At 40.7% G+C, this 72,089-nt stretch overlaps 1 protein-coding gene across 1 annotated transcript; it reads right to left on the reverse strand.

The window, feature by feature from the left end:
* On the reverse strand, nucleotides 35,644-49,129 carry TMCO5A (transmembrane and coiled-coil domains 5A). The gene is made up of 11 exons (XM_005685471.2): nucleotides 49,095-49,129; nucleotides 47,942-48,091; nucleotides 47,400-47,523; nucleotides 46,680-46,730; nucleotides 45,887-45,958; nucleotides 43,909-43,965; nucleotides 43,413-43,472; nucleotides 42,919-42,983; nucleotides 41,470-41,531; nucleotides 38,409-38,416; nucleotides 35,644-35,871 (listed from the first exon to the last, which is right to left on the reverse strand). The coding sequence occupies exons 1-11, from the start codon at nucleotides 49,127-49,129 to the stop codon at nucleotides 35,644-35,646; spliced, it is 912 nt and encodes a 303-aa protein (XP_005685528.2).

Genomic DNA, 72,089 nt, shown 5'->3' on the forward strand with positions numbered 1-72,089 from the left:
GCTAATTTTACATTGCAATTACAAATTGAAAAGCAGAGTTCTAAATAAATAAGTGTAAAGGGCATACATGAGGATTAATATGAGACAGAGCTGATTCTGAGCATTTGTTGTTTTTCTCTGCCTCCTAAATAGAAACTTTGCTAGGTAATTTTCACAGCATTAGCCCTGCCTACTCCCATTCATTCTTTGTTATTACTTGTTCATGTTAAATACCACATTAACACCTCCTTGCTGCTTCCATAAAAACTACCAGTGACTTCGCTGGTTTTCAGTCTCCTTCAACTCTCAAGCCTCTCCAGGCATTAGATTCTGCTTAGCACTCTTTTCCTTCTGAATTCCCCTTTAAGTGTCCCTGCTCAAGTGTCTTTTAAACTAGAAGCATGTAGTTTCAGTTTCTACTTAGAAGCAAGTACTAAGGTAGTGCATGCCCCCGTTGTTCTTGTTTTACTCAGAGCCACTCATTCTTGCACTCATGTAACAATCATATCACTTTGTTTTGTGCCAACCACTGTACTGGGAACTAAGAATATAAAGAGAAAATATTATGCCCTGACCTGGAAAGACTTCCAGAGATGGAGAGTGATTAGTATGTAGGCTGTGTGTGTGTCTCTGAGAGAGAGAGAGAGAGAGGTGTCCCTGGGGGGTGTTAGGGGTAGGGAGAGAGAGAAAGAGAGAGATGGGCTCTGGGAGATGAGCTGGGCATGGGGAAGCTTGGGGAGAGAGACAGATGTTGCACCTGACTTGTTTTATAGCAGTTGGGGGGGGGGGCGCTGTGGAAGTCCTAAAACAGAATAGTTACATGATCGGCTGATAGAACATATGTATGTAGATGAAAGGGCTTCCCAGGTGGCACTGGTGGTAAAGAACTTGCCTGCCAATGCAGGAGACACAGGAGATGTGGGTTCAATAAGCATATGCAAGTGTGACAAAGAAATCTGTTAGAAGAATAAGGGAGAGTGAGTTTTTTGATGTGGTTTCCTAACAATTCTACTCTTGGTTTGCTGTGCAATGCTCTGACCAGGATCTGAATGAATGAAAGCATGGCTAGATGCTGGGGCACTCCTGGAAAAGAGCAGAGCATAATCTCCCGTGGGATTGTATGCCAGCAGAAAAGACAGAAATCAACAAGTAATTGTAAATGCCAAATTTATATAATTAAATACACAATAATTAAGTGAAGAATTATTCTAGATTATGAACTTTATGAGGGCAGGATAATGCTTGTTTTGTTTCTTACATAGTACAGCATTTGGCAAATAGTTAGTGATTCCCAAATAGTTAGTGAATGATATGATATATGTTAAAAGGGCTGAAAAGGGATAATCCCTGCTCTCCTGAAAGCATGTAAGATGACCTAACCTGGTCTAGGGGACAGGGGTAGCTCCAGGGGAAATGCTATTTAGGTTGATATAAAAAAGAATTGTCATGGTGACAAAAGGCAAAGGAACAGCATGTGAGCAGACCTACAGGCAGGAGGGAGCCTGTCATGGTTCTGGAAGAGATGGAAGTCTAGCATGCGGCAGAGGGCAGTGGGAGGCAAGAGTGTTATACTGGTTGTCTATTGCTGTATGACAAATGACTGTATAAAAAACTTAGGGCCTCAAACCAACAAATCTAATGATCTCATAGTTTCTGTGGGTCAGGTATTGAGGAGTGGCTTAGATGGTGGTTTTGGCTCAGTCTCTGTCATGGAGTTGTAATCAAAATATTGGTTGGAAGTATAGTAATCTGAAGGACTCACTGGAGTTGGCACCTTTGCTTCCAAGAGACTCTAATATTTGGCTATTGGATGGAGTCTTCAGTTCTTCCCTAGCTTTAGACCAGAGACCTTGGTTCTTCACCCTGTGGATCTCTCCATAGGATTTCTCATAACATGGCAGCAACTCTCTCCAGAGTAAACAGTTCACAGGAGAAATAGAGAGAGGCAGAAGATGCAACGACTTTTATGATCTAGCCTAAGAAGTTGTATTCATCACATCTACTGTATGCTGTTGTTCACACAAACCAATACTGATGCAATGTGGGGTAGACTACACAAGAGTGTGAATACCAGGAGGCTGGCGTCACTGGGGCCATCTTGGAAGTTGCTTACCACAAGGCTAGATGGAATAGAGTTTTCAGTGCATATCAAGGGTTTTAGACTTTATTCTAAGAACCATAAGAAGACTTGGAAAGGTTTCAAGCAGTTGGGCCACAAGACCCTGGAGGCATGACCTCATTCCTTGGGCCTGGGTGTGCATTAGTTCATTCAGCCATTGTTTACCGGGGAGCTCGGATGTACTATGATATGTACCAGATAGGAGAATGCAAAGGCAAGAAGACCTACTGTAGTCTAACCTTCTGCAGCTTACAGTTCAAGGGGACATAGAAATTAGTAAGTGGGCAGTTACACTCCAGCATAATAATGTCTACAATAGGGCAAAGTAGAGGTTTCTATGAGAACATTAGGAGGACACATAACTCATCTGGGAGAGTCAGGACAGGACTTTCTGGAGGACTTGCCATCTAAGCAGGGACCTAAAGAATAAGTAGACAAAGGGTAATGATTTAAACATGAACATAGGCTGGGAAATGATGAAGAGAATGGTGTGTTTGGGGAACTGAAAGTAATTCAGTGTGTCTGGAGTCTAGCTTGGAGGTGGGTGTGGGTGGAGCGGTGAGCAACACAAAGTCAGTCAAGTATCAGGATGAGCCCCTTTTTCTTGTTAAGAAATTTGACCTTTACTTGGGGAGCAAGAGGAAGTTACTTAAGGGCTTTAAGGAGAGAATGCACACTTACGAATGATTACTCTGGCTGCCACTTGAGAAATAATTTGAAATCAGCAAACGTGGAAGCTGAGAAAGAAATTGCGAGGCCACGATAATAATACAGGTACAATTTGATGGTGGCACAAACTGTGGTCAGTGAGAATTGAACTCCAGAGATATTTAAGGGCTAAAGTTGCTACTAATAGAATCTGATAATTATTAGTTAGAAGGTAAGGAAGAGGAATTTAGAGTGATGCCCAATATTATGACTTGATCATCTGTGACTGACAGGCACAAGAGAAGGCAGGAAGGGATGCGATGACCAGAAATGAGGTGAAAGTTCTGGGTTGGGTCTCCAGAAGTACACTCTTTTTTTAAGGTTGACTTTGTTCTAAATCTTCTGAAAATTATGTCACAGACCCTGGGGAGAAGGGAGTCTGGAAATGTAGAATAGCTCCTTTTTACTGTGGAGGTTGGCGAATAGGAAATATGTCCTAAGATTTATAAAGATTCCGTCTAACTCAAGGGCAAACCAGTTATGAGTTCTTACCAGAAGACAATGGAGTGAATTCCAGGAGGTTTATATGGTGGCAAAGGAAAAGTCAGTTCTTACCTGAGATATTTTAACCCAAAATGTTCTGTAGCAGCAAATTTGCCTCTGGTAGGAAACTACACTCCCCCTGCCCCCAACTGGTATAAAAGCCTCTTGTTTATAAATACACATCAGTTATTCAGTACTTTTCTCTTTAAGCTTCTCAGTTCTGAGAGAATTGAATTAGTAATGAAATCTGCTTTACCATGCCAACTTCCTGAATTACACTTCTTGGAATAGTGAGCAATCAGCAGAGAACCACTCTGTGTGCATATATGTAGATAATATATATATATATATAACAGCAGTCCTAATTGAGACCTAATTGGCACTGGGGGTCAAGAGTTAAAATTATGTCAAACACGGAGAGCCAAATAACTCTCCATTTGGCTCCCTCTTCTCTCCGCTTTATTCCAGATCATTACTACTCCCACTGGTCCTTTTATATACCCAAGCTAGTCTGATTCATCTGCTTTTCTTTCCTCCTTTCCTCCTACAGAAACTGCTAAAATTATTTCCTATTGAACAGTATAACAGTCTTTCTCTAGAATCCTAGGTTCTACTTTTAAGTTCCAGGGAGTATAGGCTCAAAGATAAATCTCCATTTTGGGTGATTTTTCTGACTTTCTTGTTTTACTTTCTGTTCATGTCGAAGAATTCCCTTGTGGTCCACTCTGTGAGCTTGTGGAAGAAATTTTGGAGTCCACTAGGACTCATCATGAGCTCAAGACCCTTTCCAAGCAGCATAAGCAGTTTTCTTAAGATGTGTACTGTCCTGTCCCTTGCCTCTCACCTTTCATTGCTGTTCTGTACACTCCATCCCCCACTGATTGTTAATGCTTGATTTTCTGTCCCTTTGGAAGAAACCGTTTATACAACCACAATTATCTAGAGTAAAGGGATTCTGCAAACAGATCCCGTGCTGTACCCTCTTCCAAAATATTTGTGTTTGAGACAATTCATAGAGAAGTTAACCTGTGAGCAAAAGTGTGTTTGCACAGGAAGATAGCATTTTCTGAGAATATTGAATGGAACATCAGCACTGCCTGAGCCAGCCACTCAAGTCAGAGGCTTATCCCATGCTGCAGCTGTCACATAATGAGGCTTGAAAAAGGCTGAATTGTCGTGGAGATAGCAATTCACTTCTGAACTCTTGAACTCACTTGCTCAGCCTGTTACCTATAAACCTGATTATTGGAGCTGTCTTTAACAAATACACAGACAAAACAATTCTGTTGAACACTACTTGGTCTCAAACTTGAAATCTTTGGAAGGAATGATGCTAAAGCTGAAACTCCAGTACTTTGGCCACCTCATGCGAAGAGTTGACTCATTGGAAAAGACTCTGATGCTGGGAGGGATTGGGGGCAGGAGGAGAAGGGGACGACAGAGGATGAGATGGCTGGATGGCATCACCGACTCGATGGACATGCATTTGAGTGAACTCTGGGAGTTGGTGATGGACAGGGAAGCCTTGCGTGCTGCGATTCATGGGGTCGCAAAGAGTCGGACACGACTGAGTGACTGAACTGACTGACTGACTTGGTCTCAAACTTCAAATATCTTTCAAGTGTCTATATCTTATCAAGTTTTATCCCCATTTTACTGATAAAGAAAATGAATAGGGGGTTAAGTGACTGGACCTAGGTACTATGCTACACTGAGTAAGGAACTCAGTTAGATGGAGAAGCCAATTTTCTTAAATTGTGGCTTAATATTGGATCCTCTTAAAGTATTGTAAATTCTAATTTTTCTTTTTCTTCAACAAGAAAATTTATTGAATACTGATTTTCAAGAGGTGAAAGATACTATACCATATGTTAAAGTCAAAAGACAAGATCTTACTTGCGTGGACCTTGTAATGTGAAGTTCCTTGGGATAATGATATACTTAGAAAGAAATAAAATGAGTCAGACTATGTCAAAGATACTTCCAATGCACAAATACTATGAAAATGTAGGTCAGTATGGTTAGCAAAAGAAAAAGGCGATAAGACATCAGATAAGATCCTTCAACTATAATATCTTCCAGAATGATAGGTAGAAATGAGGCTGGTAGGAGGGTTCTAGAGACAGGTAAGCATTTTGGTCAAAGAAAGAACTTACTTAGGGTCATGGTGGGAGCTTCCTTTCTAAAGGTAAGTAGAGCCTGACTGCAAGGTCTTCAATAACCAGTTGAATGTGACCTTTCCTTTTAAAGTTACTAATAAGGTTCTGAAGATTTTGGACAGCAAAACGATAGCTTCCCAAAATGTACTTATTGAGTGACAGTTACGTATCAGACACTATTCTAGTGTAGGGATTAAATATCAGATGAGACAGTATCTGTACCATTACCAAGCTTGCAGCTTAATGGAGACAGACAAGTGGACAGGCATCTACATAATAATATGGCAGTTCTATAATGAGACAAGTATACGTGGACCTGGGAACAGGTAGAGGGAGCACCCCAACCTGAGATTGATGGTAAGTTTCTGGAAGAAAGAACTAAGTCTTTCAAAACGTATATTTTACTTTCTCTGATTGAAAAAATAATACATATTTTATCATCAAACTATTGCCAAGACAACAGAGAAGTTGTACACCTAGCAGTTATGAGCTGGTGATACCTACTCCTACCCTCTCCAGCTTCTTCTGTTGGAGTGTTGTCAGAATAAATGAGGTAAAACAGAAAGTTTGAGATTCAGAGTCTCAATACTATACCTTAGATATTCAGATTTTAATTGAAAAATCACCTGTCATATCAACGACCAGGAAGATCTCTTACTGAATGAAAAAAGACAATCAATAGATATTGTGAACTAACATCTTGAATAGGAAAAAGATAGACAATGAGATGGCACAAATATGAGAATGATCCGCCAAAAGCTTTAAAAGCATCATAAAAATCCTTCAATGAGCAATTATGAGCGTGCATGAAATAAATGGAAAAAAAAAAGCCTCTCAGGACAGAGAAATAGAAGATATAAAGAGGAACCAAATGAAAATTATACAACTAAAAAATATAGTCATTGAAATGAAAAGCTCAGGTAATGGACTCAATATATGAAGGGGAGGGAAGACAGAGAAAACAATCAGGGAACTGGAAAATAGAACAGTAAAAGTTACCTAATTGAACAACAGAGAAAATATAGACTGAAAAAAATTAACAGGGCCTCAGGAACTTGTGGGACTGTAAAAAATGTGTCATCAGGGTCCTGGAAGGGAAGGAGAAAGAGGGACATGTATAAAAGTTACCTGAAGAAAAAAGGACTGAGAAATTTCTAAATATGGTAAAAAAAAAAAAAATTATGTTATAGATCCAAGAAGCTGAGCTAACCCTAAACCAAAAAAAACATGCTAAGATACATCATTATCAAATGTGAAAACTAAAGACAAAGAGAAAACTTGCAAGCAGTTAAAGGGAAATTACACCTGACCTATGGGGAAGAATGATTTCAGTGATAGCAATTATTTATCAGAAATCGTGTAGACAGAAGGAACTGACGTAACATTTTTTTGTCGTGCTGAATGAAAAGAACTGTCAGCCCAAAATCCTACAACCAGCAAAATATCCTTCATGTCCTTCAGGAATGAAGGGGAAATCAAGATGTTTTTGGATTAAGAAAAGCTAAGGGAATTTGATGTTTTAGCCATCTTTTCTTTCTTCCTGTCACAGAAATAATAAGGAATCTTTGAATATCTGGAAGGAAAAAAGAACACAGTAAGCAAAAATATAGGTAAATATAATAGCCTTCCCTCTTCCTCTGGAGTTTCCTAAGTTATATATGATGGTTGAAGCAAAAATTGTAACACTGATGGCATCATTCTCAGCGTCCATAGAGGAGTTATTTAAGGTAATTATAAACAAAGGAGGTAAAAGTATATAAATGTGGAAAGGACTATGCACCTTACTTAAACAGGTAAAAGCCGTGTCCGACTCTTTGTGACCCCATGGACTGTAGCCCACCAGCCTCCTCCGTCATGGGATTCTCCAGGCAAGAATACTGGAGTGGGTTGCCCTTTCCTTCTCCAGGGGATCTTCCCGACCCAGGGATCAAACCCAGGTCTGCCGCATTAGAGGCAGACGCTTTGTCTGAGCCACCAGGGAAGCCCAGACTATGACACATTATATATATATATATATATAATGTAATACATGGAGCAAAAAATAAAAAGTCTATATGAAGAAATGTACTCAAAAATATTATAGAAAAATCAGAATGGAATTCTTAAAAAAAAAGTTCAAACAATCCATATGAATGTGAGAAAAAGAAAACAGAAATGGAAAAACAGAGCAAACAGAAAACAAAAAATGCACGATGTTAACAGATTTAAGCCCTAATACATCAATAACAGGGCTTCCCTCTTGGCTTAGTGATAAAGAACCTGCCTGCTAATGCAGGAGATGCAAGTTTGATCCCTGGGTCAGGAAGATCCCCTGGAGAAGGAAATGGCAACCCACTCCAGTATTCTTGCCTGGGAAATCCCATGGACAGAGGAACCTGGCAGGATATAGTCCATGGGGCTGCAAACAGTCAGACACAACTTCGCAACTAAACAACAACAACAATGTCAATAATTACACTAAATACAAATTCAAATGTGTCTATTAAATGACAGACAATAAGGGAAAAACAAAAAATTGAGCTGAATAAAAGTAAATATAGAACTAAATGAAAATGGAAATATTAATAAAAAAAAGTATGAAGTACAGCTAAAGCAGTGCTGAGGGAAATTTATATCATTAAATGCTTATTAGAAAAGGAAGATAGGTCTCAAGGAAATTACTCAAGATTCCAGCACTGGAGAAAAAGAGCAAAATGAACCCAAAACAAAGAAAATAATAAAAATAAGAGCAGAAATGGGTTCAATGAAACTGAAAAGATGAAACTATTGAGAAAACCATTTTAATAGAGGCTAGTTCTTTGAAAAGATCCATAAAATTGACAAATTTCCATCAAAACTGTGTAAGAAATAATGAGAGAAGAATAAATTACCAATATCAGAAATGAGACAGGAAATATCACTACAGATCCTGCAAATATCAAAAGGATAATAAAGGAAAACTGAACAAATGTAAACTGACAACTTATACAAAATGGACCAATTCCTCAAAAAACAAAACTTCCATCCAATACGGAATAGTAAATTACATTGGCTAACTATTGAGTTCAGTTCAGTCACTCAGTCGTGTCTGACTCTTTGCGACCCCATGAATCGCAGCATGCCAGGCCTCCCTGTCCATCACCAACTCCTGGAGTTCACCTAAACTCATGTGCATCGAGTCAGTGATGTCATCCAGCCATCTCATTCTCTGTCGTTCCCTTCTCCTCCTGCCCCCAATCCCTCCCAGCATCAGGGTCTTTTCCATTGAGTCAACTCTTCGCATGAGGTTGTCAAAGTATTGGAGTTTCAGCCTTAGTACCAGTCCTTCCATGAACACCCAGGACTGGTCTCCTTTAGGATGGGCTGGTTGGATCTGCTTGCAGTCCAAAGGACTCTCAAGAGCCTTCTCCAACACCGCAGTTCAAAAGCATCAATTTTTCAGTGCTCAGCTTTCTTCACAGTCCAGCTCTCACATCCATACATGACCACTGGAAAAACCATAGCCTTGACTAGACAGACCTTTGTTGGCAAAGTAATGTCTCTGCTTTTGAATATGCTATCTAGATTGGTCATAACTTTCCTTCCAAGGAGTAAACGTCTTTTAATTTCATGGCTGCAGTCACCATCTGCAGTGATTTTGGAGCCCAAAAAATAAAGTCTGACACTGTTTCCACCGTTTCCCCATCTATTTGCCATGAAGTGATGAGACCAGATGCCATGATCTTCGTTTTCTGAATGTTGAGCTTTAAGCCAACTTTTTCACTCTCCTCTTTTACTTTCATCAAGAGACTTTTTAGTTCCTCTTCACTTTCTGCCATAAGGGTGTTGTCATCTGCATATCTGAGGTTATTGATATTTCTCCCGGCAATCTTGATTCCAGCTTGTGCTTCCTCCAGCCCAGTGTTTCTCATGATGTACTCTGCATATAAGTTAAATAAGCAGGGTGACAATATACAGCCTTGAGGTACTTCCCTACTTTCTTCAACTTAAGTCTGAATTTGGTAATAAGGAGTTCATGATCTGAGCCACAGTCAGCTCCTGGTCTTGTTTTTGCTGACTGTATAGAGCTTCTCCATCTTGGGCTGCATAGAATATAATCAGTCTGATTTCGGTGTTGACCATCTGGTGATGTGCATGTGTAGAGTCTTCTCTTGTGTTGTTGGAAGAGGGTGTTTGCTATGACCAGTGCGTTTTCTGAGCAGTACTCTATTAGTCTTTGCCCTTCTTCATTCCATATTCCAAGGGCAAATAACTATTAAGGAAATAGAATTTGTAATGAAAAGACTCTCCATACAAAAATTTCCAGACCCAGATATTTTCAGTGGAGAATTTTACTTTTAAAGAAGAATTAACATCATAGTCTATTGATTATATTCTATAGATATTATAATATAAGTAATTTAATTGTATTATATTATAGACTATTATATTCTATAGACATATTCTATAGATATCTAAAGATAATATAGTCTACATTATTTTTTCCAAAAAACAGAAGAGTATGGCTGAATTCCTTCTCTGTTCACCTGAAACTACCACAATATTATTAACTGGTTATATCCTAATACAAAATAAAAAGTTTGAAGTTTGGAAAAAAAAAAGTAGGGGAAGGAGTGTTTCTTAATTCATTTTAGGAAGCTAGAATTACCCTGATTCTAAAACTGGACAAAGATGGTGAAAAAAGAAGAAAGCTACAGATGAATGTCCCTTAAGAATATAGAAAGAATACAGATGCAAAAATTCTTAACAGTACATTGACAAGTTGTTGTTGTTCACTCACTCAGTTGTGCCCAGCTCTTTGGGACCCCATGGACTGCAGCACACCAGGCTTCCCTACCCTTCACTATCTCTGGGAGTCTGCTCAAATTCATGTCCATTGGGTCGATGATGCCATCCAACTGTCTCGTCCTCTGTCATCCCCTTCTCCTCCTCCCCTCAATCTTCCCCAGCATCAGGATCTTTTCCAATAAGTTGGCTCTTTGCATCAAGTAGCTAAAGGACTGGAGCTTCAGCATCAGTCCTTCCAATGAATATTCAAGGTTGCCTTCTTTTAGGATTGACTGGTTTGATCTCCTTGTTGTCCAAGGGGCTCTCAAGAGTTTTCTCCAGCACCACAGTCCAAAGGCATCAGTTCTTCAGTGCTCAGCCTTCTTTATGGTCCAACACTCACATCTGTACATGACTACTGGAAAAACCATAGATAGCTTTGACTATATGGACCTTTGCTGGCAAAGTGATGTCTCTGCTTTTTAACACACTGTCTAGGTTTGTCATAGCTTTTCTTCCAAGGAGCAAGCATCTTTTAATTTCCTGGCCGAAGCCCAAGTAGAAAAGAATTACATACCATTTCCAGGTTGCACCTATTCCAGGCATGCAAAATTGTGTCCAGTATTTTAAAAAATCAAGCAGTATCCATCATGTCAACAAGATGAAGGAGAAAAATCTTATATCATCAAATGCAGAAAAGTCATTTGACAAAATTCAACACTCACTAAGGATAAAAATTCTCAGAAAAATAGGACTGGGGGTAATTTCCTCAACTTGTTAAAGAACATCTGTAAAGAAACTTATAGCTAACATTGTACTTAATGGTGGAAGGCTGAATGCTTTCTTTCAAAGATCAAGAATAAGACAAAGATGTCTGCTGTCACTTCTCTTATTCAACATAGTGACTGAAGTTTTAACCAGTGCAGTGGGGCAAGAAAAAAGTATACATATCAAAAAGGAAGAAATAAAATTGTACCTATTTGCAGATGACATGAATTTCTATGTAGAAAATTTCAAGGAATTTATGAAAAAATATCTGCTAGAACTAATAAGTGAATTCAGCATGGTAGTAGGTATAAGATCAACATATAAAAATCAATTGTATTTCTATATACTAGTCATGAATGTGTGAACACTAAATTAAAAATACTGTGCTATTTATAATCACTCAAAAACTGAAGGTAGAAAACTTATGTAGTACTTGTTTTCTAAAACTTATAAAATGCTGATGGAAGTAATCAGAGAAATTAACTATATGGAGTGACATACTATCTTTATGGATTAGTAGACTCAACAAAAATAAAAATGTAATTCTCTATAAGTTGATATGCAGATTTAATGTATTCCCTATCAAAATCCTAGCAAGATGTTTTTGTAGATATAGACAAGATTATTCTAAAATTTTTACAGAAAAGCAGAAGGACCAGAATAGATAAAATGATTTTGATAAAGGCAAAATAAGTTAGAGAAATCAGTCTTCTTGATTTCAAGACATTATTTAGATACAGTAATCAAGATTGTGCAGTATTGATGGAGGGATAAGCACAAAATCAATGGAACAGAATTGAGAACCTAGAAATAAATATTCACAAATGTGTCCAGCTTATTTTTGACTATGGTGGAAAATCAATTCAATGGAGGAAACTTACATTATACAAAAATCACCTCAAAATGGATCATGGAGTTAAATAGAAAATGTAAAACTATAGAACTTTAAGAAAAAAACACTTTAAGAGAAACATCTTTTGGATTTAAGATGAGATAAAAAGTTCTTAGACTTGATTTTAAACATGCAATCCATAAAAGGACAGTTTGAAAATTGGAATTAATCATAATTGAAACCTTTTCCTCCATGGAAGACTCAGTTAATACAATGAACAGTCAAGTTTGAGGCTGGGAGAAAACAGTTACAAACCACATATCTAGAATATCTATATAATTAAGAGTTTTAAGAACTCTTAAAATGCAACAATTAAAACAAAATAATTGGAAAAATCTATGAAAAGGCATTTTACTAAAGAGAATATTCAGGTAAGTAAACACATGAAAAGATGCTCAGCATTATTAGCCATAGGGAAATGCAGGTTATAATCACAAAGAGGTATCACATCTATCAGAATGACTAAAACTAAAAAAAAATAACACCACTAAATGCTGGTGAGGATATAGAGAAGCTGCATAACTCATAACTTGCTGGAATGTGAAATGTCATAGCCTCTCTGGAAAACATTTTGGCAGTTTCTTAAGAAACAAAAACAAACTAAACATATAATGACCTGTGATCCAGCAATTACACTCCTGGATATTTATCCCAAAGAAATGAAAACTTACACTCACACAAAAACCTTTACATAAATATTTTTTTTAGCAGTTTTATTTGTAATAGGAAAAATAAACTTTAAACAACCCAGGTGGTTTAAATGGATTGATGGATAAACTGGTACATCCACTCCATGTAATACTATTCAACAATAATTAGGAGTGAACCACTGATACCCGAGGGCTTCCCTGGTGGCCTAGACTGTAAAGAATCTGCCTGCAATGCGGACAACCTGGGTTCAGTCCCTGGGTTGGGAAGATCCCCTGGAGAAGAAAATGGCTACCCACTCCAGTATTCTAGCCTGGAGAATCCCCATGCACAGAGGAGCCTGGCAGGCTACAGCTCGTGGGGTCACAAAGAACTGGACACAACTGAGCAACTAAGCACGCACATACACACACACACACACTCTAATACATGCAACAGTGTGGACACACACACACACTCTGATACATGCAACAGTGTGCACACACACACACACACTGATACATGCAACAGTGTGGACACACACACACACACTGATACATGCAACAGTGTGCACACACCCACACACACTGATACATGCAACAGTGTGCACACACACACACACTGATACATGCAACAGTGTGGACACACACACACACACTGATACATGCAACAGTGTGCACACACACACACTGATACATGCAACAGTGTGCACACACACACACACTGATACATGCAACAGTGTGCACACACACACACACTGATACATGCAACAGTGTGGACACACACACACACTCTGATACATGCAACAGTGTGCACACACACACACACTCTATACATGCAACAGTGTGGACACACACACACACACTGATACATGCAACAGTGTGGACACACACACACACTGATACATGCAACAGTGTGGACACACACACACACTGATACATGCAACAGTGTGGACACACACACACACTCTGATACATGCAACAGTGTGCAGACACACACACACTGATACATGCAACAGTGTGCACACACACACACACACTGATACATGCAACAGTGTGGACACACACACACACTCTGATACATGCAACAGTGTGCACACACACACACACTCTATACATGCAACAGTGTGGACACACACACACACACTGATACATGCAACAGTGTGGACACACACACTGATACATGCAACAGTGTGGACACACACACACACTGATACATGCAACAGTGTGGACACACACACACACTCTGATACATGCAACAGTGTGCACACACACACACACACACACACACACACACACACTCTGATACATGCAACAGTGTGGATGATTCTCCAAAAAATACAGTGAGTGAAATAAGCCAATCTCAAAAGGTTACAAACTGTATAGTATTAATATCATTATGGTGTATTCTTGAAGTGACAAAATTATAGAAAGGGAGAGTAGCTTAGTGATTGTAAGGGGTTAAGAAAGGCAAAGGGATGAGAGGAAAGTGAGTGTGATTATTATGGGGCTATATGAGGGACCTTTGTGGTGATGGAACTGTGCTCTATTTACTGTCTTGATTGTATCAACATTAGTGTCTTGGTTCTGATATTATACAATAGTTATTCAAGATGTTAGCATTGGGGGAAATTGGGTAAGAGGTACATGCGTTATCTCTGTATTATGTCTTACAACTGCATGTGAATCTGTAATTATCTTAAAGTAAAAAGTTTAGTTTAAAAATTAAACTGTTTTTAAGATTGAGTTAGTTGAGAGGCAGTAGTAGAGAAGGGCATTCTAGGTAGATGAACAAATGGAACTGAAACTCAGCCAAATAAAGCTGGAGTGCAGGATGCGTGTTGGGTGGTGAATAAGACTGGAGTGATCAGTCAAGGCCAAATTATAACAGACATCATTTAAAGAATCTGAAATTTCTGAAACTTACAAAGAATCTTTGAAGAATTTTAAGTAGGAGAGCATAGAGTCAGGATTTTGTTTATAGTGATGACTGGAGGATTAAGCAGTAGTTCCCAACCATTTTGGCACCAGGGATCAGTTTCATGGAAGACAGTTTTTCCACAAACTAGAGGGCGGGGGAATGGTTTCAGGATGATTCAAGTGCATACATTTATTGTGCCCTTAAATTTCTATTATTATTATTACATCAGCTTCACCTCAGATCGTCAGGCATTAGATCTTGGAGGTTAGGGATCCCTGGTTTACAGGAAGTTGGATCAATAGAAAGGGGCAAGCAGGCTGGGAGAAATGTGGAATTAAAATTTTAGAGATATTGATGAGGTGTAAGAATAGGGATACTGAAGATGAAAAGTAAGAAAATGTGGGAAGATACGATTTAGGGGTAGCTATAAGAAGAGGTGGCAAGAATACACAAAAGAACTGTACAAAAAAAGATCTTCATGACCCAGATAATCACGATGGTGTGATCACTCACCTAGAGCCAGACATCCCAGAATGTGAAGTCAAGTGGGCCTTAGAAAGCATCACTATGAACAAAGCTAGTAGACGTGATGGAATTCCAGTTGAGCTATTTCAAATCCTGAAAGATGATGCTGTGAAAGCGCTGCACTCAATATGTCAGCAAATTTGGAAAACTCAGCAGTGGCCACTGGACTGGAAAGGGTCAGTTTTCATTCCAGTCCCAAAGAAAGGCAATGCCAAAGAATGCTCAAACTACCACACAATTGCACTCATCTCACACGCTGGTAAAGTAACGCTCAAAATTCTCCAAGCCAGGCTTCAGCAATATGTGAACCATAAACTTCCAGATGTTCAAGCTGGTTTTAGAAAAGCCAGAGGAACCAGAGATCAAATTGCCAGCATCCTCTGGATCATGGAAAAAGCAAGAGAGTTCCAGAAAAACATCTATTTCTGCTTTATTGACTATGCCAAAGCCTTTGACTGTGTGGATCACAAGAAACTGTGGAAAATTCTGAAAGAGATACCAGACCACCTGACCTGCCTCTTGAGAAATCTATATGCAGGTCAGGAAGCAACAGTTAGAACTGGACATGGAACAACAGACTGGTTCCAAACAGGAAAAGGAGTATGTCAAGGCTGTATATTGTCACCCTGCTTATTTAACTTATATGCAGAGTACATCATGAGAAACACTGGGCTGGAGGAAGCACAAGCTGGAATCAAGACTGCTGGGAGAAATATCAATAACCTCAGATATGCAGATGACACCACCCTTATGGCAGAAAATAAAGAGGAACTAAAAAGCCTCTTGATGAAAGTGAAAAGGAGAGTGAAAAAGTTGGCTTAAAGCTCAACATTCAGAAAACGAAGATCATGGCATCTGGTCCCATCATTTCATGGGAAATAGATGGGGAAACAGTGGAAACAGTGTCAGACTTTATTTTTTGGGCTCCAAAATCACTGCAGATGGTGATTGCAGCCATGAAATTAAAAGACACTTACTCCTTGGAAGGAAAGTTATGACCAACCTAGATAGCATATTCAAAAGCAGAGACACTATTTGCCAACAAAGTCCATCTAGTCAAGGCTATGGTTTTTCCATTGGTCATGTATGGATGTGAGAGTTGGACTGTGAAGAAAGCTGAGCACTGAAAAATTGATGCTTTTGAACTGTGGTGTTGGAGAAGACTCTTGAAAGTCCCTTGGACTGCAAGCAGATCCAACCAGTCCATCCTAAAGGAGACCAGTCCTGGGTGTTCATTGGAAGGACTGATGCTGAGGCTGAAACTCCAATACTTTGGCCAGCTCATGCGAAGAGTTGACTCAATGGAAAAGACCCTGATGCTGGGAGGGATTGGGGGCAGGAGGCGAAGGGGATGACAGAGAATGAGATGGCTGGATGGCATCACCGACTTGACGCACATGAGTTTGGGTGAACTCCGGGAGATGGTGATGGACAGGGAGGCCTGGCATGCTGCAATTCATGGGGTCGCAAAGAGTCAGACACGACTGAGCGACTGAACTGAACTGAACTGATCAAGATTTTAGTCCAAGAAGTGGAATGATTTTAGTAAATGGCAAAGAACTGGATTTGGAAGAAGAGTAAATTGCTGCAATAGAGTGGAACATTGAGGAACTGTGATGTCAGATACACTGTGCACATGAACATTAGATTCACCTGGGGCCTAGAATGGCAACAGCACTAAAGAGTAGAAAGTGATAAGTATCATCCAGATGCTCTGTTCTGCTATGTGAATAGCACCTAGAAAGTCAACAACAAGGGAAACAGTGGGGGTTATAGCAGATGATATAACTCTCAGTGGAAGTATATTTAGATAAAGGAGGAGGGGTGGGTGTCTGAAGGTGGCAATGTAAAGCAAGAAACGTATGACGTGTGTCGCTTCTCTCTTTATGTGAGCAGTGAGACAGTGAGCAACCTAGGACTGGGAGGTGGGGACAAACAAGTAGATGGAGTGTTTGGGAGAAAGGTAGACATAATTAAGGATAGTTTATAAAGAGTGGGAATCCCGGAGATTAACTTGAGAAGGGCTGATTTATATGTCAATAATGGGAGGATGATAGGTATAAAGAGTGAGAATCCCAGACAGTGACGTGAGAAGGGCTGATGGACACGTCAGTAATGGAAGGATAGTAGGTGGATATTGCGGGCGAGCACCTAGGAACTGAACAACTGAACGGAGGTGAGCATAGAAGAAAGGACATGTGATCAGAGGGGTTTGCATGTTGTGTAGTGGTGAAGGATGATGGTCAGTGACAGGCATGTGTGAATTAACTGGCCTCAAGATGCTGACTGGATTTCTGTCGTCAAACGTCTATTAGACTGGGAGAACCATTAGGCCCTGGTGGTGTCTGAGACAGGATGACATTTGTTGTTTGTGTTCTGGTCAGTGGACTGTAGCCTTCAGAAAGCAATTGGTTTCTGCTTCAGAAAAGTCCAATCCAAAGGATGGGAAGTGCGGTTAGGCCAACACACGATTGGAAAAAATTTCCAGTGTCTGAAACACTTGGGCTTTGGTAGAGAAAGTTGATATGGTTAAGTTCAGGCTGGCCACTCTTGACCTTTGTGAAACGTGAAGCAAAAAGATGAATTGAGGCCCCCAGCCTGTGTTTTCCCCCTTGTCCTCTCAGTCCTGGTTTTGCTCTGCACCAGGCAGTGTCCTGGGGAACCCCCAGTCCACACATCTCATCTTTGTCCGTTAAATCCTGACAGCTGCCTTTGGCTGCTATTCTGGCCCAGTGGGGAGGAAACTGTTGGCCCAGTTCTTGCTCAGGAGATCTGTCCTGAGCAGTCCAGGCAGGCCCTGGAATGAGCCCATGGGTTTTCTCAGAGAATTCAAAGGTTCTGGGTACCTAGACTCTAGTCTAATGAGAGGGTGTGGGCACCAGACTGTTGTGTCCCTGTGAACTCCTTGCCCTTTAAAAGAGGCACCGCCCCAAAGATGGTCAGAGAGGGGCCATCTGAATGACAGGTGCAGTGCTGGTGGGAACCCATTTTGCATGGGTCTAAGGGTGGCGGCGGCTGCTGCTGCTGCTGCTGCTGCTGCTGCTGCTGCTGCTGCTGCTGCTGCTGCTGCTGCTGCTGCTGCTGCTGCTAAGTCGCTTCAGTTGTGTCCGACTCTGTGCAACCCCATAGACAGCAGCCCACCAGGCTCCCGTCCCTGGGATTCTCCAGACAAGAACACTGGAGTGGGTTGCCATTTATTTCTCCAATGCATGAAAGTGAAAAGTGAAAGTGAAGTTGCTCAGTCATGTCCGACTCTTAGCAACCCCATGGACTGCAGCCCACCAGGCTCCTCTGTCCATGGGATTTTCCAGGCAAGAGTACTGGAGTGGGGTGCCATTGCTTTCTCCGTACAGCAGCTTAACCTACCCTAATTAATGCTTTGGGTTTTCTGGGTTGATAATCCTATAATTTGATAGTAGTTATGTTTAATTTTGTAAGAAACTCCCAAACTGTCTTCTGAAATGACTGGACCATTTTGCATTTCCACCAACAGTGAACTAGAGCACCTGTTGTTTCACATCCCCGTCAGCATTCGGCGTGCCAGCGTTTTAGATTTTGACCATTCTAATAGCTGTGTAGTGATATCTCGCTGTTGTTCCCTAATTCCATTTTGATATTCTGCGTTCCAGTTGAAAGCTATCTTTGCCTTGAGAATCTTTAAATGCCCTAGAATTACATATTCTACTTTCTCTACTGCCATGTACTAAGAAGCAGAATTATTGCCTATTTTATTATTTAAGGGTGAAAATGAATTAAAATTATGAGACTTAAGAAAAACCCAAGGGTAATCTGGTGGCTCATTTGGACATCTTGGAAACTGGTTACGTAGGTTTTGAGATCCTTTAGTATAAGAAAATACACATGAAGCAAAACCCAGGTAATAGTCAAGAGACTTTAATTTTAGGAAGAGTTGTATGATAGAAAAAATAATGGCCTTCCATAGATACCTACTTTAATCTCTAGAACTTGTGAATATATTACTTTTCATGGCAAGAGATTTTGTGGATATGATTAAATCAAGGATATCCGGGGAGCAAGATAGCCTAGACTATCCTTGTGGGTGCAGTGTAATCACACAGTCCTTGTAAAAGGGAGGCAGGTAGGACATATCAGACAGAAGATGTGAGGACAAGAGCAAGGTCAGGGAGAATATAACACTACTGGCTTTGAAGGTAGAGGGAGGGGTCAGCAGCCAAGGAATACAGCTCACCTCTAGAGGCAAGAAAAAAGAATGGATTATCCCACAGAGCACAGGGAATGAATGCAGCCCAGAAGGTTCCTTTTAGACTTTTGGCCACCAGAACTGTACGTGAATAAATTTATATTATTTTAAACCACAAAGTTTGTGGTAATTTGTTACAGCCAGTAATGGGCGGTTTTTACCCACAACATTTCTGTCACCAAATGTGTGGGTTTTCTAAGCCAAGCAATTCTCCAATTTTCTGTGGACACCAACTGGGTGTCTCACAGTTCAGTTCAGTTGCTTAGTCGTGTCTGACTCTTTGTGACCCCATGAATTGCAGCACGCCAGACCTCCCTGTCCATCACCAACTCCTAGAGTTCACCCAAACTCATGTGCATCGAGTCAGTGATGCCATCCAGCCATCCCCTTCTCCTCCTGCCCCCAATCCCTCCCAGCATCAGGGTCTTTTCCATTGAGTCAACTCTTCGCATGAGGTGGCCAAAGTATTGGAGTTTCAGCCTCAGCGTCAGTCCTTCCAATTTACACCCAGGACTGGTCTCCTTCAGAATGGACTGGTTGGATCTCTTTGCAGTCCAAGGGACAAGAGTCTTCTCCAACATCACAGTTCAAAAGCATGAATTTTTCAGTGCTGAGCTTTCTTCACAGTCCAACTCTCACATCCATACATGACCAATGGAAAAACCATAGCCTTGACTAGATGGACCTTTGTTGGCAAATAGTGTCTCTGCTTTTCAATATGCTGTCTAGGTTGGTCATAACTTTCCTTCCAAGGAGTAAGTGTCTTTTAATTTCATGGCTGCAGTCACCATCTGCAGTGATTTTGGAGCCCCCAAATATAGTCTGATATTGTTTTCACTGTTTCCCCATCTATTTCCCATGAAGTGATGAGACCAGATGCCATGATCTTCGTTTTCTGAATGTTGAGCTTTAAGCCGACTTTTTCACTCTCATTTTCACTTTCAACAAGAGGCTTTTTAGTTCCTCTTTATTTTCTGCCATAAGGGTGGTGTCATCTGCATATCTGAGGTTATTGATATTTCTCCCAGCAGTCTTGATTCCAGCTTGTGCTTCCTCCAGCCCAGCGTTTCTCATGATGTACTCTGCATATAAGTTAAATAAGCACGGTGACAATATACAGCCTTGACGTACTCCCTTTCCTGTTTGGAACCAGTCTGTTGTTCCATGTCCAGTTCTAACTGTTGCTTCCTGACTTGCATATACGTTTCTCAAGAGGCGAGTCAGGTGGTCTGGTATCTCTTTCAGAATTTTCCACAGTTTCTTGTGATCCACACAGTCAAAGGCTTTGGCATAGTCAATAAAGCAGAAATAGATGTTTTTCTGGAACTCTCTTGCTTTTTCCATGATCCAGAGGATGCTGGCAATTTGATCTCTGGTTCCTCTGGCTTTTCTAAAACCAGCTTGAACATCTGGAAGTTTATGGTTCACATAATGCTGAAGCCTGGCTTGGAGAATTTTGAGCATTACTTTACTAGCGTGGGAGAGGAGTGCAGTTGTGCAGTAGTTTGAGCATTCTTTGGCCTTGCCTTTCTTTGGGATTGGAATGAAAACTGACCCTTTCCAGTCCAGTGGCCACTGCTGAGTTTTCCAAATTTGCTGACATATTGAGTGCAGCGCTTTCACAGCATCATCTTTCAGGATTTGAAATAGCTCAACTGAAATTCCGTCACCATCAGCTTTGTTCATAGTGATGCTTTCTAAGGCCCACTTGACTTCACATTCCGGGATGTCTGGCTCTAGGTGAGTGATCTGGGTCATGATCTTTTTTGTACAGTTTTCTGTGAATTCTTGTCATCTCTTCTTAATATCTTCTGCATCTGTTAAGTCCATACCATTTCTGTCCTTTATCGAGCCCATCTTTGCATGAAATGTTCCCTTGATATCTAATTTTCTTGAAGAGATTGCTAGTCTTTCCCATTCTGTTTTTTCCTCTGTTTCTTTGCATTGATCACTGAGGAAGGCTTTCTTATCTCTCCTTGGTATTCTTTGGAACTCTGCATTCAAATGGGAATATCTTTCCTTTTCTCCTTTTCTTTTCGCTTCTCTTCTTTTCACAGCTATTTGTAAGGCCTCCCCAGACAGCCATTTTGCTTGTTTGCATTTCTTTACAGTTTAGTTCAATTCTGACACTACTCAGAGTTAGCACAGACCCCACAGGGTAAGGGTTCACACCCACACCACTACTCCAACTCCAGACACCAGTCTCAAGTCTGAGCTACCAGCACTTCAGACAAGCTGACTATAAATTGTGGATTCCCGTGACCCCCTTGCCAGGTTGAATAGTTTGGTGGAATGGCTCACAGAACTCAAGAAAGTGCTTCCCTACCACTATTGTTTATTACAGGGGATGTTCTGACACATACAAATGAATAGCCAGATAAAGAGGTCCCCAGAGCAAGGTCTGGAAGGATCCTCAGCACAGGAGCTTCTGTTCCCATGCAGCTGACATGTGTCCCCTTCCTGGCACATGCATGTATTTACCATGTGCAGTGATCATTCTGGGTAGTGAAAGGCCTTAGACCTAGCTGAATCAGTTTTAAGAAAAATAATGCAGCGAAAGTGATGGGATATCACTTCTGAGATTGGGTTAACAAGGATGTCAACTTCAGCTTCCTCCCTCTCCAGCTCTCTCTTGCTCACTCTGATGAAGTCAACTGCGTGTTATGAGCTGCATTATGGAGAGGCACATGTGAAAAGAACTGAGGGCAGCCTCTCATCATTCAGTGAGAATATAAGGCTCTCAGTCTAGGACCTCACCAGGGACTGAATCCCACTTGGATGTTTCCTTCAGGTCTTAAGATGAGACCATAGCCCACACCTTGATCATAGCCTCGAAGCATAGACTGTGGCAGATACCTAGTTAAGCTGTTCCCATATTCCACACTCACAGAAACTGTGAAGTAATAACATTTATTAAATGGCATTTAATTCATTATTAATATATTATTTAGTACATATTATTTAATAAATAAATAAGCCCCCGAGTTTTGTTACATAGCAGTGGGGAATCAACATAAATAGATAAGAAGTGTTACATTCCTATGGCTGCGCTAACAAGTTACCACCAACTTGGTGGCTTAAGACAACTGAAATTTGTTCTCTCAAAATTCTGGAGGTCCAGAGTCAAAGTCTTTATCCCTGGGCTGAACTCAAGGTGTTAGTAGGGCTGCACCCTCTCTGGAGGCTCTAGAGGAGAATCCTTTCTTGCCTCTTCCGGCTTCTGACAGCTGCTGACATTCTTTGCCTTATGACCACATCACTCTAGTCTTCAAGGCCAGCACCTGTCAGTCTCTGTCCATCTTCATACTGGCTTCTCCTTGTCCCCACTCTGTAGGTGTGTATGTGTGTGTGTGAAATTTCTCTCTGCCTCCTTCTTATAAGGATACCTTTGATTGCATTTAGATAATCTAGATAAACTCCCCATCTCAAGATTTACCACAGAAGGATAATATTTACAGGTTCCAGGTTTTCAGATGTGGATATCTTTTGAGGGAATATTATTTAAAAATTTATTTATTTTAAATTGGAGGATGATTGCTATACACTGTTGTGTTGGTTTCTGCCATACATCAACATGGATCAGCCATAGGTATACATATATCCCCTCCCTCTTGAAACTCCTTCTCACCTCCCACGCCATCCCACCCCTCTAGGTTGTCAGAGAACACCAGGTTGAACTCCCTGCATTATACAGCAACTTCCCATTAGCTATCTATTAATATTTTACATATGATAATTACATATTTCAATGCTACTTTCTCAATTTGTCTCACCCTTTCCTGCTTGGGGGAACATTTTTCAGCCTGCCACAATAGCTAACATTTTAAAACACTTATTTTGCTCTAGATAACTATGGTAAACACTTTACATGTATTTTCATCTATATGAATTATCACTACTCTTTATATACAAAGAAACTGAGTCTCAGAGAGTTTAGATGACTTGTCTCAGGTCACAGAGCCAGCGAGTGATGAAGCCAGAGTGAACCCATGCTGTCTGGCCTCGGAGCTCATCTATCTGACTGCTGTGTTGTATTACCTGTCCATAGTTTCATAGGTGTTTCTGTGTGCTCAGTTGCTATCATGTCTGACTCTTTGTGACTCTGTGGACAGTAGCCCACCAGACTCAGACTGTGTCCATGGCATTTCCCAGGCAAGGATACTGGAGTGGGTTGCCATTTCTTTAACCTGAATAATTAGAAAAGGGTATATTCATTTCATGGCATATAATATGTTCGGTGAGTTCTTATTAATGGTGTATTTTGTGATATCCTTTTAATTCTCAAGTTAAAAGAATTTTAGTTATTTTGGAATTTTCAGTTATTTTTAAGGCAAGACACTTAAACTGGGAGGACCTTATCTAACATTTAGAATCAAGATCTTTTGCCTATAGAATATAGACCAAATAAATAGCCTTCCTTAGCGAATGGATCCCAGGTGGGGTCTATTCCTCTTTGGTAGCCACATTTACATAAACCCAGTCTCTGATGTGGCCGTTCTGAAGAGCTGGAATAGCCAAGCTGTACCCTATGTGCCAGAGAATTCCCTGGTGGCTCTGGTGGAAAAGACTCTGCTTGCCTACGCAGGAGACACGAGTTCTATTCTGGGTCAGGAAGATCCCCTGGAGAAGGAGATGGCAACCCACTCCAGTATTCTTGCCTGGAGAATCCTATGGACAGAGGGGCCTGCCAGGCTACAGTCCATGGGGTCTCAAGCAAGATATGACTTATCGACCAAACAACAACAATAACAACAACCCTCTGTGCCAGGCTCTAGGAGAACTGATTGCTCTGAGTGCTTAGAGGCACGTCTTCATAACCAGTTTTGGATGGATTTATTTTAGCTTTCTTGAGAAAAGTGCGTCTAAAGATGAAATCTAAATGAATGTAGAGAGAAGTGATTCTTGTGTTGATCAAAGTTCAGAATGAGAATGTGTAATGTATACCAAATTAGGTTCTGCTTAGCATTTACTATGCTATGCCTTTAACAATTTACTGATTTTTTGTGTGTGTATTTCCTGTTAGTCTAAAAATTCAAATCACACAGGCACTTTAGCTCTGTGTAGATTTAAAGTTTAGGCTGTAACTCTTTTCTACAGAGCTCTTCTTGGAAGGAGATTCCACATTTAAGGAAGTAATGCTGTCAGAGGCTTTGAAGCTCTTTCTTAAGCTTTTGTTTTTATTGCCACTGCACTAATGATGGCAGGGCCGTCCCTTCTCCTATGTGATATGCTTGAGCAGGTGCGCAGATGGTTAAAGGACGAGGGGGATGGGACTCAGGTGGCAGATGGTGATGCCTTGTCGTGGTTCCAACTACACTTTGAACATTCTGTCCCTCCTCCGACATGCATCACTTCAGGTGGTAACCTCATTTGGAGGTGAATTGTTCTTTGCTGTTTGTGAGTGTGTGTGTGTGGGTGTGGGTGTTCGAGTTGACCTCATACCTGGCACTGTGTAAAACGTATTGGCCTAGATTCTGCCCCAGAGATGATAGAGGCCTATTGGTGTTTACTGTGTTCTCTTTCATATTGATTTTTAGAATAGAACCTGAAGAGATCTAGTTTTACCGAGATTACCTAGTCACCGGCACTATTCTATTTACCTTCATCTGGTTTTCTCTCCAAGGACAGATGCTTCATGAAAAAAAGGAGTTCCCGAGTCAACTTATGGAAGAAAGGGCAAATGCGGTTAGAAAATGTTGATTGCTTTCCTCCCCCCATCACCTCTGTGTTGATACCTACACCTTCTCTTCTGCACCTCTCTGAATATAGCCGTGGTGGATGTTTCTGGCATGCTGATAGCTTCTCCCCTTAAGTCAGCTCTCCTCTTGGCCTGAAGTAATTTTTCAGCACTCTGGGAGCTTCCTTGGGTTCCCTGCAGGTGGTACTCAGAAGCCATGGGAGTGTTCACGTCCTCAGCCCTCCATCTTTGGGAAGTTGGACTTGATAAATGCCTCAAACCACCTCACCCTCTGCAGAATCATTCTGAAGCCACATCATAGTTTCTCAGAGAGTTTCCAGCAGAACTGAGCTCTAAACAGCGCAAATGCTCAGAGCAGTGACCTATTAACATAAGCTGCATCGTGTTTCCCATTTCCCTGTCTCATTTGTGTTTCCTATTTCTGTCTCTGACACAAACTACCTGCACTCAAGTCCTTATCTGAGAGTGTGCTTTTGGAAGACTGCATCTCTGGATAGTCCTGTGCATATCCAGTTTGAGAGTTTTTTGAGTAGAGAAATTTATTTAGTCCTGTTCCCTAGACTTGCCATTCCATAATTTTTTTTTAACTCTAAAATTCTGTGTATCTAATTTTTTTTTTTTTCAATATCATTCCTGAATTTGGCTGCTGGAGATATCTGAGAGAGGTATTGCTTAACAGTGGCCCATGAAAGAACCCACAGATTCCTTTTTACAGCTCATTTTTGTCTTGAGTCCCCTTGGCAGAAGCCTCAAGGTCACAAGCCTGCAAGGGACCTTAGAGTCTATTTACCTCATTTTATCAATAGAGAAACTAAGACCTAGAGTGATGGGTTGTCATTTGGCTCAGTCACCTGCAATTTCATAGGACCTGTGCAAATTATCCAGCCCAAAGTTTAGTAAACTGGCTCATGGGCAAAACTCAGCCTGCAGCCTGTTTTTGTACAGCCCAAGCCAAGAAGAGTTATTACGTTTCTAAGTAGTTGAAACATTTTTGAAAATACTATTTCATGATAATGAAAATTAATAGAAAATTCCAACTTCAATATCTATAAAGTTTTATTGAATACAGACATACCCATTGGTTTATGTCACTAAACCAACAGCTGGTTTACTGCTACAATGGCAGAGATGAGTTGCTGTGGCACAGATGGTCTAACCCGCAAGCCCGAGATATTTACTGTCTGATTCTCTGCAGAAACAGTTTGCCAGCTCCTGTTTTAGCTTCTCAGGGCATGATGGAGAGAATTGCAGATGTCAGAGTGCACATAGGCATACATTTACAGAACGTGGTGGAGAGGTCAGAGGTATGAGTTGTGGGTGAGAATCCTGTTCTGTGCAGTGCTCTTAACAAGCCTTGCTGGATTTTGGACAAATGACAGCACATATTTAAACATCAATTTCCTCATTTATGAAATGAAGGGACTAGACCGAAGAGTTCTTAAATTCCCTAATAATCTATTTTCTCTTAGTTTGTCTGTTCCAGATCCATTAATCACTGTGCTAAACTCATGGTCACAGTTGTTGACATCTCCCCTGTGACACAGCTCTCACAGGTGTGCAAAAATCATATTATAAACTTTCTAGTGAATCTTGAGTCCATTCCCCAGCTACTGCCTTTATCTAAATCTCACACAAATCCAATAATTCTCCTGCCATATTGCCTAAGGCCAGGTACCAGGCAGCTAGAGACCACCCCTATAGAGCAGAGGGCACCAATATGATGAAAACTAGCCAATTTTAGACCATTTCCCCCTTCCCTGCCTTGCCTTTCCTATAGAAAACACAATCAAAGCTCTAGGCCATGTTTTCCTCTCCTTCCTGCTTGTACCCGCTGGTGTTTCCCCAGGCGCTTCTCATTCCCGGGGAATTGTAACAGGAAACCCTTCTCAGTGACACGGATCTTTCTGTATCATTCCTCAGTCACCTTTATAAATTAAGACTTGTGCACAAATTGCTTAAGCACAAATAACTTATAATTCTGTGTGGTTATCTCAGAGTTTAATGTATATATAATTCTAGAACATGATTTGTTCCTGATATTCAGCCTAAGCCAGTGTTCCCTGATTGCAGCTCAGTTCCATTGCTCCTCATCCACGAGCTGTAGGAAAGTGAGCACGTAGGCTGCATCCTTGCCACACAGGGAGCCTTTGGCTATTTCTAAAGTTCATATGACTTATTGGTAAGTCTGTGGTTTGCTGCCTCATAAATCAAAAGCTGAGATTAAGAAACACTTTCTCATCACATTATACGGTTTTTCATTTGTCTTTCCTCCTTACACTGCTCTGAGTCCTGGAAACACTACGCTTTCCTACTTAGCCCAGTATGAGCTGTGCTATATATTTTTTCCTAAGTGTTTACTTTAGCTATGTCAGGTATGATTGACTCTGTTTTTCCAGAAAGTTGTCTGCCTTTTGGTAGCTCCTATCGCTGTTGGTATTGTCATCTTTCTTTCAGGGATTCTCTCTTCTGTGTCGCCCTCAGAAAGCAAGGTCAGTTAGGACTTAGAGGGGTGTGTGGTGGCACAGATGAGTAAACCAGATCAGGTATGACACAATCGGGGTGATGGGGACTATGGTGACCAAATGGCCACGTGCTGTTGACTCAGCTCTTATTTCTCACCTTTGAGCAATTACTGTCACATGAGAATTCTGTCCAGTGGTGACAAAACTTTTCACTTTTTAAAGAGAAGTCCCAAATCTAGAGCTTTAGATGGCATCTCTAGAATTTACAATACATGAAAATGAAAAGAAGAAAAAAAAAAAGTTTGAGTCAAATGAAATGCAACTCAAGTTGAATGGGCCTGTGAGCCATCGCTTTGCTATGTTTGATCTGTGATAAATGGGGAAATCCTTCCAGACTCATTCCAGACTCATTCTTGCTTCGACTAAGTCACTGGACCCAGAACCTATGACTGCTGAACTCTTAGCTTTTGTCAACACTTGTCTCATATGCCGTGAGATCCTAGGATCCAGCTCCTTGCTATTTCAAGGGTAAATCAGGCAATCTAATGACCTCATTCATTCTAACGGACACTTTTGCTAGGATCTTTCCTTCCTTCTCCACTAAGATGTATATTTTATGAATGAAATTATAGGGTAATATTCTTGTAGCTCTTTTCTATAATTGAGGATTTTAAACATGTAAAAGGGTCAGAAGTCCATAGTCAGCCAGAGGGGGATAGATAGGCACAATGGTAAGTGGTACTTTGTGTTACCTCCCTGATCACAGGTATTAGCAAGCTGTCAGTGTCCAGGGCCAGGTCTGAAAATAATCTGGACTTGCATCGTTGTGCCTGTGGTTGCCATTGTTATCACTATCAGCATCAGGTATGGGCTGACTTACAGAGGACCATTCACCAACTTGGGTCAGTTCTCCCTTAAAGGGTGCTTCTGCTGTTGATAGGCACTGTGCTTTTGAAGGTTGTTCGTGTATGCACCTTGTAACTGGCATCATATACATTGCCTAAGTGCTATTTTGCATGCTTAATAAGATCCCCCTGAGCTTTTAAAACATTTAAGTGAAGATTTAGATTGCACAAATAGAAGAGGCAGCTGGTGAGACTTGGTCTTATGGCAGGTGGAGGGGGTATTTTGAGGTTTAGAAGCCCAAACCAGACTTTCTGTTCTTCTCTGCCCATTTTTCTAGAAGGCACCCACATTAAACCCACCAAGTTTTATTCAGTGAAAGCAGTGAAATGTCTGCTGTTCCCATCTTCTTAGACTGCCAGCAGCACTTAACAAGAATCCAATGAGCGAGCGCCTTAGATGGCTAGTTGACCAGCTCTCTACCCCAGCTCCCTCTCAGGAATAATAAGGTTCTATGCCAGGATTGTACACATCCAACAGCCCAGCATGAGTCATTCTTTTGCCCCAGGGTCGGTTAAGATTGAATCAGTGAGTTGAGGAAAAAAAAACAGAACAGTGATTTGATTTCTTTTATTCCCCATGGGAAGTAGGTTGAGGATAAGGATGAGGACAAACTCGTTTATTTTACATGCTTATTTGCAGCATTAATATATAGTCTTCTTCCACGAGTAATGCTGTGAGCACTGTGTACAGCTCTGTCATTAATGAGAGGGAAGTGGGAACTGTTTCATTTCCTTTTGGGGTAATCCTTTTGAGGCTAGCACCACCGTGTGGATAAAGTGGATACAGACATCTTTGGCTTGCGTAACAGGCCAGCACTGTGCCTCTGGCAACATGATTTTAGGATCTTCTCTCCCATTTCATCTCTTCTGAGTCATCGCAGAACAGCATAGTGATAGGGATATTTTTTGCAGCAGTGTTATACAGTGCTGGGCTCTCAGGATTCTGTACTTCCACAAAGTGACTGAACTTGCAGGAGGATGACAGGAAAGATTCACAGAGCAGATTTGTATCAGGGAGAGTGTGAATTAGACCCCTAGTTTGGGATTAGCCACTGGACTCTAAAGTGGATGGTGCCAATTTGGACTCTGTAAGAAACACCAGGGTCTGTTCTGAGGCAACTTTCTGACCTTTATTACCCAAGAGGGGCAGACTGAATCAGAGGAAAGGAGGAGACATAAAATTTGGTGGTGGGGTACAAAAAATTTTTACCAAACCACAGTGGTTTGCCTCCTGGTTGAGAACATGAGGTACAGCTCCTCTCCTGACTCTTATGGTAGAATGAAAAGGGGAGAAGAATATAGAGCAGTTCTACTGACTGTGGCTTTAAGTCCTGCAAGCAGGGTGGGAGTGGCTGGCAAAGAGAGGAGAAAGATTCGTACCTCCATAGTGGCCTTTCCTGTGTGCTGGCACCAAGATCCCTGGAGAAGGGCAAGCCTGCTCCTCCCTGAGGGGTTTTCTTCATTTCCAAATTGACTTGTATGTGTGTGTTGGGATTGGGGTCTAACAGATAAAGGTAGGGAAAGCAGTTGCTTATAAAGAACTAGCCCCATTTAACTCCTGATAGATCACCCTTCCAGTCTTTTTCTTTGTTTAGTCTCCCAACTCCAAAGAAAAAAGTTTTACTAACACTTAAAATGGGGAGTTGTGATTGTAGAAATTTCAGGGAGTCAAGAAGAAAATCAGGATTTGCTAACATTCCTCTCTTCGATGAACTATTAAAGTGATAGGAAATGTATTGAACAGTCCTTGCCACCCACCACTCACCATTGCCTTTATATATCCCCTTTGCATGTATGCACAGTTGTACAGTTGTGTCCAACTCTTTGCCACCCCGTGGACTGTAGCCCACCAGGCTCCTCTGTCCATAGGATTTCTCAGACAGGAATACTGGAGTGGGTTGCCATTTCCTACTCCAGAGGATCTTTGCATCCCAGGGATCGAACCTGAGTTTCTTGCATCTCCTGCATTGGCAGGTGGATTCTTTACCACTGAGCCGCCTGGGAAACCCATATCTCTCTTTTACTCTTTTCCATAACTGACCTGGCTCCTACACCTGTAAACATTGATATATCTGGGATTTCAGATTGAAACAGCTTCTTGTGGCTGAGTATGGATTAATGCCAATCTGGTGGGGGCTTTCAAGGGACATGTTATGGAACTTTCCTCTGTAGAAAGCCATTTTTCAAACTTAAGTATGACCAGGAAGCTGGGTGGGCCAGCTGATATGTGAAGTGCAGACTCAGGTTCAGATTAAGATTAGAACAGAGATAAATTAATTAGAGAATAGAAAAATAGAGAAAAATCAATGAAATAAAAAGTTAGTTCTTTAGAAAGGTCAGTAAAATTGACGAACTTTTAGTTAGATGACTGAAAAAAAAAAAGGAATCAGATAACTACTGATATTACCACTGATGCTACAGAAATAAAAAGTATTATAAGAGGATACTATTAACAATTGTATGTCAACAAATTGGATAGCCTGGATGAAATGGGCAAATTCTAGAAACACAAAACCCATCAAGACTGAATCATAAAGAAATAAAAAACCTGTTCTTAGAACAGATCTTTAACAAGTAAGGAGACTGAATCAGTAATCAAAAATCTCCCAGAAAGGAAGAGGCCTGGACCTGAAGGCTTCACTGTTGAATTTTAACAAATACTTGAAGAGGAATGAATGCTAATCCTTCTCAAACTTTTCCAAAAATTGAAGAGGAGGGAAAAGTCCTAACTCATTCTATGAGGCCAGTTTTTTCTGATATCAAAAAGCCAGACAAAGGCATTATAAGAAAATGCCATTCATAACTTCATTGAAACCCCTAACAAAACCCCAGTGAATGATTTTCTTCTAAGAGTAAAAATATTTAAAGACTCATCCTGAAATTCATGTGGAATTTCAAGGTACAGTGAATAGCCAGAACAGTCTTGAAAAAGAATAACGTACTTGAAGGACTCAACTCAACTGAACATAGTTGAAGGACTCCTGATGTCAAGACTTACTACAAAGTTATGGTATTTAAAACAGTGTGGTACTGGCATGGAGACATGCATATATACCGATGTACCAGAATAGAGATTCCTGAAATAAACCCTTCCATATATACTCAAATGATTTTCAACATGGATGTTAAAACCACTCAGTGGGGAAAGTTCAATCTTTTTAACAAGTGGTACTGTGAAAACTAGTTATCCACATGGAAAAGAAAGAAGGTGGACCTTTACCTAACACCATAAACAAAATTAAATCAAAATGGATCAAAGACCTAAACATAAAACTATTGAATTCGTAGAAGAAAACACGAAATTATAAAACTCTAAGAAGAAAACGTGAGAAAATCTCCTTGATATTAATCTCTTTGGAGAGAGCCAAGAGGAAAGAAGAGAGGTAGAAATTTCTTCTACAATCTAGATGTCGCCAGGAGCCACCACTATCTTTGATGCTGGCTTAGATTGCTTTTCCTACCATCCTCCACATTTCATGTACTATGTTTTAGTTCTTTTTCTGAGGATTTCTGCAAATGTTTTCTCCTACTTACTTCTTTATTCTATAACTTACGGCTGTTTCTTTATTTCTGATTCGGCATTGACTCAAACTGAAGCGATAACAGTTTCTTTTCTGCCAAAATTCACTTGTGAGGGTTAACAAAGGGCAACTTGTACAGGCAAATATCTATAACCATATCTAGTAGAGTTTATTGGCCAGTGAAGTAAGCATGTAAGAGCAAATATTGCAGCACCACTTATTAGAAAATGATCTAAAACCGAATATCAGCTTTTCTTCTCTTCTGATAGTCCCTTGGTCCATTTCCACCAGCTTGGATTTCAGTGTCTCATCATTTTGTTCCGCTTTCTCTCTGTCTTCTCTCAGATGTGACAAAAAGTTCGTGTATTTCATTATTTTGAAAAGCATTTCAGGTTTAGCACTTATCACTCCCTCACAATTCACACTTTGCATAACTCAGGGTTTATTAATGTACCCTGCTAAAAAAAGGTTCATGCATACCAAATGTCACCCTTTCTTCTTTCCACTTCCCCTGATAGGAGCAGGGAGAGAAATATGGCAGTTAATTTAGCCAGAGCTAAGAATTATGCTTTTACCTTAGAAAACAGGAGGGTACAGTTGATTTTGATTTTAAACAACAATTGCAGCAGCATCTTCATTATATTATTTCCTGACTATAAAGAGTTGGGAAACACTAGTTTCCCAGAAGGGCCACTGAAAAATGCTCAAGAGATCTAGTTTTATCCTGATTCTGTCACTAACTAGTTATGTGATTTTCGGTAAAGTGCCTCTCTGAGTCGGAATGACTAATTCCTAAATTCCTTGCCAATTTTATAAATCTGTAGTTTGTCTGAGAGTCTCCAAAATTCTTCCATAAATGTAGCCATAGCTGGGATTCCCCACGTCACAGGTAGGTGAACATCCCACCATGCTGGACTATGCCTCAGCCTTTCATCGGCCAGCTATAATGTCAATGTCTGCTGTTAGAAACAACAGAGGTATTGGAGGCCAAACTTTGGGTCCAGACACAGGCGCAGATTCTGGTTCTTTCAACTCAAAACTCTGGTGGTTCTGTTTGCTCTCAAAACTGGCTATTTGTAAACTAGGTAGGTTGTATTTAATACAGTGATGTTCATAATACTTAGGAAGGGGCCTTGTACATAATAAGTGTTTAATAACTGGAATTCATGATCATGAACATCATGTCTGTTATAAAGGGGCTGAGTAAATGTCATGACAAAGTCTTTCTGAGTCTGTTGAGACATCTTAAGGCTTGTGGTAGAATATTTCTCTTCTCAAGGGGCAGAAGTTGCAGAATAGCCTGGAAAGTGCTTGGAAGGGAAGGTATGCACCTTGAAGCCTCCTTTGCAGCATGTCACTGAGCACTTGTGTTTTGAGGGTTGAGTCTTCAGGACAACCTCCTGACCTCCAGATAGGTGGATTTCCTAAGAGTAGGCTGACTTCCCAGACTGTGGGGATCCCTGTGGAAGTAAGGCTGATGGTAGCCGAAACTGGAATCAGTCTTAATCCTCTAGGAACTTAACCTTGGAAGTATGTCTAGGTACTTGAAAGGAACAAGAAAGGTACAAAGTATGAGAGGTACAAGAGGTGCAGCTTTAGCTCTGGCACCAGGTCCTAAGCATGGTCACCCTTGACACTGAAAAATGAGATGTAACTGCATTAGCAAAATATACCATGTCAACAAGATTTTAGATTATATATATATATATATATATATATAACCATACATCCTAGGCTTCCCTTGTAGCTTAGTGGTAAAGAATCTGCCTGCAATGCAGGAGACCTGGTTTCAATTCCTGGGTCAGGAAGATCCCTTGGAGAAGGAAATGGCAACCCATTCCAGTATTCTTGCCTGGAGAATTCCATGGACAAAGGAATCTGGCAGGTTGCAAGAGTTGGGCATGACTGAGAGACTAAGCGCACAACTATACATCCTGGTTTGCTGAGACAGTCCTGTCTGATTTCTCTTTTCCTGACATAATTCTTAAGAGTGTCCTTTCCTATTATCAGATGTGTCTGCATTGAGATGATTAATTACTTATTCAACCTGTGTAGGACACATTTCCAACAGTGACATCGTGTGGCCTCAAGAAGCAATGACTGAACCAAAGAGTTAAAGTTCGTTCCCTGCTGGTATGGAAGTCAGTGACCCCTTTGTGCTCTTGGACTTCAGAGCTGTCAAGGCTCCTGATCATTTAGGAGGGTGGGGAAGTTCAAGAGGAAGCTTGAGTATATCCTGTTAATAAGACATGTACATGGTTCAGCAATTAATTGGAAATGGGGGCTCCGTGGTAAAGAATCTGCCTGCAATGCAGGAGACAGGAGTTTGATCCCCGGGTTGGGAGATCCCCTGGAGGAGGCTCACTCCCAATACTGGAGTGGCAACCCACTCCAGTATTCTTGCCTGGAAAAACCCCATGGACAGAGAAGTCTGGTGGGCTACAGTCCATAGGGTTGCAAAGAGTCAGACACGACTGAAGCTGCTGAGCACGACTTGACCATATTTAGGTTATCCCACGTTTGTGAAGCAGCTAATATGCCATGCGCTATTTACTCTATAGCATCCTTGCTTACTTCAGCTTTGGAGATCTGGGTTTTCACATATTTATATGGAGCTCTTTGCAATAGTTTATCTCAAATTATGATCTTGAAAAGCTATAGTTTTTACTGTTAGGAAGACACATGAAGTGAGCTACAGCTTTGAGTTTAATTGCCAAAATTGTATGTTTATGTGTAAGGCTAAAACTAGTGATTACGTCAATGTCTGCTTTGGCCTCCAGTATGCCTCCAGTATCCTTTTCCCCTTCTCTGAAATTCAGTGCCCCTTTTCCTTTGGGAAACACATTCCATATAGCTTACATGGGGCTGATTCCTTATCTCTTTCTTGTCCCCTTGCCTACCTTGTTTCTTTCAAGAGGCTAGACACATGGTTCATGGATTCGTGCTTGACTAATCAGAGTATTCCCATCAATTTGGCTATACTGATTGTGTGACAGGGGTAGACAATTGATCCCAACTAAGTTAGTTTATCTGGACTTTTCTGCTGGAGCTATTAGAAAAGATGGTTTCATTCTGCTAAGGATGCAACTCTCGTAATATGAGGCTTAGGCTGTTGGTACCATCTTCTTGCTAAGATGGTGGCTTCTTGCTTCCCTGGTGGCTCAGAGGTTAAAGCATCTGCCTGCAATGCAGGAGACCTGGGTTCGATCTCTGGGTTGGGAAGATCCCCTGGAAAAGGAAATGGCAACCCACTCCAGTATTCTTGCCTGGAGAATCCCATGGACAGAGGAGCCTGGTGGTCTGCAGTCCACAGGGTCACAAAGAGTCGGACACGACTGAGTGAGTTCACTTTCACTTTCTTGCTAAATAGAAAATGCGCATTCAATGAGAAGAGAGAGAGGTGAAGCTCCACTGACATTGCTTTCAGACTTCTGGATCCAGCCATGCCTGGAGTCCCAGATTTTTAGTTCCATGAGGCAATACTTTTTTGTGTGCTATTGATTTATACATTGACCTAAACTAAGGCAATTTTTAACCAAAGAGTTCTAATATAAGTAATGAACAATCTTCTGCTTTGCAGGGATCCAGTGTCTTAAATTTTTAAGATTCACCAGAAGAAGTGATCAACTCTAATTTTGTTCAGCATCTCTGATATTATTCTAAGAATTGTCTACTCTTTTTACGCTCTGGTTCTATTTCACTTATCCACATAGCCACAGGAATCCATTGACAGAGCTCTTTACTGGACAAGGTTAATCTTGGAAAGACAGTGCAAGGTGGAATGGTAACGAAGTAGGCAAACCTCAAGGGAAAAACTTAAGAAAACCTCTTCCCTCCACAAGTTCTGCGTCTCCTAGTCATTCGCTCAGATGCTACTTGTCTTCTTTTGCTCAAGGATATTTCTTGGGATCAGTGGGGTAACATGTCCTCTGTCTCAAGTGTGAGACATGGAAAGAGGAAACATCTTAGCTTCCACAAGACGTTCCTGTTCAGTATCTTGGGCAATATGTTGACAAAGAGATCTGGATTTATAAAACTTAAATGGAACAACAAGTAGCCCAGCAGTCTGATGAAAAACAGCGTGGTGAAAAAGAAATATTGAAAAATCCTGGAAGGAGAAAGCCGAGAAACTGTTAACTAGAGGTTAGAAAACCTGGAACAAAACAGTGATACCTAAATGCATGTCTGATTCTTTGATATTCAAATGTCTCTACTCCTAACAACCCCTTTTAAAGGCAACCTCTTCCCATATGCTGGTCTTCCAGCTACTCTCCCATCACCATGTTTAATTATCTTTCAGCATTATCACTATTTAAAGGTATCTTGTTTTGTTTGTTTTTATTTTGGAAAATTGTTTTTGCTCCAATTTATGCTCTGTTAGCAGGGTGTGTTTCTGCAGCTCCACAGCCTCTTCAACATCTGGTATTGTCAGATTTTAAAGCTTTTGCCAGTCAAATGTGTATAAAGTAATATATCACTATGGTCTTAGCTTCCGTTTCCATGATGAACGATGGAGCTGGACATTTGTCCATGTGTTTATGGTCTTAAGTGATTCCTCTTGCCCATTTATCTATTATGTTGTTTGGGCCTTTCTTATTAATTTGTAGGAAAACTTTGTATATTCTTGATATCAGTCATTTGCCATTGTGTATATTTTGAATATTTTCCCTCTGGCTTATAACTTTCACCTACTCTAAGGTGTTGAAGAACAAAAGTTGTTTTTTTCAAAATTTATTTTTAATAAAGTCTAATTTATCAACCTTTCCTTTAATTAGGATGAATGCTTTTTGTATATTGTTTGAAAAGTCGTTCTCTACCCCTTGGCCTAAAAGATACTATTTTCTATTAAATCTTTACAGCAGTTTAAAAATACATCCACAAATTCTCTGTTACTCCTCCTTTTGAGAACTTCCTTTCCATCGGAATATGGAACAGACTTGAATGACTTGCTTCTAAAGAACAGCATATCATGGAAGTGACAGTGTGTGATTTCCTAGGCTATGTACTAAAAGCATTGACGCTTCCTCCTTACTTTCAGGAGGAAGCCAGCTGTGCGTTTGTGAGGACACACAGGCAGCCTGCTGGAGAGGTCCTTGTTATGAGGAACTGAGACCTCCTGCCAACAACCAGCTGTGTGAGTAAGCTCCTTTGGAAATAGATCCTCTGGCCTCAGCCAAGCCTTCTAATGACTGTAGTTTCAGCCAACATCTTAACTGCATCCTCATAACAGATCCTGAACTAGAACCACCCAGCTGAGTAGCTCACAGATTTCTGACGCACAGAAAATGTGAGTTGATAAAATGTTTGCTGTTTGCCGTCACTGAATTTGGGGGCAATTTGTTATGTAGCCATAGATGACTAATACTGTGTTTTATAAGCTTTTAAAAATTGATATTTACATCTTTAATTATCTGGGCTTGATTTTTGTTATGCTGTATAGTAGTGATTCAATCTTATTTTTTCTCATTTAGATAACCATTTCTTCCCCCGCCATATTTATTGAACAATCAGTCCTTTCTTTCCCCTCTGACATATAATCAATGCCATATATCAAGTTTCTGTATGTACACTGTTTCTGAGCTCTTTGTTCTATTCCATTGGTTGACTTTTCTATTCCTGTGATAACATCACACCATCATAATTACTGTAGCTTCCTAGTAAGTCTTGACATCTCAAAGGACACGTTTCTCACTCCTTAACTCTCCTTTAAAATTGCCCAGGTCATTATTTGACCCTTTACTCTCCCATATATGCTATATTTTATTATCATTTTATTCAATTTCATGAAAAATCTTTGGGGGAGTTTGATTGGAATTGAATTGATTTTATTCATTAGTTGGAGACCATTGATATATTTATGATATTAAGGCCTGCTATCCATGATCTTAGTGTTTTCTTCTTTCATTCATGTTACCTTTAATATTTCCTAATATATTGCTGTAAATATCCTCATGGTAGTCTTGATTTCTCTTTTAACTGATTGTTTTGCATTTGTGGTTTTAATATGATTGACATGAGCAAACCTCCCCTGTTTCCTTTGCTATATTACTCTCATCAAGGTGTGGCAGGCTACATTCTGCTCCAGGACAAATTCACTGTTCAACTCCACTCACCAGTCAAAACAGCCCTTCCCCTCCAGTTTTCTGAAGTTTTCCTGTAGCGTTAATCTTGGTGACAAGATCCATTCTAGTACAGGATCTTGGTCAAAATGAGAATCAAAAGCTGTTTACAATCCTCTTCCCACCACTCTCCTTAGATACCGTGTTCATGAGAAGGGTCTGGGATGACATCTCTGGAAGGACATGCCTAGGGACAATCTCAGGAACCACCTTGCTTTCTTATCAGCACACATATACCAGTGTCCCAAGGATGTGGATCAGGACAAGAGGAAAGACATTTAAAGTTTGATGTGATAAGGTAGATTTGGTGGACTTTAGGCTACTAACTTTTCTTTAGGCTACTAACTCTTTAAGGCAGACAATTTTTATCCTAGGAGTTCATGTGGGCAATTCCATGCTGGGCACTGGTTTCTGAATTATTGGTGAAGGTGGCCTAGGAGTTCTAGGGAAGATTCTTCTGGTTGTTCTGGGAACATGCATTTAGGGATACTGAAATATGTAATACTTCACTTATCTGGTATGAAGGAGTATCCCTCTTAAGCAAATTTTCCAGACAATTGGAGCTGGACTTTAAGCACCAATAATTTTATGTTAACCATTTTGATGGGACTTTTTCTAAATCACATGTCATACCACTTTAAATTTATCTTTCTCTATGCCTTCTTAAACATATTGAACATAATTTGACCTTTTCTTAAAAATGAAGGGGCTTCAATACTAATTTTACTTTGCAATGATGGTTATTCCCTAAGGGCTAATATCCACTCAGTTGTTTGAATTTTGAGTTCTTATTTGCATTAACAAGATATTTGAACAGTTATTGTGTGCTGGATACAGTTAGTTGCTATCTCTTTTTCATAATCATTTTATCTCCCTTTTATCTGTCGTTAGGCAGTGGTATCCTTGCCTTTAGAAATTCTCTCCCTACTTTTGTTTTTTACATTAAGAGGTAGTATGCTGATGTAGCAAAGTTTGAGGGAGGCATATCTCATGCAATAGTGTAAAGACCCAACCATCATGCTTATGAACCACAGAAGGATCTCCCCATTTCTAATCTACTGATGTTACTGGAAAACCAGACACATCAAACTAGTTGACAGTGTTAAAGGGAAAAAGGAGTAAGAAGAGACTTACCACATCTCTTCTAGGTAATGAGATTCCTGTTTCTAGTTACTGCTAGGCGACTGGCTTCTAATACTGGAAAGTTGAAATTGGTAATCACCTTCAGACAAGGAAGTTCTAACACTGACTGAGAAATGCAGTCATTGTTGACTTGACTCTCTGTGTGTGTGGTTGTGTGGCTAGACTTTGTTCTCCGCCAGAGTAGCCAAGTAGAACTCTTAGTTTTCTGGGAAGTTTACTCAATGATATTTACTTACCTTTTACAGAACCCTGCTTTCTTCTTTTGGAGAGAATTATCCTAGGAGAAGAAAGGACAGTGATAAACAATATCTGGAGGCTATTATCACTGCCAAATAATATTCACTGAGCTGTTAATTACATGTTATTTTAGATAAAATTTTACAGATTTTTTTCATACACATAAGGAGATGAAATTTTCAAAGCCAAATATATGTGTGTATATATGGACGTATGTCTGTATGCTCAGTCCTTCAGTCATGTCTGATTCTTTGCGACCCCATGGACTGCACCCCGCCAGTCTCTCTGTCCATGGGATTTTTCAGGCAAGGATACAGGAGTGGGTTGCCATTTCCTCCTCCAGGGGATCTTCCTGACCCAGGGATTGAATTCGTGTCTCCTGCATTGGCAGGCAGATTCTTTACCGCTGAGCCACCTGGGAAACCCATGTAAATATATACACATACGCATATATATGCAACTGCATCACCTTTTAATATTCTGATAGGAAAGAAAGAAGACAGAAAGGGAAGGTCATGCAGCTAGTAAGTGGCAGGACCAGGCCTGGATCCCAGGTCCTCTGAGTCTACTTCCTGGGCTCTCTCAACTATACCCTTACCTTTGGATTAGCCAGTGACCCTTTGAGAAGTTTGTAGGCTATACAAACCACACAAACTTATTCTAGAGATAAAACTTGAAAGCTATAAAAATGTAAAGATGAGGATATACTCTGGATTTCTATGACATTTCTCTTCCAAATGTTTTCTCAGTTATTTTCCTTCTAACTTCCTTGTGAGATAAAAAGGAAGAGAAATTATGATCACATTTTAAAACTGTGGAAATGAGGCTTGCAGAACTGGAATTAGAAAGTAGCTTTCTGGGTTATAAATTTGATTCTATAGCTTGAGTGAGATGAAGTGGCATGCTAGCTGGTCACCTGCTCAGGTAGCCTCTCCACAGGGATTGCTCAAACCTCATAGGTAATTGAACCATCTCATGGTACTCTCATAATCTTGATGAATACACCCTGTTGCTTCCCTGATAGGTGGCCACAAAGAATAATTAATGAGCCACTGGGATTAGATGATGGGACACACTGGGGAGCATGCCAAGCTCGGTTCTAGAGAGGTGGACTTCATTTATTTCAGGAGTTTCGCTTGCTGAATGGAATATATAAGCTTGAGACCAGCATAACCTGTTCAGAACAGTGAGAACTATAGTCATACAGTCTCATAAATTTTCAAACATCTGGAGGACTTCAAGGATAATAGTCAATTGTTGATATGTGCTTTTAAAGAAGAGATGACTTCTCCTTTCTATGGTTATGAAGACTGTATATCTCAACAGTATAAAATTCCTGATGAATGTCAGCCTTGGTTCTAAAGGAAATATAAATTACAACTCAAGTCCAGTAAGAGTTATCTATGTACTTGCTGCCATAAGACGCCAAGCAGGCCCAGAGGTCTGGTGCTCTATGTCCACATCGGTTTCCTTCAGACCTTTGCATATGTGCTCTAACATCATGATGTTAAAGACGTGCAAACATGGAAGCTGTATCGTAAAGAAACAATTGCTTCCTATGCTTTAACTCAGAGGCCAGCTCTGGTTAGATGGTGATAGATGTCCTTGGCATTCTGTGCAGTGAAAGCTTCAGGACCATGCTGGGATCATCAGGAAAGAGTGCTGTGATGGGTGCAGAGCAGTGGTGTATATATTGGCCTTTTCTCCATAGAGTGCGCCTTCAGCTACTGTTCCTTCTTGCTTCCACTCTAAGCTTTCTCTGCTCTTGGACTGGTTTCTTTGAGAACACATCATTTGCATGGCTGTAGGAGGGAAAACCTGGAAAATCCCGTGGATGGGGGAGCCTGATGGGCTGCAGTCCATGGGGTCTCAAAGAGTCGAATACGACTGAGCGACTTCACTTTCGCTTTTCACTTTCATGCATTGGAGAAGGAAATGGCAACCCACTCTAGTGTTCTTGCCTGGAGAATTCCAGGGATGAGGGAGCCTGGTGGGCTGCTGTCTATGGGGTCGCACAGAGTCAGACACGACTGAAGCGACTTAGCAGCAGCAAGGAGGGAAAACAGTTGTTCCCAGTGTCCTCTTGGTTTAAGGTTGAAATGCTTTGAAATTACATCTAGTACTGTTCTTGGGAAACGCATATGGGAAGATTGATAGATGTTTGGTGGCTTATAGTAATTTTGGAAACTCCTTTGAAAGGCAGTGATGCTGAAGAAGCTGAAGATGGAGTGGGTACTTACCTTGTTATTTTGGCTGTTATACTCTTTGCTTGTGGAGTTCATGCACATAACTTTTGACCTAGCGGGTAAAAGAACCGAGACAGAGATTGGATAAAGTGCACATGGAGATTCATACTATATGGTAGTTATTTTAAAATAGTTTTATATTCTAACGCTATGTTGTCCACTATTGTAGCCATTTGCTACATGCAGCTATTTAAATTCATTAAAAAATAATTTCCTCAGTCATATTACCTGTTTTTCAAGTACTCAGTAAATGGCTTAGTGGATACTTAATAGATAGCATATAAATTTTTGTTGAATAGTCTTGGTTTAGAAACTTAGCTTAGCAGTCAAGCCATACCTAGTACTCAGGAAGGATTTTGGGAGACTTGAAGGTGTCCTGTAAGGGTGAGAGCCTCCAGGTCCCGGTGCCTTGGACACCAGGCCACCGTGTGTGCCTGCTTAGTTAGAGGCTTTATGCAGTTTGGGTCTCTTTCTCTTCATCCTAAGATTCCAAAATATTTAATAAATAGAGATACTTCTTGATTGAATTAAGATTTAACTTCTAAAGAGGGTCAAGAAATTGAAGTGAAGTTTTTGATTTAAATTAAAGAATTTGAGTGTCTCCCAGGTAGCTCAGTGCTTAAGAATCTGCCTGCCAATGCAGGAGACATAGGTTTAATCCCTGGGCTGGGAAGATTCCTGGAGGAGGAAATGGAAATCCACTTCAGTATTTCTGCCTGGGAAATCCCATGAACAGAGGAACTGGGAGGGCTACAGTCTATAGAATCTCAAAAGAATCGGACACAAGAGAGTTGAACTCTTCTGACAAACTTAAGGAGTCTTTTTTTTTTGGGGGGGGGGAGCTTTTCTTTTATTTAATATAGTATATAGTATAATAGTATACAGTTTGAGTTTCATAATATGATAGCCTTAGCAGGTGTCTGAAGGTTAGTGTCATGCCTATCCCATATGGTTTAATTTCTGTATATTTGGGATAAGTGAGGATGGTATTATTATAAGGCCTTTTCTGTGAAATATTTGTGACCACTAGTCCTTCTTAAGGCACATGTTCCTGGCCTTAATATAAACCCAAATAATTGGTAATATGATAAAGTTAGGAAGGGAAATGCATTTCTAGAGTCTTTTAAGAAAGCTGGGAAAAGGACCTGCATTTTAAATTTGGTTTATTATATTGTGTATACACTTGAAAATGGTGCTGTTTAAAAGAGTTGTGTATTTATACAATAACAGTATATGAATTCATTTATCTTGCCTTAAAAAAAAATACAGTTGGTGTAGTATAGGTGGAGGTGACCTGATCACTATGGAGGGGAAAGATATGTGGTGTCAGGGCTCTTGAAATTCCAAACTGGAATTAGTCAGAGAGATGTTTGCTCTGACCCAGGCTGAGATGGAGTTACCACTAAAACCAGGATGTTCCTTTGTTTGCCAAAGCTCACACTTCTCTCTCAAGGAACCGAGTTTCTAGTTCTTCTTCTATTTTCTTCAAAGTTTCCTGGTACTTCTTCAAAGAGAAATAAAGGAAAGCACAGTTACTAATTAAAGCCCTGTGCTTTTCCTAATCATAATAAACACACATTATTACATTATAACATAAATGTTTGATATTCCCACTGCCACTTTTCCTCCTTCCTAGCCTTCACTCCACCATGACTGATCTCTCACTACATTTCACCATTGGACAGGCCCCTGGGAATAATTGGGATCATAAATAGGAAAAGTGCTCACCATTAAGTTAAAGGCACTAGGGGCTGGGAGACCAGGGAAGTAAAAGAATGATATTGGTGGTAGAGTGTCAAAGACTGTAAAGTCCCTTTGGAGTGACACCTTGAAGAGTTAAAATTATTCCAGATGGTCTTCTCTGAAAAACCTATTTCCATTTCACTGTGTACCTGAACAAACCCTTTGCTATCTCTTTACTGAGAGGCTGTACCTTTATGCAGAGAGCTTGATCTTCACAGAGCTGGGCCACGAATGCATAGTCTTCTATTACCTGGGAAGCAAAATTTATTAGTCTTAAATTTTCTCAGGGAATTTATATAAGAACAATAGTATACTTGTTTCCTCCTGTGTACAAGACCCTAAATGTAGGCTTCTGTTTTTTCTAAATATGTCTTTTGTACATATAAACTCATTTTCTGAGGATATAGTTTATAGTCCCATGGGGATTATTTGGGGACAGTTGGGAGAAGAATAGATACTAATTTGTGGAAAATAGACATTATGGAATGTATCCTGTAGAAATGATAAATAGTAGGTAACCTAGAATACTGTATTCATCTTCCTTTCCTTCTTATCCTCCTGATCCCATGTAGTTTTGGAAGAAGAACGTTATTATAACTCAATCATTTGAAGAATGTGTTAGATTGTTGGACCAAGAATCACATTTCCCTTCCTTTGGGAGAAGTAACGTTGAAGTTTGTGGTTACCTTGGCCAGCTCCTTCTCTTGGTCCGCACAGGAGGCTTCCAGTTGTTGTAACTTAACCTATAGACAGGAAAGGAGGCTGGTAACTCAGCAAGGCAAAACCAGAATTTCATTCTGAAATGCTATCACAAAGTTTATCTCACAGGTGGTTGAAGTGCGTCAGGCACATTTCAGATATCTCTTTGTTGGAGAGCAGTCAAACCATCCTGTGCAGCTGCCTGATGAATACACTGAGCATTCATCTGTGCTCCCTTCGCCCTTAAACTTCAATTCTTAGCTTCCTTCTTCCTTAGCTATTTTTCTTAGAAACCGTCACTATCCCCTTTGCATTTATATATTCATTACTCACTGCTTTCTTCCTCCCTGTATTCCTCTTTTCCTTCCTTGAATATTTGATGAAAGCCATTTTATATCGGCCACTCTACTGGAATGACAGGGAAAGGGCAAAGGGAGGACTGAGGATACAGTGATGAGCAGGATTGACAGGCTGTCTGCCTCACAGAGTTGGCATTCTAGGTGGGGGACATAACAAATAAGTCAGCCTGATACTGATAAGTGCTGTGAAAGAAATAAATCACAGAAGTGTGCTGAGAGTGAGTGAGGGAGTAAGAGCTATTATAGGTGGTTTGTGAAGGCCTCTCTGATGATACTTGAACTCTAAATGATAAATATTAGCCAAATGGAGATCTGGAGGAAATATGTTCCATGCAGAGGTTACAACACGGGCCAAGAGTGTGAACTTTGGTGCGGATGAGGAAGTTACGTGGTTGTCCATAGGGTCGCAAAGAGTCAGACACAACTGAAGCGACTTAGCACACAATATAATCACCTTCAGTTCAGTTCAGTTCAGTTGCTCAGTCGTGTCCGACTCTTTGTGACCCTGTGAATCGCAGCATGCCAGGCCTCCCTGTCCATCACCATCTCCCAGAGTTCACTCAAACTCATGTCCATCGAGTCAGTGATGCCATCCAGCCATCTCATCCTCTGTTGTCCCCTTCTCCTCCTGCCCCCAATCCCTCCCAGCATCAGAGTCTTTTCCAATGAGTCAACTCTTCGCATGAGGTAGCCAAAGTACTGGAGTTTCAGCTTTAGCATCATTCCTTCCAAAGAACACCCAGGGCTGATCTCCCTTAGAATGGACTGGTTGGATCTCCTTGCAGTCCAAGGGACTCTCAAGAGTCTTCTCCAACACCACAGTTAAAAATCACCTTACTTAGCAGGTAAAACTCACTAGATACTTGTATGACCAATTTAGTGATTTCTTTTCCTAGACTGGATCCATGACAGGATATGTAAATTTCCCAGCATACGGTAGATTTACAGATCCTAGCTCTGTCTCTCGGAGAAGGCAATGGCAACCCACTCCAGTACTCTTGCCTGGAAAATCCCATGGACGGAGGAGCCTGGTGGGCTGCAGTCCAGGGGGTCTCTAAACAACTGAGTGACTTCACTTTCACTTTTCACTTTCATGCATCGAGGAAGGAAATGGCAACCCACTCTAGTATTCTTGCCTGGAGAATCCCAGGGACAGAGGAGCCTAGTGGGCTGCCGTCTATGGGGTCGCATAGAGTCAGACATGACTGAAGCGACTTAGCAGCAGCAGCAGCTCTGTCTCTATGAATTCATACACATACCTTAGCCAATTTTCAAACTGAGGTTGGGAGGGACTGATTAAATTGCCCTTCATATACCACACTAAGTACTGGGGCCAGGATTTAAATTAGGGACTTCAGCTGCCTCCAATGTTACATATGTATTTGTGTTTCTGCTCTTCCTCATAGAGGAAAGAACAAAATATATGGTTTCAGAGCAAAATTGCTGACTAAGAGCAGAGGAAAATTCAGCACTCAGTGGCCCAGGCTTATGCCTGACATGGGTAAAACGACAAAGAATTTATCTCAACTTTGACAGTTGTTTCAACTTGAAGGCCTGTTTCCTGTTCACGTAGTCCAAACCCACTCAAGATTGCTTTTCCATTTACCTTTGACTCTTCTGGGGTTCCCTTTAGATTGTCTTGTTCACACTTTGTTGCTTTTTGAGATTTCCTTGTAAGCTACAGTTTCAAATAAAAAAATTTGATTACTGGTAAAAAATACATCCAAAAAAAAAAAGACAAAGATATTCTCTGGTGTGTGTGGGCTGGTAATTTGGCCTTGATAAAAGCTGTCAGGAGATGGTCCTTTGTTGGATACTTGGTACCCCTGAAAACATTTTTATTCTGCCTCCAATTTCTTCCCACCAGTCTTGGTCATCAAAGCTAGATCTGCTCAAGACAGGGGTACTTTTCCAAACTCCTAATCCATGCTGGGTTACTCAGGGCTGCAGACCTGGGTCAGAAAGCATGATAAACGTAGGAAGCCCACTGTATTCTGAGCAGGAGTTAAGATAAAGGGAATGTCTAGATGAAGAAAAGGGAATCCTTAAGAATTAAGTATTTTTAAAAGTCTCTGTTGAAAGTAAAATTAATTCTCACTACAAAGTTGCCAGCCAATCACTTCCAAAATGTCTGTTGGAATCCTTTTCCTTATAACACAATGAAGAACCCATTGTATCACTGAATATCCTGAATACCCCACCCATTTCTTTCATCGATACTTGCAGGGAAGATCTGTGGAATTTATTTACATTATCGGGCTAAGTCTCAGGAGAGCAGTTACCACCCCAGCACAGGCTGGCCTGACATGTGGAACCCCCTGCGATCACTTTTGCTCCCTTGCCTCTCTGATGACTGCGCATGCAGCAGGAACACTGGGGACACAAGAGCCCTATCCCACCTTTTTTTCAAGTTCTGCTATGCTGTGGACCAGGGTCTCATTCTTCCTTTCCTGTTGAGAGAAAGAAGCAGAGTGTAAGTGGCCATGTGCACATCATTATCTTTTTCCTTCTTTTTCAGTTGATTTTTCTCCATTTCACTCCAGTGATTTTTTCTGCAGGAACTCTGTGTTACTGCATAATGTCAGGTTAGGTATCTGTGGTTTGATCTCAATACATACATGCCAACTTACTGGGGACAGAGATGCCCACACGCAGGGCTTTCCAGTACTAAATATTACCAAAGAAACCCTAACCTCCCCACATTCCTTTCCATACATGGTCACATCCTGCCACAACTTTTGAGTTGACTACACAGTGTATGTAAAAGGGAGAGACTATTTCATTCTTTGGAAGGACTGATGGTGAAACGGAAGCTCCAATACTGTGGCCACCTGATGTTAAGAACTGACTCATTGGAAAAGACCCTGATGCTGGGAAAGATTAAGGGCAAGGGGAGTAGGGGGCGACAGAGGATGTGATGGTTGCGTGGCATCACCAACTCAGTGGACATGAGTTTGAGCAAACTCCTGGAGATAGTGAAGGACAGGGAAGCCTGGTGTGCTGCAGTTCATGGAGTCAAAAAGAATCAGACATGACTGAGCAACTCTTATCTGATGGTTGATGAGAGACAGGATGATGAATGTAACCGGTCAAATAGCACTTCCCAGCTTCTTGCTTACCAGTCTGGCAGTTTCTTCTTCCACCTCCTGCAAGGCTCTTTCCCTTTCCATCGTGGTGCTGTTCTCCGTCTCCCACTCCTCATCCTCTGCCAGGTCTCTGGTCTGAGTGATCTCATTTTCCAACCTGGACGACACAAGCACGCACTGTGAGGAACTCAGTTTCAGAACTGATAAAACACATAGATCAGTTTCAAGGGTACCTCTGTGACCATAAATATGAATCTCAAGTTGGAAACCCTTCTTTCCTGGATTCTTTGACTCAGAATCACTTTCACGGCAGGAAAAGTAAGATTCCTCTAATTCCCAAGTCAAATACCTCAATGTTCTTTCGACTCAGGTAAATATCACCCAATTTTTTAGGAATCTCCTTGAAACTTGCTGTAGTTCAGGTTTGGGCTGTGGAGAAATGCCAAAGAATGAAGGAGAACCTTTGCTGTACAAGATTTAGATGTCTAGAACAACCTGGAAAATTCAGTTTTGTCTCTTCTTTCCCATCCCATCCTCTGGACTGAGTACTTTCCACATGGAACCCCAACACTCACCTCTGAATCTCATCTTCTTTCTTGTGGATTTTGACGAGAAGGTCCTGATTCGCTTCATCTATTCTCTGCATATCCCTTTCGAGGTCCATATTCAAACTGTTAATGTTCTTCTTTGACTGGGCCAACCTTAAGATTTCCACTTTCTCTGACCTATAGACTCAGTCCCCAAAATGAACAAGGGCCAGTTATTTTAAGGTCAGTAATCTTTGGACTAAAGGGCCTATCTAAAAGGCATTAAATTCATTAACGTGGCTGTTTCTGGGAACATAGTTTTCCATTTTCATTCTTAGGAAATTATATTTCTTAATCATGCTCTACAGTTTGTTTCAGTAAGTCTCAACTTGGTTGGCAAGGGAGGTTTTTCTCGGCTTTCTCAGCCAAAGTGCTTGATATACTAGTGCATCTCTACTTTGGTTCCAGGAGAAGTCTTACTTCCTTAAACAGCCCTCTGCACTGGTTTCTCAGACAAATTGTTCACAGAATCTGCTCATGCCATCCACTTTTATTGAGTACGTTTATCCAGGTAGCTGGCACATTCCTAATGATTGGGCCCGGCTTCATGCAGAGGCACAAGTGATTTCCACTGGCAGGGAGGGCTTTAGTCTTTCCCTTCCTTCTTGTCTCAAAACTTCTCTTCCAGTGCCTGCTACCAAGCTTGAAAATGTACCATGACAATCACTCCATTAAGTTAACAGATGTGATCCATGCATATGCTTTCAAGAATGCAAACATCTCTTTGAAGTAAATTTAAATAAATGAAAGGTTCACACTAGAGTGGTCTAGAAAGGGTACCTGGCACATGGGAAGCTCTCAGTAAACTTTTCTTTTTCTTATATCAGTTAAGTAGTTTGCTTTTTAAATAATTAGCCACAAACAAGTTAGTGAGGCAGAGAGATTTTTGAGTAAGAATGAGGGATGATTTTGGAAAAGGAAGTCCTACCTTGGAAAGACTTAATAATAGCTATCACCTAGAAGGGAAAGTTTATAAACGCTATCCCTTCAGGAGGGCCAAGTGCTTGGGGTGGAATGCAGTGGGGGATGGATAGATAGTAGATGGAGAGAGAGGAAGACTAGGACATGAAGGAATACATCAACAGCAGCCCTTCTTCATACCTTGGTCCTTGGATGGCTTTGCATAATTATGATTACTTACTCATAATCTAGTTGATCTTCCTTTTGGTCTTCCATTGTTGATTTCCCTAAAATATCACAGAGATGCATCTAATGAACTGAGGAAATGGATCCATTTATGAAATAGAGTAACTAGCTTAGAGCCCCCAAGTACAGAAACAAAATTAACTGGTTTCTCCCCACCAACTTCACATTTTGGCCATGACAAAGTTCAGCCTTTTGGTTTTCTGCTCATGATCTGATTATGCCTCAGTAAGGATGCAGTGAGAATACAGTATATACTAGATATTTCAGCATATATCCTGCTACAGATATATTCAGAGATAGTTCACCTACACAAAATCCTTTGGAATTTATATGCTACAATAAGAATCAATAGTTATCAATTGTTCTTAAGTCCCTTTCTGCTCCAGGCCCAGTTGCTTTCCTAAAGAGCTTATGGACATGGGTGTAGGTGTGTAACTTCTCTGAAAAGTAATCTCTGCACTCTCTAGCCTGGTGTCTGTAAGAATCTCCAGATATTAAGATCTTAGTATTAAATAGGTCTCAGAAAAACCAAGTAGAAGTAAATAATTTGGCTTGCTGTGCCTCCTGGGTTTCCCCTTTATCTCCATTTCTTCCATAAACTCTACCTCCCTTCTGTTGTGTGTGATCTTCCTGATTCTGCCCTAGACAGTTAGCTGCTGAAGCGTCCAATCTTTCCCCAGTGAAACTGTGCAATAGATTCTCAGAACCTTCATGACTTTGCTGTTGACACGGGGAGGGCGGAGCAGCATGTCACAGTGGTTTGTGTGGCAACGGTTTCTCACCATCTATGGAGACTTAAGAGCCTAGCTGGGTATGTGTGCCTCATGGCCACGTCTTCCCTTTGGCAGCAGTAGTTGAATGGATCTGATTTCTGGGCCGTATGAATGGGGTAGCCCCTGTTTTTGACTTCTCTGGTAGATTGTGCTCTCTCACTGCCCAAGTGTAACTAATATAGAGAGTCTGAGTCCTAAGGCCAGCAGTCTAATCCCATCATGTAGCCAGCTAACTACTCATTCATTTGACAAACACTGAAGCTGTTGAAGGAGCCCATTTGTATTCCAGACACTGTTCTAAGCATTAGAGAGACAGAGTACACTAAACAGTCAAGATATTTGCCCTCATGGAGTGTACATTCTAGGGCAGTGGTCCCCAACCTCTGGGACGTAATGCCTGACGATCTGAGGTAGAGCTGATGTAATAATAATAGAAATAAAGTGCACAATAAATATAATGCCTTGAATCATCCTGAAACCATTTGCCCCACCCTTGTCCGCAGAAAAATTGTCTTCCATGAAACTAGTTCCTGGTGTCAGAAGTTTTGGGGGACTGCTGTTCTAGGAGGGGTGTTGGCAGGGGGGTGGTAAGAACACAACAACATAAATGAGTAAAGTAGTTTTATTTGGTGTGACAAAAGAGAAGAGTGCTGGAAGGAAACATAAACGGGTGACCGGGATGAAGGAGATGTAGTGTGTTTATGGGTGTGGGAGGGAAGTGGTTACAGCTGCAAGCAGGGTGGTGCAGCTTAGCACCCCCAGACCTGGAAGTGTGGACGTAGCTCCATTAAGAGGGCTAGTGAACGGGAGGCCTTAGGTTGTGCTGGAGTGGACACAGAACCCGGAGACCCGACATGGGCGATAGCAAAGGTCATGGTCATCAGGAGCATGGGCCAGCATGCATCCTGAAAGGCCAGCAGACCCAAGAGCAACAAGCAGAGGTATGAAGACCCAAAGCTCCTCCTTCAATCCACCTCAAGGATACACAGCTTTCCCCTGCACCTGCCACTCTCCAGGGAAAGAAGAGAGCTTTAGAGAAGGAGAATCTCCCAAGACAGAAATTACCTGAAAGAGATTTTTAACCAGGAAAAGTCTATGGTATCTTGAATTGGTCCCAGTGAGTCTTTTCTGCCAACTCAAGGAGTCAGAGCTAAAGGGGAAGATAAGATCATTTGTAGAATATAAAGAATATACTTCTGCACACCTGGGTATGTATGTTTTGGCCAGATTCTGCACCATTTGTAACTGTGTGTGTGTGAATCATGGAAACCTAGGAAGTTTTGGATCTCGACTTAATAAGGACCGCATTGAGTTGATTTGTGGGCCAGAGTGACTTCTTAACATACTGTAGTTTCTAATAAACTATTTGTAAAATTAATGGCCTCTGATGACCCCCATTACCATCTCCCTTCTTCCTGAAAGAAGGCATTTCGTTGCTTTATGAAGCTGTACACAGAAGAGTAATTAAGTAACAATTCAGGCCAATGGCCTCTCCCAGGAATTAATGGTAGAGAGAGTTCATTAACCCCAGCTAGTTATGGCTTCTCCAGGAAATGCCCTGGACCAAGGTTATTGTAACTATTAATGGATTGGATAGAGACTTTGACTGAGATAAAAATAAAGCTCTATCTCCTTCCTGGGGAGCTTTTCTCCTTGAGGGGTTACCAAAGGCAAGCCTGTAGGAGCAACAGAACCCCAAGCTTGGGGCCTGTGTGGGATGAGAACAACAGATTGCTATAGGGAGAACTGCTAAATCAAGGTAAAAACAGGGCCTTGGGGGCAAATCAAGGCCTTTGATATAATCCGTCTTGCTTTTCAGGAGGTGGCTTGATTAATGCCTTGTGCAGCTTTGGAGCAGCAGTTATCACCTTCCTAACGTTCCTGTGCTGTGCCCTGCCCCGTGCAGAAGAGCTGCTGAGAGACATGTGAGGTTTGCTGCATTGCTGTCAGAAATGCAGCGGCCTTTGTGTGGAAGTCTGTTGTGAAAGCACGCACTCTTTTCCATTCTGGGCGCTCAGGCTCTGTGTGCTGGTCTCCCCCTTCTGCCACAGGGAGTCTGACCAGCTGCTGACAGTCAGCCCTGCCTGGGCTCTCCCTGGCCCTCCCTGCTGCCTCACAGGGATGGAGAGCTTTTCCTTCTGTTCACCTCACTTGTCTTCACCTTTACTATGGCAAAATCTTTGGATATTTTTTATAAATGAGCTTGGTTTTGAAGCTCATACCAGGCAAGGCTCTAAAATCCCATTTTAGATTATTCATTATTTTTTGAATACAGGATTAAGTATGTTATTTTCCCTAAGTCCTTACTTACTTTTAATGGCTATTTCCACTAACAGGGCTAATATCCAAAATATACAAAGAACTCAGTATCAACCCCCTTCCCAAACAATCCAATTAAAAATGGGCAGAAGATCTGAATAACTTGAATAAACATTTTTTTCCAAAGAAGGAGGCATACAGATAGATGCTCAGAAGTCACATGAAAAGATGCTCAACATCATTAATCATCAGGGAAATGCAAATCAAAACCATAATGAGATACAATCTCACACCTGTCAGGATGGCTATTAACAAAAAGACAAGAAGTAACAAGTGTTGGTGAGGATGTAGAGAAAAAGGAACCCTAGTGTACTGTTTGGAGAAGGCAATGGCACCCCACTCCAGTACTCTTGCCTGGAAAATCCCATAGACGGAGGAGCCTGGTAGGCTGCAGTCCACGGGGTCGGACACGATTGAGCAACTTCACTTTCACTTTTCACTTTCACGCATTGGAGAAGGAAATGGCACCCCACTCCAGTACTCTTGCCTGGAAAATCCCATGGATGGAGGAGCCTGGTAGGCTGCAGTCCATAGGGTCGCTAAGAGTCGGACATGACTGAGCGACTTCCGTTTCACTTTTCACTTTCATGCATTGGAGAAGGAAATGGCAACCCACTCCAGTGTTCTTGCCTGGAGAATCCCAGGGACGGCGGAGCCTGGTGGGCTACCATCTATTGGGTCGCACAAGAGTCGGACACGACTGGAACGACTTAGCAGCAGCAGTGCACTGTTGGTGAGAATGTAAATTGGTGCAGCCACTATGGAAAATGGCATGGAGATTCCTCAGAAACTTAATAGAGCTATCATATGATCTAGCAGTTCCACTTCTGGATATTTATCTGAAGGAAACAAAAATACGAATTCAAAAAGATATATACATCTCTGTGTTCTGTATAATCTTTAGGTTCCTAAAATATTTTTGAATTTTCTTTCAGAATAACTTTCTCAAAAGTGGAAACTTGAACTTGAATATGAAGGCAAAGGAAAAAAAAAAGGAGAGAGAATGTACCATTAAAATTAAATATTTAGAAATTGATTGCATCATTGCCATTATAATGGCAATAAAGAAATAAAAAATGAAAAGTTAATCAAGGATTCACATCAGCAAAAACTCTGGTTTTCCAAGTTTTCTTCTTTTTTTTTTTGACTATTAGTGAACCATCTTTTATAGTAATCATAGAGTAGCTATATTGCAGTGTTTTGCCTTTTCAGTTAATATTTTTTATAGACATTTTCCCAGGTTGTTACATACTCTCTATAATTGTCATTTTAATCACTGCGTAAAATTCTGCTGAGTTGATAACATGCAAAATTTACTTCACCATACCCTTTTCACCAAACTGTTTGTTTATTTGTCTCCTCTCGAGGGCCAGGAGAATGCCTGTATTTCCTCTGTATTTTCCAGGGTTTCCATATAACAGAGTAGTACAGACTGGGTGGCTTAAACAAGAGAAATTAATTTTCTCCCAATTCTGGAGGCTGTGTCCCGATCAAGGTTGGTGGAGCTGATTCCTCCTGAGTCCTCTCCCCTTGGCTTACAGAAGGCTGTGTCATCTGTGTCTTCACACGGTCATTCTTCCGTGTGCCGGTGTCCCAGCTGCCTCTCATAAGGACACAATTCACAGTGGACTGCGGCCCACCCTAATGACCTGATTTTAAATGAATTATTTCTTTTAAGATCCTATCTATAAATAAAGCCACATTCTCAGGTACTAGGAATTAGGGTTTCCACATGTGAGTTTTGGGGGAACACAATTTGTATGAGATACTCAGTAAGTGTTTACTTGTGACCAAATTTATGAAACATTCAGATTGTTTCTCACCTTCAATAAAAAAGCAATTCAAAGAATACCTGTGTAGTTATTATATTTTTCAGGTCTAAGCAAAATATTAAAAATATATACTTCTATTTTTTTTTTTTTACCATTTTTGAATTCCTATTTGTTAGCATATGAGTCAACTGCTTTATATTTTACAGATAAGAAGACAAGGACAAGAGGGATTAAACATTTTACTGGGATTAAAAGAATAAAAAAACCTCCCATATCTGTGTCCACATCCCTCAATATTTTCTGGTTCATTCTGCAGTGAGCCTGGGAAAGGACAGTAGAAAGAGAGTATTTCCTCAGCTATAATATGGAACTGGTATTATGGAGTATTGATTCAGTGTAATCAACATCTTAGTGGCATCATTTTTGTTTTCAGTGAAGTCATTTCTTTTAAGGTAACCAATGCTTGGTCTCTGATCACCCTGCATTTTATTTTAAATTTGCTTCTCTAGTACTCTTGCCTGGAAAATCCCATGGACTGCAGCCTACCAGGCTCCTCTGTCCATGGGGTCGCTAGGAGTTCAGCACTACTGAGCAACTTCACTTTCACTTTTCATTTTCATGCATTGGAGACGGAAATGGCAACCCACTCCAGTGTTCTTGCCTGGAGAATCCCAGGGACGGCGGAGCCTGGTGGGCTGCCGTCTATGGGGTCGCACAGAGTTGGGCACGACTGAAGCGACCTAGCAGCAGCAGCAGGAGCAGCAGCAGCAGGAGCAGCAGCAGCAGCTTTAATTAAAAGTTTACAATTAGAAAGTGATCATTAAGTGGAGGATTCCTAAAAAGGGTAACTAGCACTCAAACTTTCATAAACAATTTACACTGAAATTTGGTGTATCGTTTTTGGCTTTTTTTTTTGGTCATGCCACACATCTCATCAGATTTAGTTCCCCAACCAGGGATCAAACGCATGCTCCTTGCAGTGGGGGTGCAGAGTCCAGGGAACCATTGGGCCGCCGGAGAATTCCCTGGTGTAGTTTTTCTGTGTTTACATGTTCACTTGCTCAGTCGTGTCTGACTCTTTGAGACCCCATGGATAGTCCGCCAGACTCCTCTGTCCATGGAGCTTTTCAGGCAAGAGTCGTTTTATAATCCCTTCTTCATTCTTCTAACTTTGTGTTCTTTCTGTCTTAGACTAGAAACACAGTCTGAAGTTGAATGTTTTCTTAGGCCAATTTTAGTTTTGAACAAAACATCTCTGAGAGGTCAAACTCCAGATAATTTCAGAATTCTAAACAGGTTTTATAACCTCTATTGGCAAGTGATGTATATTTGCAGAATCCATAAAGCTTTTAAGGTATAGTTGATATTGAAACAATAATGACCCTGGAACAGGATATTTCCTGGAGATTAATGACCAGCTGGGAGGGGTTGATGGCCTGAGGTGTAGTTGAGGGCCATTAACCTCAGACAGTCATTAAAGTCCAGGAAATGTCCTATGTCTAGGTCGTTATTGTTATTATAAATTGAAAATGGAAAAAAGAAACAGGCATACAGATGATCTGAAGGGTGACTCCATTTCCAATGGTTTGAACAGGGAGCATTCTGGGAGAATTTATTCCCCTGTCCATTAGCCAACCAATCTCCCTGAATCCTCTGTCATATCACCCTTCAACTGATGGGTCTTTGTGCTGGAAACCTCTAGATTCCCCAGATACTGAGTAGAGAGTACAGCTCCTCATTGCAGCTACCTTTGCTCGGAGTGGCTGGATTAAGCACAGAGTAATGGTGAATGACTTTGCCACTGCTCTTAATTGCATCCTACATTGCCATCTACTTGCTTCCCCTGGGATCAGCTATTTTCTTCTCTATTTAGCTGCAGTAAATTTCCCACAGCTAAAATTTAAGCTCTTGGATATTTTGTTTGTGCTTATTTCCAGGTCATTGGGGGTGAAAGTGCACGTTATTTGCTTTGCAGTTGTGCTGTTTCTAGTCAAGCTAGATATGGCATCCCTGTCCAATTTCTTCTTCAATTTCCAAAAATACCGTGACTCAGAGATATTTTGAATTCTCAACTAATAAGTAATGCTGCGTTTTGAATGCTGTAAGTTTCAACTTCATATTACTCCTATAGCAGCAGATTCACTTTCCTTTTGTTCCCAAGCAAAACATTCAAAGTAGAGAAGTAATCACTTTGGGTTTTCATTATCACTTCAGGGCTTCATAACAAATAGTTGGATATGAAATATTCAGCTGTTCTACTCAGAAACAGCACTTGCCAATTTGTTTTATTCATTGGCTATAGGAAGTTAAATGTAGTATGAAGAAAAAAAAGCAGAACAATATCAGCATCATGAGTATACAGTTTCATTGACTTGGTGGTCACAAGGAAGTTTGATCCATGTATTAGATCAGCTCAAGTTCATCACCAGTTACTATAAAAAACAGGAAAAATGCCAAAACATTTCCCTGATAACCTTGGTCAGAAACATCAGCTTTGTAGAACAGCACATCAATGTATAGTTACAGGCTGCCAATATTGTTAGGAATTTTATAAATTAGAAGTCTATCCTCAAAAGGCTCCTCTCCTCCCTGTAGTGCTACCTGACATTTCCATGTTACAGATGAGTTTGGTCTAAGATATTGAAAGGCCCACTTAAAATACAAATGCTAAGTTTTTAACCATTGATACTTATCTTCATTTTAGGTTATTAAATTTTCCAGATCACAATTAGCCTGGGGATTCAATATAAGCAAAATATTAAGATTAATAGGGATTAAAGGGAAGTATTATGAAAGTACTCTTTTTTTTTCAAATCCTTATCAGTATAATCTGCAAAATCCCTTTTATTGGCAGAATCTTCAAAGTATTCCATATTCTCTAGGCTTCCTAAAAGTCCTTGTATTTCATCATTTATTCTCATTTTAGTAACTATTTATTAAAAATGTTTTTGATGCCGCTCTGTGCTGTTTCCTTCTAGCTCTCTTCTTTAGGCTGGCATTCCTGGTGAGGTGGGTGAACTTTCATGCAGGCCACAGGATTTGTCATGGCCTTATGGTGGCACAAGTCTTGAAATTTATGTTACCCTTTTGGGCTGTGTTACTCTGATTATGCCAACTATGTAATTTTTGTACAATAATCTGATTTTGAGTTTAATTTCCTTTGTGTGCTTATTGATTATAATTCATTTTACTTTACTAATTCCCCTCTCCACCCCTTTGACTTCATCACCTCTTCCAGTGGAATTTGGTGTGAGTTATCATGGGAATGGGGTTGGGAGATAGTACAAATAATGTTGCTTGTGGTGACCTGTAAAACTAAGCACTGGTCTTCTGCAGAAATAGGCATCTTGAATCTCCTATTGAGATGAATTCCCTCCGTATTTCACACAGCCATGGAATGCCAAGGCCCTTTTGCAGAAGGTTTATGTGACCATCTTCACTCCATGTGGTCATTTCTCACTGACAAAGGCTCTGTAATCATCCGGCATAGTCTACAAATAAGCCCACTGGCATATTTGAACTCTTGCATTGAACTGGTAGAATAGAAACCCTTTGAGAACTCTCATTTTAGATTTTTTTTTTTTTTGAGTCATTGTTGTTGTGCTTTGTAAGAGATATCAAATGGAGAAGGAAATGGAAACCCACTCTGGTATTCTTGCCTGGGAAAAAACCATAGACAGAGGAGCCTGGTGGGCTACAGTCCATGGGGTTGCAGAGAGACAGGCACAACTGAACACACACACAAGAGATACCAAAAGGCATAAGTATCCTAAATGTCCAAGCAGAATGTAATCCCGACAAGGTAGCAAAACGGAGAGAATGGCAAATGGCAATCTGCTGTCCTCTTTCTGAAGGAGGATGAGAGCATATAACTAAATACATTTGTTGAAGAGTTTCAGTTCCCTTGAGTTTAACTCCCAATTACTGCTCTTTTTTTTTGGACTATGCCACCTGATGCGAAGAGCTGACTCATTGGAAAAGACCCTGATACTGGGAGGGATTGGGGGCAGGAGGAGAAGGGGACAACAGAGGATGAGATGGCTGGATGGCATCACCGAGTCGATGGATATGAGTTTGAGTGAACTCCGGGAGTTGGTGATGGACAGGGAGGCCTGGCGTGCTGCGATTCATGGGGTCACAAAAAGTTGGACACAACCGAGTGACTAAACTGAACTGAACTGATGGTACAGTTAAGTACCACGCTACCTCATTGTAGGCAGTCAGTTAATAACAGGTACCCTAATCCTCCAATCCATTCTGAAGGAGATCAGCCCTGGGATTTCTTTGGAAGGAATGATGCTAAAGCTGAAGCTCCAGTACTTTGGCCACCTCATGTGAAGAGTTGACTCATTGGAAAAGACTCTGATGCTGGGAGGGATTGGGGGCAGGAGGAGAAAGGGACAACCCAGGATGAGATGGCTGGATGGCATCACTGACTCGATGGACGTGAGTCTGAGTGAACTCCGGGAGTTGGTGATGGACAGGGAGGCCTGGCGTGCTGCGATTCATGGGGTCGCAAAGAGTCAGACATGACTGAGTGACTGAACTGAACTGAACTGAATAATGTGTTGGCTAGATTTCAGAATGTTCCAGTCACTTTTAATTATTAGAATAGTCTTGTATTATTGTTTTAAGTTTTAAATTAAACTCAAGTTCTTCTCCTCTCTTCATTCTATAAAAAACTGACTCCCTCCTCCGTCCTCTTATCTTTTATCATGTTCATGCAACATAGAAGAAGAGGGATGGAGCGAACACCTTATTGAGCTGCCCATGGTGAGGTTGAGCTCTCTGTTTGGCTGCTGCTGCTAAGTCGCTTCAGTCGTGTCCGACTCTGTGTGACCCCATAGATGGCAGCCCACCAGGCTCTGCTGTCCCTGGGATTCTCCAGGCAAGAACACTGGAGTGGGTTGCCATTTCCTTCTCCTATCTGTTTGGCTAGCTGTTCTCATTGGTTTGGCTCAAGGTAATCATTAATATCTTCTGTGTGGCAGAGATGTAGTTGCTGGTCCTCTCACCTGTGAGTTCTGTTGAGTATCCCCAACATCCTTCTCTTCCTAATGCATATTTCCTGACCCTACATCCTCCACTCCCTTAGCGCTTCCAAAAGGAGCCCACCCCAAGATTGAGATCCCTTTTCCTAGTGATCAGTCCTCGGTGAAGTCTGGGAAGACAGAATTCAGAAAATTGTCTCCTCATTTATTAACCCTCAGGAAATTAATCCACCCATGACATGTCAAATAATGGGGTAGATAGCTTCTTGGCTACCTCTTTGCCCAGCATCACCTTGTTCTTAAATTCTCTTTTCCTTGGCTTAGATAACTGAGGTGTGTTGTCCAGATTGCCAGAATTGGAAAATGAACTGCCCATATTCCTTTCAAGTAATCACTCTGTGTTCTCAACATGGATTCCCTTTGAACCCTCTTCCCTTAATTTTTGGTAACAAGATAATCCATTTTCTTTCTCCTCAGTGGAATAATGTCACTTAAAACAGCTCCCTTCCTCACTGCCCTCTAAGTTATTATATTGCCCAGGGAGAAATGGTAATGATTGGTAGTAAGGCTTGTTCTAAACATGCCTGAAATTCTCTCAGTCATGTCCAACTCTTTGTGACCCCATGGACTATAGCTCATCGGGCTCCTCTGTCCATGGAATTCTCCAGGCAAGAATACTGGAGTGGGTTGCCATGCCCTCCTCCAGGGGATCTTCCTGACCCAGGGATCAAACCGAACCATCTCCTGAATTGCAGGCAGATTCTTTACCATCTGAGCCACCAAGGAAGTCCATTAGTAAATTCCCATATATTAGAGTATCAGGATCTTAGCATACCTTAGTTTTCAGCTTTGATCTTCATGTAATACTGGGTAAATTAAAAATTTCCACTTGATATCTTGCTTTAATCCAGAGACAGAAAGCCACTTGAAATTAGCCTAGCAAAAATGGGAATGTACTGGCTCACTGAAGGCTTCAGAGAGCTTCCTTTGGGTAGAGCTCAGTCCAGGGAGACTTAATAGCATCATCCAGACTCAGAACCTCTGCTTCTCTCAGCTCAGATTTCCTCTGGGTTGACTTAATTCAGATTGGTTTTCCCTTGGTGATGAAGTGACCATGCAGAGCTTCAGCCCTTTCAGTCACCCAGTGAAGGAAAATTCTCTTTCCCACACATTCTAAAGCTGTCTTTTGACATGATTTTTGTATCTCCCAGTCAGGCTATTGATACTGCCTGTGCATCAGAGAGCAAGATCAGTTAGACGTTAGTACTGTTCTTCATGAGCTTGCTGGTCCCAGGGTCATTCTTCTAGGGGAGAGGGCAACGACTAACACTGAGAATTGCCCCTCTAACGGTCACATTTGAGCCTGCCATGAAGGCTGTTGGAGATGTGCAGTGAAAGAAGGGGCCCTCTGCTCTTCTCAGATAACATCACCTAAGTGATGTCCATTTTATCCCAGGGTAAGGCTTATTCTGTATCATCTACAGTTCACAGAATCTTAGAAGGGACATCATACCTCTGTTTAGCCATCAAATGTTTGTTAGACTCTTAGTATTTTCTAGGCATTGTGCTTCGTACTGGAAATTCTAATGTAAATAAAATAATATCCCCTTCTTTAAGGAGTTCATTGTCAGGTCCAATAGTTCTGAGTTCTTGACATTCACTTCCCCAAAGTTCAGGCTCCCACTCTGAGAACCTGAAGTACTTGACATTGTTCCAAGTGGTCCATTTAGAGGTCAGAATAAATTGCCTTCCATATTTAAAGAGATTCTGTAGGTTTTAGGATTACACCTATGCGCACTTTGTGGCAAGGACTTCTACCTCTCCTCCCAACACTTACCTCATCCCTCACCCCATGCCTGGCTTTGTTTTTGTCAAATATTGCTAAATGTGCAATATTATTATGGCACCCCACTCCAGTACTCTTGCCTGGAAAATCCCGTGGATGGAGGAGCCTGGAAGGCTGCAGTCCATGGGGTCGCTGAGGGTCGGACACGACTGAGCGACTTCACTTTCACTTTTCACTTTCACGCATTGGAGAAGGAAATGGCAACCCACTCCAGTGTTCTTGCCTGGAGAATCCCAGGGACGGGGGAGCCTGGTGGGCTGCTGTCTATGGAGTCGCACAGAGTCGGGCACGACTGAAGTGATTTAGCAGTAGCAGTAGCAGAGAGTTTTATTTTTTACTTTCTGTTTGTGACAGGATACTTTATTTAGTTTTTAAAACTCTGCACGCCCCTTTTGCTAATGTTGGTGTTCCAAGATTTTTCTACCCTGGATATCACAAATTTGTGCTCTTCAAACCCTGAGCTTTAACTTCCTTACCTCTATTGTTGCATTTTCAGAGTTTGGTTTACTTAATGATTACATTTTATTCTCTTACTAGAAGAAATTTTCTTGTTAACAAAGATCTTCTGGTAGGTCAGAAGATGAGCTTGTAGCTGTGCCAAACCATCTTCTCTCAACAAGGCAGAGACGCTGCAGCTGTGGGTGCATCTCTGTGGCCAGGAATATGCCTCTTTCTTCATTGATCCTGTTAAGTGACAAGATCCTGTCTTCTGGGGTGAAAAATATCCATGTGGTTAAATGCTTTAATTTATAATGCAGTGATCATATTAGCTCTGTCGTCTTCTTGCATTCTGTCATCTGGGCCCCTCTGAAAGGTGAGGCTATTACCCTTCTCAGGAAGGCACTGACTTTCTCATCAAGAGGGGGCTACTTCCTGTCCGTACTGCTGTGTCTCCCTGGAAGCCTTCCAAAGGGACATCCATCGTTTACAAATTGATTTGCACTGTCTTGGCCAACGTGCAATTCCAATTTCAATTTCTTCCCATGCAGGCCTTCTACAAGATTCCAACTATTCCCTTTGGAGGTTCCGTTTCTTGTTGTCCAGCAGTTGTTCTTAAGTTGTATTTGTTTATTTGCTGATTCTGACAAAACCTACCTATATCAAGCTTATTTATCAAGACCCTATTTATTTTGCAGCCGTCTGAACTACTTTAACTTACTTCAAAGTCATAATATCAGTTATACACTACTAGTTTAGTATTTAATTATTGAACACCTTGCATCATAGCATAGCAGTTAGGGTTATAGGTCTTAGAGACAGATTTTCTGGATTTTCAAGCTGTTTTAACTTGGGCAAGTTATTTATTTACCATCTGTTGCCTTCAGTTTCTTCATCTGTAAAATGGGGCCAAGAACGACCTGTCTTGATATCGCTACAGGGTCCATCTAGTGTTTCACAGTAGGTGCTTAAGAAAGGAGGAGAAAGTATTTGCAGTTTCTTTTTTTCCAATGATGGGTTTATTTTAGAAAGTATTTCCTTGCTATTTTAGGATCAAGTTTCTTATAAATGTTGGTTGAGTGGTCTGTAGGCAAAATTTTATTGAGTTTATGGATTAAGGATTGTGGACTAATGAATTACAGCTTCAAAATTTCTGAATTAACAGTATAATGAGAGACTTATTCAGTTACTTTCATTGGAGCTCAAATGAGGGTAATAGCATTTGTTATATACTTACCTGACAGATATCAAAAGAATGAATAGCACATTGACAAAAGAATGTGGCCACACATAAGTTGTTTATTGAAACATTCAGAGTGACTGACTTTTTTCATGAATAATATTGAAATAAGTCTAAACAGACTTTTAGGAAGTTTTCCTTATGCTTTAGTTTCTCTTAGATTTTCCCTGCAATCTTGTTGATTGTGTTTAGTCATAGTTGTATAAGTGACCGTTGACCTAAGAGCAGGAATTTTTCCAGAGAACTGGTTCTAATGTTGTTTAAGGAGAATTCCTGGCAGGTCCTAATCTGACCTATCTTTTAGGTCAAAGCCTGTTGTTTCATGCTCTTCCATTCTCCCTTTCACATCTGCCTGCTTAGGTCACAATTTTATTTTGAATTCTGTTGCAAGTGAGCTGTGGGACCTTAGGATTTTAGTTTTTAAAACAAAGGGATGAATTAGGTGCTTCTGAAAGTTATAATATTTCCTATATCATGTTAATTTTTTAAAAATTAAATTTATCAATATATTAACTGTACATAAGCTTTGTGTTTGATTTTTTAATAACCAATGATGCATAAAATTTCAGGCCATTTTCATAACTTTCACAAGTGAAATCTGTATTTAAGCCTTTTATACTCCAGCATTCAAAGTTTGGAGTTAGACATTGGCCTTTGTAAATGGCATGGTATGGCGCACTGCTTTTTTCTTGTAACCTCATCCATTTTAGAGCCTAGAGCAAAATCTTGTCAAGAGGTCCAGGGTTTAGTTTGTATTTCCATTTCATTTTTGGTTAAATTCATACATATTAAAAAATTATATGTAATATATATTCAATATAGATTATATTAAATGTATAATTCAATTCAGGGAAATTTTATATGTATGTCAATTATATTTCAATACATACATTTCCCTTATTGAATTATATGTTGAGTGGAAAATATATTGAATATATATTTACTGTAACATGTGTTGAACATATATTGATTATAATGTATATTGAATTTAATATATTGAATATATAATTTAGTGAGTATAATATGTAATGACTATATATAATTGAACTGTATATTGAAAGTTAATTGGAGGGTTTTGCCAGGTAGATGTGCCAGCTTGAGTGTCAATCTCCATGACACATGTGCTGATCATTCCAACCTCTATTAGCTCTATTAGCTTTGAGTTATTTTGTGTGGTTCAGCAATATCTATTGTCTCTGATCACACTGTCTCTGTAAAACAAACTTTTGCAAACTGAACAAATAAAAAAGTGCTACATTACAATGTAATAGTTTGAGGATATTTTAAGCCAAAACTGAGAATCCAAATTTAAGTTAAAAATTCAGCCATGTTGGCTCATACAGTAGAAATAACACAACTGAGGTTATTGGATAAATGTTTACTTTCAAATATTCACCAGTTTGCACATGTGCAGCCAATGATGACTGTTGGCACTTCACAATTTATTCTGCTGCCTGGAGATTGTCAGATACTTTTTTAGAATCTATTCTATGAATCTGTTTTAGAAGTGTTGTAATAGAAAATTTTTTATCTTATAAACAAGAAAGTGTAGGGTATAACTTTTTAAATCAGGTGTAATTACTTCCCTGCTTCCAAAGGCATGATGGTATTATTTAGGTGGTTTGTCATACATAAAGCTGAAACTCCAATACTCTGGCCACCTGATGCAAAGAACTGACTCATTGGAAAAGACCCTGATGCTGGGAAAGATTGAAGGTGGGAGGAGAAGGGGACAACAGAGGATGAGATGGTTGGATGGTGTCACCGATACGATGGACATGAATTTGAGTAAGCTCTGGGAGTTGGTGATAGACAGGGAAGCCTGGCGTGCTGCAGTCCATGGGGTCGCAAAGAGTTGAACACGACTGAGCTACTGAACTGAACTATCATACATATGGCCTTCAAATTATTTAAGGGTTTGAGAGCCACAAATTCTGACGTTATTTGAGTAATGGCCAAAATAAGGGCCATCAAACTGGTTGAAAAGCTTGGTAAGGGTCTTGGTATCCTCCCATTCTTCAGGGGAGGCTTCCTGTTAGGGTATCAGAAACTTACCCATTGCTTCAAGAAGTCTGTTGTCCTGCCCAGGAGAGAAATTCAATTGGCGGGGCACCTTATGGATCTATCTAGTTCCTCCAGGGCAGAGCAGGGAAAGCCCAACATCTGACACTTGGAGAGCTTGAGTCTCTGAATGAAAAACTGTGATGAATTTGAGTGAAGATAAGAGAGAAGGGGAGTGTGAAAGATGCTCCAGCGGTGAGGGATCGTCGGTGTTGGCAGCCGCCCATCCCTCTTATCTCACCTAATGGCGGGTGCCTGCCAATGTTTATTTGGCCATTGCCATTCACCAGCTGCTCCTCTACCATGTTGTTTTTCTTCCCAGATGGCAACACGATGTTTCACGATAAAACTGACACAAAAAACAATGCAAAATTTGTCTAAGAGAGGTTCAGCAAGCATGAGAAAAACATCTGATATCTCTCAGAGCCCGCCAAGTTCGCAGTGTACAGTGCCAGAGTAATTATGGGATGATTTGAGCAGAGGCAATGCATGGGGAAGCCACTTCCAAATGTATCAGGTAGGTTTCCAGAAGAGGCAAAACGTTCGGCTCTCTTGCTTCTCTGGCGCCCTGACAGAATCGATGAGTGCAGCCTGAAGCCTCCCAGAAGCCTCATACATTACTGAATCTGTGCTTTACCCCATGCCGCCTAATTAATGGCTCAGTATTTTAAAAACTCTTTTATTCAATTAGACTCTGCTTTCAATAAGATAAACACTCCTGCTATCAAAATTCTGGGAAACCAACATTTATAGTCTGCCTTCTCGCCAAAGCATCTGTTTTTCTCTTGCCCTTGGTCTCTTATTCTGTCCAGTCTTCATTTGGCTGTTTGATTCTGTAATGATTGCCTGGTATCTGGGGGAATAACATGAAAGGCGAGGGTGTCCCTGCCATCTTGTTACTCTGAAGACTATTTCCCCCTAAACCTCTACATAAGAACACAAACTAAAGAGAATCATTTTACTATTATTGGTTACAAAGAGCCACAGATGTTATTTAAAATGGAGCTTTGACTGGATTTCAAGTTCATCCCTGTGGCTCACAGTACTGCCTTTTATGTGGGTTATCATTACCGCATTGTCTGTCAGATCAGATTTTTAGGTGAAATGGTAGCGAGCTCTTTCTTTGACTCTTGTGCCTTTTCATTTGACTCAGAATTGTCTCCTAGAGATAATTGCATTCATGTCTGTTTGGTTAGGTTTTTCATAATTATTACACTTTATATAACTTACATGAGAGCTAAATACTGAAAAAAAAAAAAGTTTTGAAAAAGTATTCTATCTAGCCCTTAGGGACTCTGTCCCAAAATGGCCCTATGATGAAACGGTTGGTTTTAAATCACTGTTAATGAGAATATAAAATTGAAAAATTCCCAGTAATCTTTGATGAAAAATACTATTTTAATGAATGAATTTATCCTTTCTGACTGCTGGGTGGCATAATATATTAATAAAATTTAAAACAGATTTTGCATTTACTTGTTCTGGGAAGGAAGTTTTTATTTTGCGTAGTGTGTAACAGGAAAATGGGTTTAAGAAATGTTGACATATTCCCATATATAGAGAGAGACAGTTGAAAGGACTCAAGGTTTCCCGAATAAGACCTAAATTTATTCTGTCCTGTTAACTTTATGCAGGTCACTTAACTGCTTGTAATTTCTATTTTATATAAAATAGAAACATGAGAATGGTCATCAAATACAACTGTTATGAGGATCAATTGACAGATACAAAAGGGTTTTGTGAGTTGTATAGCATGGCATAACTATTAAGTACTGACATGGAATTGATGATATGTTTCTCTGTTTAGCTGCAACTTCATGAAGTTGTACTTTTTCTTAGGTTATAACTTTCCTTTAATAGGGGATTTCTTTTTGTTTATTTTATAATGTGTTACTGCAGCTTCAGAAATCATGGGAGGATAGGGCAGTGTGGATTTTATGACTGTTGTGAATATTTGACCTTCTAAGGGCAGAAGAAAGATCTGAATATATTAACATTTGAGGTCATGCTCTAATTCAGTTTTGTAGGAAGCAACGTCACTTGACATTTCACCCTTTTTGTAGGACAGATTGTTGGGCATTTTCCAAGGCAGCAAGAGCTGAACTTTTCCTTCCAGCATTGAAATCACTTGACTGTCTATATCTATATACAGGTGGAATTAATATAATGTACATATTCTGGTTCATATTCATGTTGGAGCAAAATGATTCTATGGAGTAGAACAGGGTCAAGTTGGGGATTCTCAAAATATTGAGAGAGAAGTTGATTTTACTAACCTATGCCTTCTGGAGTTCACACTCATCTAGAATAGAGCAATGGTTCTCAATCATGGCTTAAAAGCACCTGTATAGCATTTGTGTTTGGTTTTGATTCTCCATAGCTACTGTAGCATACATATGGTGAAATAAGGAAATTAACACTGATACCCAGAGAACCCACATATGAACATTCTGACTAAAATGCTTTAGGGTGGCATTTGGTCATCAAAGGGGCTTCCCTTGTGGCTCATACAGTAAACAGTTTGCCTGCAGTGCAGGAGACCAGGGTTTGATCCCCAGGTTGGGAAGATCCTCTGGAGAAGGAAATGGCAACCCACTCCAGTATTCTTGACTGGAGAACTCCATGGACAGAGGAGCCTGGTGGGCTACAGTCCATGAGTTGCAAAGAATCAGACACACTTTCACTTTTAGTCATCAAAAAATTTTAAGTTTCCCAGGTGACTCTTAGGTGCAGTGAGGCTGAAAACCACAGATTCAGATGTAAGTGGCAATAAATTACTACCAAAAGGGACACACTGCTTAGGTATTTGGCTAGGTGTGGTTCAGTTAGGCATGATTTTTGGGTGATCACTTGAGCCAACTTTCCATGATAGTGTAAAAATCATGTGTTTTGAGTTATAAATGTTGATAACTAAAATTTTTCTTTTTGAGTGCTGCTTTATTTAGTATCTTTAAATATTAAACTTGGTGTTTCCGTATGAAACATTAAATACATGTTACTAAGTTTTGAACTTGGAACAATGCGTATATGAAAACAGGGAGTTGCCATGAGTAAACAGCACGATGCACAGAAAGAGTACTCATCTGGGAAGCTCAGGACTTGGAATGCCAAATATTCAATCTCTAATTCAGTTTAAAGATCCTCTCCTCATCTCTACCCCATAACTCCCAGCCTGAAACAGGCTCAGAAACCTGCACCGGGAAGAGGATATATGCTGTATTTTTGCTTCTATATTCCATCTTGTCCTGCTCACTTCTTAGGGTCACAGTGAGGTGAGGGAGAGGAAGAGAAGGAGCAAAGTTAATTACTAAAATGGTCATATGACTTTGTAGCCCTCTGTGTGGCACATGGGATGTATTTTTTGTAGCACTGTTCCCTGGCAAAGGAGATGCACCCTCTGGCTGACCCTGGTTCTGATCCTTGCTGTTGGAGTCACCTGACTCTGGAGGGTGACCACCTGGACATGGCACTTTGGTGGCAGCTCAAGTCCTGCTACTTTCCTTGGCTTCCATTCTGGTTCAAAGGAATGGCTCTTTTGTCCCATAAAGTTCTTGAAGTGCAGGCAGCTCCCACCATAGCCCTCCCTTCTTCTTGGCCAAAAAAGGCAGCAGTCCCTGCAAACTTCATATATTTGGACTCTTTCCACACTAGGGTCAGCCACTAGGCTCTGTGTCCTTCAGACTCCCCAGGTTGCATGTCAAGCCCTCTGAGAGACTTTACTGAAGCTTCACTCATTTGACCTAATGGTTATGGTGGGAATATCCTGATGCACTGGGAATTTGTAATAAGTTTCATAATACCATTATTGATCAAATCTTGCTAGCGGTGTTATTATGACCAGAATGCCACAAATACTGGGTATAATATAAATTTCTAGTGTTCTAATCCGTATATCCCTCATTTTTTCTTTATTTTTATATTTTTTATTTTTTGGGTGTGCCACTTGACATGCAGGATCTTAGTTCCCCAACCAGGGATTGAACCTGTCTCTCCTGCAATGGAAGCACAGAGTCTCAACCACAGAACCACCAGAGAAGTCACATATATCCCTTGTTTTAAACATTTCAATTATTTTAAGCAATTAAACTTCTCTTACTGAATAGCTACTATATGCCAGTACTGCTTGGGGACAAGAGAGCCCCAAAGTCCTTAATTTATGTTCAACAAATTACTTCAGATAGTAGCTGGGCATGCTTATGAGTGGACCTTGGTGAAGACTAGACAAAGGGCAGAGCACCAGGTAGAGAGATTCAGTGTGTGTGCATTCACAAGGTCGTGCTCTCAGCCAAGACGAATACCAATGTGCCAGGCACTGGACTTAGTACAGGTCTAAGTGCAGAGAGGCCAACTGGACTAGGCATTCCGTACTCACATATGAAAATTTGAAGGGTTCATACTGCAGATGGAAGTACAGCTTTGTATAAGTGATCACAATACAAGGTGACATTTTATACTAGATTAGTGTTTTGTACAATGTATTGAACTAGCTTGGCTGGTGTATCACAGAAAAGAAGAATGGGCTGGTAGACAAAGCATGGATCATATCATCTCTGTATGCATCTCAGCTCTGTAATTAGTGAGGTATGTGGCCCTGGACATATTCACTTAAACTGTCTGAGTTTCAGTTTCCTTACTTGCAAAATATGGATGATGAAACCTTGCACTAACACATTCTCTATATTTACCTTGTTTGCTCTTTTTAGCTTGTTCCATATATGATTTAAAGATAAAAAAATAGATGAAATTCATGATCAGGGAGAATACAAATACAGTGGGTAATAAAGCTTGGGAGGGGGTAAAATATAGACATGTAGTCCATGTACTTCAAAATTATACATTAATATGACTTGTGAATAGTAAAATTCTATTCAATATTAGTTAATACAATTTAAAAATACATTCTTGGTTCTAGGTGCTACCTATTCTTAGCACACTTTCACCAAGTCTGGATCATAAAGATGTCTGAAATTTACAGAGAATTTCTGAAATGAATAGTATGAAACATTGTGGAACTGATTTTTAGAATAAGAATTATACCCCAAGTTCCAAAGACTCAGAAGGACAACTTCTGAGTTCCAGATAGTAGCTTCTGTCCTTCCTGGAGGTTTTTCAAATTCATATTCCAGTTTTGGCAAAAGTGTTCATAACTCTTTATTCTGATTTCTCAGTAACCAAATAATTTGGTGCCCACCAGTCATTTGTTTACCAATCTTTAGATCTGAAGGACATTGCATACTAAGTTGCTTTAGTAGTGTCCGACTCTTTGCGACCCTATGGACTATAGCCTTCCAAGCTCCTGTGTCCATGGGATTCTCCAGGCTAGAATACTGGAGTGGGTTGCCATGCTTTTCTCCAGGGGATCTTTCCGACCCAGGGATCAAACCTGCGTCTCCTCCACATCCTGCATTGGCAGGCGGATTCTTTACTCACTGAGCCACCTGGGAAGCCACTGCTTTCACGATACTGTGACTTGGATTAGAACCCAGGTTGCTGCCTGAAGACATTAGTCTGTCTCCAAATACATGTCTCTTTTGTCCCCTTTCCTGTGTGTATATGTGTGTACAAACACACATACCCCTCCTCTAATGCGCAATCTGAGAATTTGGTATGCTTAGTAAATTCCAATGATCAAGTAGGGCGTTTTCTTTAGTTAGTAAGAAAATTGTCTAATTTTTCTCTGAAAGAAAAATATCTTTATTACCTTTTTGAGAATTTGTTTAGTTTTAAATGATTTTAGAGTGTGGATAAAGTTTTCCTTTAGGTAGGTGCAAGGCTTAATATATTAACAACCTATTAAGAGTAGTGTGTTTTGTGCATTTATTCCTTAGTTTATTCAACAAATATTTACTTGGTACCAACTAACTGTTAGTTAATATTCTAGGTACTAGGACTGTATCAGTGATTAAAAAAAAAGGAGAAATCCCTAATTGAATTAGCATTTTATTTGGACATTGGACTGTAAACAAAACAATTAAGTAAAATTCAGTGCTAGGAAATAAAAGAATTTAAAAGAACGGTCAGGGCAAATGAATCACAGGGGAAGGGGAGTTCAGTTTATATAGGTATGTGACTTTTGAACTAGTCTATGGCCAGGCTTTTCCTTTTCCCAGAAGAGGTAGTGTGGGTCTGGATTAGAGAGGCTAGCGAAGAGGCTAGTGTGGCCAGAACTGAGTGAGTGAGGATGTTAGTGAAGATGAGGTTAGAGGTAACAGGGAGTGAGGGGTGATCTTATGAGCCTTGTTCAGTTCAGTTCAGTTCAGTTGCTCAGTCATCTCCAACTCTTTGTGACCCCATGAATCGCAGCATGCCAGGCCTCCCTGTCCATCACCAACTCCTGGAGTTCACTCAAACTCAACGTCCATCGAGTCGGTGATGCCTTGTAGGTCACAGTAAAAACATCGACTCTTATTTTGAGGCCAAAGGAGAGCCACTGCAGTGCTTTGAGCAGAGAAGTGATGTGATCTCACCAGCATTTTAGCAGCGTTACCCTGATGGCTATGCTGAGAACAGACTGCAAAGGCAGAAGTAGGGACCATTTAGGTGAATATTGCAAGAGTCCAGACAAGAGATGACAGTGGAGGTGGTGACAAATGGTCAAATTCTGGCTATATGTTGAAGGCAGAGCCAAAGGGATGTGCTGGTGAGGAGGTGAGGAAATGAGGTAAGAAAAAAAAGAGTAAGAGATGACCCCAAGGCTTTTGGTCTGAGCTTGGTTTGGAGCTTTCAGCTCCTACCAGCATATTGCTTCTTCTGCCTTCAGCTCTTTATAGCTTGTTCACTGATATCTTTCACCTTCAAGTTCAGAACTGTCCCAGTTTTTCCTGTGACACAGTATTTGCCGTATTGTTTAGTTTTTCATTTATTTTTAATTTGAAAGTTACTAAAAAGCAAACCAAACCAGGAAAACACAAACTGCCCCATCCTGAGCTAAATTCAATATGGTGAGATTTGGAGAAGGAAATGGCAACCCACTCCAGTGTTCTTGCCTGGAGAATCCCAGGGACGGCGGAGCTTGGTGGGCTGCCATCTATGGGGTCGCACAGAGTCGGACATGACTGAAGCGACTTGGCAACAGCAGCAGCATGGCCTTTTAAATCAGAGCTCCTGTTGTCTTCTTTATATCATAGGGTAAAGCCAAAAGATTGGTGGACTGGATGTGGAAATTCACATTATTTTTTTTTTATGCTCTGTGATATTCAATAATAAGCAAAATTTTTCTGGACTTTAATTTTGTCATCATTAAACCCCAGCAAAGTAGTATATTGGAGAAGGAAATGGTGACCCACTCCAGTATTCTTACCTGAAAAATACCATGGACAGAGGTGTCTGGCGGGCTACCGTCCATAGGATTGCAGAGTCAGACATGACTGAGTGGATTAGACAATAACAAAAGTAGTGTATGGCCGGTGAAGTCATTTCTGAAGCTGTTATCTAATGGGTAAACAATTACGTCTACATTCTGAGCATTTCTGCTGGTCAGGAGCAGCATGACTCCATGAATGGTACAGACTTGTTGAATTTGGTTCTTGCTGATATACCTGATAATATAG

The sequence above is a fragment of the Capra hircus genome, chromosome 10 (genome assembly GCF_001704415.2).
Source record: "Capra hircus breed San Clemente chromosome 10, ASM170441v1, whole genome shotgun sequence".
In the NCBI taxonomy this organism is placed as follows: domain Eukaryota; kingdom Metazoa; phylum Chordata; class Mammalia; order Artiodactyla; family Bovidae; genus Capra; species Capra hircus.

Coding starts and splice junctions, on each gene's coding strand:
- TMCO5A (XM_005685471.2), bottom strand. CDS start 49,129: ATGGAAGACCAAAAGGAAGATCAACTAGATTATGA. Junction 48,092..49,094: donor GAAGATCAACTAGATTATGA/GTAAGTAATCAT, acceptor CTGAGTCTATAG/GTCAGAGAAAGTGGAAATCT. Junction 43,473..43,908: donor AAGAGAAGGAGCTGGCCAAG/GTAACCACAAAC, acceptor TTTGCTTCCCAG/GTAATAGAAGACTATGCATT.